Raw genomic sequence first — 72,089 nt, 5'->3', positions numbered from 1 at the left:
CATCATTATAATAATGCTGAAGAATTCTATTTCTGTGCATGTGCGTGTTTTTTCCTAAAAAGCTATGTGTTTTAATATAATTATGTGTTGTTTTCTTGCATCATCTTATTTTCAATGGAAAGAACTCATTTCAGCATCTTTGATATGTAGGCCATAATAGTGCCAATATGCTTTTTCAGGATTTGGTTATTTTGGAAAGCCTTTTTCTTTTTATTTGGTAGGAAATTTTTACTGATTGTATTATTCTCACTTGACAGCTACTTCTTTCAGGACTTTGACTAATTACGCAATTCCCTTCTGATATGAAAAATTTTTGTTGACAAATCTACTGGTTATCTCATAAGACTATGCTTGTAAATGACACGTTACTTTTATCTTGCAGCTCCCAAGATTCTCTTGTGATCTGTGACTTTCAAAATTGTGCTTATATATGTGTTTGTTATAAATATCTTTGTGTGTATCCTAGTTTGTTTCTTGAGCTTTTTTATTTTTACATCATGTTTTCTTACTTTTAGGATTTTTCAGTTATTTCTTTTTATTTTGTATCTCCACAATTTTGTTTTTTTGATATTTTAAATATTTTTGTTGTTATCCTCATTTTTCTGATTTTCTATTGTTTTCTGTATTTCTCTTTTACTCAGAGTATTATTCAATTTATTTTAAATTTTTAAAATTAATTTATATATCTTTGTTTCTGTGGTTGCTTTCTGAACATTTTATAATTTTTTCAATGGGGACATTTCCCTAATATTTTGTATATATTATAATCATTGAGAACTGGACATTTAAAAACAGCTACCTGTCACAATCTTTATAATGTACCTTTGTCCTGGCATAGTCTAAACCCAATAGTCTTAGCTAGAGATTCTGTGAATGTCTCAAACATGTTCTTAGGATGAGTCTTGTCTGAAATTTTGCGTTTTTTTTTTGTTTTGTTAAACAAGTTTATTCATGTTTCTTCTCAATGGTCAGTCATTACTTGCTGTACCTGTTTCCTCTCTGTGGTACTGCAGTCTCTCTGCTGCTGTAACATTTACCCTTGGTCTCAGCAGACTCAAACAGTCATTCCAAAGTATACCACCATTTTATTTTTAGTAATTTATGTCATGAGAGACAGAAACTTTGTCTGGAAAGACCCGTAGAAGCCTTAAATAAGGATGTATTTGCCACAATTTTTCTTGTCTTTACAAAAAAGACTGGAGTTGGCAACCTACTTCTAAGGGCACTATATTATACTGAGGTGAAAGAAGAGTTGTGCTGGGTAAATGTAACAGACTTTTCTTTTTTTCTATGTGACTCTGCATTATACTCACCTGGGACACTGCACACACAAAACTCATATATAAAATTTCCACAAATGTATTTTGGTCAGTTTATTTTTTCTTTTTACATTTATATGTCTATGAAGGAATTAGGGCCTGTGGTACTTTGCTTTGCCATCTTGCTTACATAGTGTGTATAATTTTATAAGTTAGATTTGTAACATATATTCATCTGAGTCTAGCAGGTGGAGTAAGTTGTTATTTTTATTTGTTTCAGTTATGTGTTCTCATTTTGCCCAAGTTCTTTGGCCAGAGCAGGACGAAAAAGATTTTTTCCAGAAAATAATACTGAGAAGATATGGAAAATGTGGACATGACAATTTACAGCTAAGAAAAGGCCGTAAACATGTGGATGATTGCAAAGTACACAAAGGAGGTTATAAGAAACTTATCCAATTTTTGACAACTACCCAGAGCAAAATATTTCAATGTGATAAATATGTGAAAGTCTTTCATAAATTTTCAAATTCAAATAGACATAAGATAAGGCATACTAGAAAGAAACTTTCCAAATGTAAAAAATTTGGTAAGTCATTTTGCATGCTTTTACACCTAATTCAACATAAAATAATTCATACTAGATTGAATTTATACAAATGTGAAGAATGCAGCAAAGCATTTAACTGGTCCTCAATCTTTGTTAGACATAGGAGAATTCATACTGGAGAGAAATGCTTCAAATGGGAAGAATGTGGCAAAGCTTTTAGGCAGTCCTCAACCCTTACTACTCATAATCCTACAAATGTGAAGAATGTGGCAAAACTTTTAACTTGTCTTCAAACTTCATTAAACAAAAGATAATTCATACTGGAGAGAAACCTGACAAATGTGAGAAATGTGGCAAAGCTTTTAAGTGGTCTTCAAACCTTACTAGACATAAAAAAATTCATACTGAAGAGAAACCCTATGAATGTGAAGAATGTGGCAGAGCTTTTAACCAGTCTTCAAATCTTACTATGCATAAAAGAATTCAAGCTGAAGAGAAACTCTACTAATGTGAAGAATGTGGCAAATCTTCTAACCAGTTTTCAAATCTTACTAAATGTGAGATAATTCATACTGGAGAGAAATTCTACACATGAGAAGAATGTGGCAAACCCTTCGATCAGTCCTCAATTCTTACTGAACATAAGATAACTTTTACTGGAGGGAAACTTTAAAATGTGATGAATAGGGTGAAATCTTTAGTGTATTCTCAACCCTTACTAGACATAAGTAACTCATACTGGAGAGAAACTCAACAAATATGAAGAACGTAACAAAGCCTTTAACAAGTTCTCAACCCTTATTACACATAGTTCATACCAGAGAGAAACTCTACTAGTGTGAAAAATGTGGCAAAGCCTTTAACAGGTTCTCAATTCTTAACAGACGTAAGATAAATTATACTGGAGAGAAACTCTACAAACCTCAAAGATGAGACAATGCTTTTGACAACACTTCAAACTGTTTTAAATATAAAAGAAATCATACTGGTGCAAAACCCTTGAAATGTGAAGAATGTGTCAAAGCCTTTAAGTGGTTGTCACATGTGATTGTAGATAAGATAATTCATACTGGGGAAAACTTCTACAAGTGTGAAAAATGTGACAAAACTTTTAACCAATGCTCACACCTTATTGCACAGGAACAATTTATTCTTGGGAAAAAATTGTATAAATATAAGGAATGTGGAAAAGCTATTGGTATCTGCTCACATCTTACTCAACTTCTGAGAGTTTATACTTAATAAAAGCATTATAAGTACAATTACTGTCAAAAAGTCTTTCAGAAAATATAAGCCTTTAAGGTGAAGAAGAGTATTCTGAAGACAAAGATTACAAATATGAAGAAGATTGTAGTACATTTACTTGTATCACAGATCTTATTGTATACGTTTTGTACTAGAGAAAAACCCTGAAGCAGTTGCTCAAACCCTATTCAACATCACAGAATTTATATTGGAGAAAAAAACCATAGAAATGTAATGAATTTGAAAAAATATATATTTTTTCAAAACCTAGGGCTTAGAAAACACCAGAGAGTTTATACTAAAATATATCTTATACTAAAATACTAAAATATATATTTGATGAAAGTATTTCTAGTCGGGTGGGATGAGCGATGGAGAAAAGAAATAAGACACAGAAACAAAGTATAGAGAAACAACAGTGGGTCCAGGGAACCGGCACTTAGCACACCAAGGACCTACACAGGCACTGGCCTCTGAGTTCCCTCAGTTTTTATTATTATTTTCATTATTTCAGCAAAAAGGAATGTAGTAGGAGAGCAGGGTGATAATAAGGAGAAGGTCAACAAAAAACATGTGAGCAAAAGAATCTATATCATAATTAAGTTCAAGGGAAGGTACTATGCCTGGATGTGCAAGTAGGCCAGATTTATGTTTCTCTCCACCCAAACATCTCAGAGGAGTAAAGAATAACAAGGCAGCATTACTGCCAACATGTCTCGCCTCCCACCACAGGGCAGCTTTTCTCCTATCTCAGAGTTGAACAAATGTACAATCGGGTTTTACACTGAGACATTCAATTCCCAGGGGCAAGCAGGAGACAATGGCCTTCCTCCATCTCAACTGCAAGAGGCTTTCCTCTTTTACTAATCCACCTCAGCACAGACCATTTACAGGTGTAGGGCTGGGGAACAGTCAGGTCTTTCTCATCCCACGAGGCCATATTTCAGACTATCACATGGGGAGAAACCTTGGACAATAGCCTGCTTTCAAGGGCAGAGGTCCCTGTGGCTTTCCACAGTGCATTGTGCCCCTGGTTTATTGAGACTAGAGAATGGCAATGACTTTTACCAAGTATACTGCTTGTAAACATTTTGTTAACAAGGCACGTCCTGCACAGCCCTAGATCCCTTAAACCTTGATTTTATACAACACATGTTTTTGTGAGTGCCAAGTTGGGTCAAAGTAGCTGGGGCAAACTACAAATTAAAAACATCTCAGCAAAGCAATTGTTTAAAGTACGGGTCTTTATCAAAATGGAGTCTCTTATGTCTTCCCTTTCTACATAGACACAGTGACAGTCTGATCTCTCTTTCTTTTCCCTACATTTCATACAGAAAATATGAAAAAATATTTAATCCAAAATTAAGTCAATGTAAACATCAGAGAATTCATGGTAGAAATAACTAAGGCACTTCAGACATTACACTGTATCACAGTGTTCAGTATAGAAAACAATCCAAAACTAAAGTTGTTAGATAAGTCATTTGTATATAACTTTAAAAGGAATACAAGATTGTTTGGAGAGTTATAATTATATTCAAAGTATACTTTTTTCCTTGAAAAAATAACAGAATTTTTGAAAAGTGAATAATGATGTAATTGAACTTGTTTCTATTGTATTCATGGGAAAGCATGTAACCAATTGTTGCTACATCAGAGATATAATTTTTTAATTAGATTGCTTATTTATAACCTTGAGAAGAGTAAGGACATTAAAATGTAAGAAAATGGAAAATCTAACGGAGAAATGCATATGTGTTTAACTTATAATACTGAGTGATGCATGAGTTAGGTGTTCAAAGTAATTTCTGCATTATCATAATAGAAAACCATTTTTAATTATAGTTAAAATTAATTTAATTAAATTTAGTGGTATATTATTTTACTAATTGTACAAAAGTACAATAAAATGCAGTACATTTAAAAAATTTTAGTGTTCATATAAATTTTGTTTTTTACAACATTTTTAACATGTGAAGACAATTGTGCATTCAATAAATTGTTATTTTGTCACTAACTTTAATCTGTCCCATCTTACTCATGGGTGTAGGTAAAAGATGGTAACAATACACTATTTGGTAACATACTGGACTAACATCTCGGGTGATCTCTTTTGCCGGTGGCTTTAAATTGCAAATACATTAAAGAATCTTGTTCCTGTAGGTTAAATTTTTATTCTTTTTTAAAATTTAAATTTATTTTTCTTAATTTTTGCGGGTACATAGTATGTGTATATGTTTATGCCAGGTATGGTGTATTTTGATACAGCCCTACAATGTATGATAATCACATCAAAGTAGATGAGGTATCCATCACCTCTAGCATTTATCCTTTGTATTACAGACAGTCCAATTCTACACTTTTATTTAAAAATGTATAATCAATGTTATTGGCTATATGGTAATTTTTATGGTCACAAATATTCAATAAATGTTATATATGAGTATATATAAAATCTATACATATCTGAGTCCTAAATATTTTAAAAAATTTGTTATGTATTTTTTTTAAACATATGACCTCTCTGCCCTGCAAACAAATATGGACTTTTAGTTTTGATTTACCTGGAGTTAAAAATACACATACATTAGTCTAAAGATAAATATTAGGTGTAAGGAAATTATGAAGTAAGTGTGTTTGGGTGAGTATGAGTTTGTGAAAATAGGTACTATTTTCATAAGAAGAGAACAATATTGAAAAAATCATTTAATAAGGTGACTAATTTAGTAGGAAACTAAAAACCAAAAATGAAAACAAATCTATACTCTCTGCTTTGTATTTAATTCAGTACTGTAAAATCTTATGGCTTATGCTTCAGAATCTCCCTATGCATATTCTCTGTTTTTACTTGCCTGGTACTCATGCTAGACTCATAATTTTCTTGTTTCTTGTATTGTTTTTTGTGTTATAGTTTATGAAGGATTCATTATGTGAGCTCATCAGTGATTATAAAATATGATTTTTTATGAAATTTAGGACACGCGAAATTTTTAGATATAATTCCAGAATTAGTGTATTCAGTTTATTTATTGAGCCAATTTGTTTGGGTAAGTACTAGGGAGGATTCATAAGTCATGAGGACGTTTTTATATATAAATATATCGAACAAACATGATAGTGCTTGCTGTGTAACAGATTCTCCAAGATAAATCCGTAAATATTCCTGCTGGAGTGTCTGTAACCTCAAGTCAGAGATGGAAAATATCAATGGTGAAGCAATGACATTGATTCTTCATGTGAAGAGGACCTTTTTTTCCAGGCTGTAAAGCTGACTCTCGCTGAATTTAAAAAGAAATTATTTTCTTTCATTTCCTAGTTATCTTCAGTTTTGCTTGTCTTTTTATGAGTATTCCAACTATTTATGCCTCAAAGCCCCTTTTCTTCTTCTTCTGTGTTATGGCTACAGTTTTCTCACTTGTCTTTATGCCACATCATTTCACATGGTACTTCCTAGGTTTTAATGGGAAAGTTGGTATTTTTAATGTACTGAAAAGTTTATTTTAACGTGAGAGTTTGCTTATCAATATAACTTTCAGAACATTTGAGATAAGGTATACATTGTCCAAAGGTAAGAAGATTAAATCAGCATTGTTTTTCTGTTTGTAAAAAGAATATATTATTAGATTCTTACACAAAGTGTTTGCAAATATAAAATTTTCTAGGAAATATATTTTAGAAATTAAATTTTTAAGAGAGTTAATAGTAAGTAAAGAATTCTATGTTTTATTTGGTTTTTCAGACGGAGTCTTGCTCTGTCACCCAGGCTGGAGTGCGGTGGCTGGATCTTGGCTCACTGCAACCTCTGTCTCCCAAGTTCAAATGATTCTCCTCCCTTAGTCTCCTATGTAGCTGGAATTACGGGCATATGCCACCATGCTTGGCTAATTTGCACATATATATATATATAATATATATAAAATTATATTTTAAGTTCTTTAATTCTTAAATAATTTGCATATTTTTAGTAGAGACAAGGTTTCACCATGTTGGCTAGGGCTGGTCTCAAACTCCTGACCTCAGGTGATCTGCCCACCTCAGCCTCTCAAATTGCTGGGATTACAGGCATGAGCCACTGAGCCTGGCCAAGAATTTTAAATGTAATTTTTTATGATATACTTATAGCACAACTTACATTTCCATGCAGAATCTCCTATTTTTAAGTTTTAATATTAAAGGTTGCAAAATAATAAAACGACCTCTGTGGATTTGAAATTTAAAATAATATTTTTTTCCATATTGATATTACAATTTTTAAGATTTCTTTCTCTTTTGCATATTTTTTTCTTGGTAATTTTCTAGGGGAAACTTCTGGAGATCATGTCAGCTTTTGGATCAAAAGATTTTCTTTGATTTTTGCATGTAAGCTTGTTTACTGTGTTCACAGAGCGGCCAGTCATGGGACCATAGGCAACACCTACCGTTTTAGCGTCTTTCATACTATTACCATCAGCACCAGAAACTCCAGGTGCCTCAACCTTAAAGTAAAAGCCCTAAAGTACATTGGCTCTTCCTATGCACGTGTTGGGTCCAGAACATGTAGTGAAATATCAGAGTTTCTATGGTTATGACTGACAAATGTCCAAAACAGCACAAAAACTACATATTTTTGATACTATTCAGTCAAGTTTATGACAAATATATAGACAACATTTGAAACATTATTAACCTTCTATAATGTTTAAAAAATCTATTTTTTAACTTGACAGATAAAACGTATATTCTGTAAAACATTTTGAAGTATATATACATGGTCAAATGCTTAGTTCTATGTAATTAATGCTTTAACTCACATAGTTAACATTTCTGTGGTGAGACCACATGAGATTGTCTTAGCATTTAAAAAAAATACAAATATACCAAAGTAGTCATCATGATGTACAAAAAAATCTCAAATGTAATCCTCCTGTGCAACTATAATTATTCTTTAACAGACTTTTTTTAACCCCCCCTTCTAAATACTTTGTCATCTGGTGGTCACCATTTTACTCTCTACTTCAATGAGATTAAGTGTTTTAGAGTCCACGTGTAAGTGAAATCATGAGATAGTAGTCTTTCTGTGACTGGCTTATTTCAACTAATTTCAACTAATAAATCCTCTAAGTTAATACATGTGATCGAAAATAATAGAATTTTCTTTTTTAAAGATGAGTAGTATTTCATTGTGTATATAAATCATGTCGTCTTCATTTCCTCATTAGATGTTGAAGTGTTGATTCTATATTTTGGCTATTGTGAAGAATGCTGCAAACAACATAGAAGTGCAAATGTTTCTTCATTCTGATTTAATTTGTTTTGGATACATATCCAATAGTGTAATTGCTGTATTATTTGGTAGTTTGATGTTAAATTTTTAAGAATGTTTTCTTTTTAAAATAATGGGTGTCCTCATTTACATTCAGAGCAACAATGTGCAAGAATTCCCTTTTCTTCACATCTTTATTCTTTTATTCTTCTTTATAATAAGAGTCATCCTAACAGGAGTAAGTAAATATTGCATAGTATTTTGGCTTGCCTTTCCCTGACAATAATTGACGTTGTTTTTTTTCTGAGATGGAGTCTTGCTCTGTTGCCCAGGCTGCAGTGCAATGGTGTGATGTCAGCTCACTGCAACCTCCGCCTCCAGGGTTCAAGTGATTCTCCCACCTCAGCCTCCCAAGAAGCTGAGATTAAAGGTGCATGCCACAACACCCAGCTAATTTTTGTATTTTTGATGGAGACGGTGTTTCACCATGTTGGTCAGTTTGGCCTCAAACTCCTGACCTCAAATGATCTGCCCGCCTCACCCTCCCAAAGTGCTAGGATCATAGGTATGAGCCACTGCGAATGGCTGAGAATTTTTTAATATATCTTTTGGTCATAACTTTTCTCAAAAAATATATTTTAAGCCTTTGCTCATTTTAATAGTTATTTTTCTTTTGTTGTATAGTCATTTGAGTTTTTAATGTATTTTTGACATTAACCCCTTGTCACATGTATGATTTGCAAATATTTTGTCCAATATTTTAGTTGTTTCCTCCTGTTGACTGTATCAGATTACATGCAGCAGGTTTTTAATTTGAAACAATCTGACTCATCTATTTTTTCCTGTTATCTGGAATTTTTAAAAATTTAAAAGTCACTGCCCAGACCATTGTTATGGTGCTTTCACTCTCTCTATATTTTTTTTAGTAGATTCAGAGTTTCAGGCCTACATTTAAGTATAATTTATTTTGAGTTGTGAGATGAGGGTCTCATTTTATTTCTCTGCATGTGGATATGAAGTTTTCTCAACACCATTTATTGAAGATATTGTCCTTTTCTTAAGAAATTTTCACCTTTACTTAAAATCAGTTAGCTGTAAATGCATGGATGTATTTCTGGTCTCGTTTTTTCTGCTCCATTGTTCAGTGTGTCTGTTTTTATTCAAGTACCATACTGTTCTAGTTACCATAGCTTTTTAGTATATTTCAAAGTCAGGGTGATACCTTCAACATATTTTTTGTTTTGTTTTATTATTTTTTTTTGTTCTTGTTTTTTCTTGATTGGTTTGGCTATTTATGGTCTTTTGTGGTACCATACAAATTTTAGCTATATTTTATAAAACTTTTATTAAGTATACCACTGGTACTTTATTAGAGGTTGCATTATATCTGCAGATCATTTTCTGTTAAATTTTTGACTTCAGTATTTGCCATACCAAAGTTTATACTTAAAGAAAGATGTCATGAATTTCAAGTTAATATACTGATGCTTGTATTCTTCCTAGAAGGGCACTTATGTGTTGCAATCAAGGTGTAACATTTGTGGCCTTTTTTTTATGCTGCTGAGTTTGAGTGAAATAGGAAGGCCAGTAGTAAAGCAGGGTCAACCATGACATTTCTAGTTTCTACAGACACAGAATCTGAAATCTAGTATTATGTTAACTGGAAATAATGACAGTATTTCAAAATGAGGGGAAGAAATTGTTACTTTAGGGCATAATAGGGGTGGAGCCAAGATGGCCAAAGAGGAACAGCTCCGGTCTACAGCTCCCAGCCTGAGCAACACAGAAGACAGGTGATTTCTGCATTTCCATTTGAGGTACCAGGTTCATCTCACTAGGGAGTGCCAAACAGTGGGGGCAGGACAGTTGGTGCAGCACACTGTGCATGAGCCGAAGCAGGGTGAGGCAATTCCTTACTCGGGAAGCTCAAGTTGTTGGGGAGATCCCTTTCCTAGTCAAAGAAAGGGGTAACAGATGGCACCTGGAAAATTGGGTCAGTGCCACCCTAATACTGCGCTATTCCAACAGGCCTGGAAAATGGCACACCAGGAGATTGTGTCCCACACCTGGCTCAGAGGGTCCTATGGCCACAGACTCTTGCTGATTGCTTGCACAGCAGTCTGAGATCAAACTGCAAGGCAGCAGCGAGGCTGGGGGAAGGGTGCCCACCATTGCCCAGGCTTGCTTAGGTAAACAAAGCAGCCAGGAAGCTCAAACTGGGTGGAGCCCACCACAGCTCAAGGAGGCCTGCCTGCCTCTGTAGGCTCCACCTCTGGGGGGAGGGCACAGACAAACAAAAATTCAGCAGGAACCTCTGCAGACTTAAATGTCCCTGTCTGACTGACAGCTTTGAAGAGAGTAGTGGTTCTCCCAGCATGCAGCTGGAGATCTGAGAAAGGACAGACTGCCTCCTAAAGTGGGTCACTGACCCCCGAGCAGACTAACTGGGAGGCATCCCCCAGTAGGGACACACTGACACCTCACTCGGCCAGGTACTGCTCTGAGACAAAACTTCCAGAGGAATTATCAGACAGCTGAATTTGTGGTCTCACGAAAATACACTGTTCTGCAGCCACCGCTGCTGACACCCAGCCAAACAGGGTCTGGAGTGGACCTCTAGCAAACCCCAACAGACCTGCAGCTGAGGGTCCTGTCTGGTAGAAGGAAAACTAACAAACAGAAAGGACATCCACACCAAAAACCCATCTGTACATCACCATCATCAAAGACCAAAAGTAGATAAAACCACAAAGATGGGGAAAAAACAGAGCAGAAAAACTGGAAACCCCAAAAAGCAGAGCATCTCTCCTCCTCCAAAGGAACGCAGTTCCTCACCAGCAATGGAACAAAGCTGGACGGAGAATGACTTTGACGAGTTGACAGAAGAAGTCTTCAGATGATCAAACTGCTCCGAGCTATGAGAGGAAATTCAAAACAATAGCAGAGAGGTTAAAAATTTTGAAAAAAAAATTAGATGAATGGATAACTAGAATAACCAATGGAGAGAAGGGCTTAAAGGAGCTGATGGAGCTGAAAGCCAAGTATCGAGAACTATGCAAAGATTGCAGAAGTCTCAGCAGCCGATGAGATCAACTGGAAGAAAGGGTATCAGTGATGGAAGATGAAATGAATGAAATGAAGTGAGAAGGGAGTTTTAGAGAAAAAAGAATAAAAAGAAATGAACAAAGCCTCCAAGAAATTTGGGACTATGTGAAAAGACCAAACCTACATCTGATTGGTGTACCTGAAAATGACGGGGATAATGGAACCAAGTTGGAAAACACTCTGCAAGATATTATCCAGGAGAACTTCCCCAATCTAGCAAGGCAGGCCAACATTCAGATTCAGGAAATACAGAGAACATCACAAAGATATTCCTCAAGAAGAGCAGTCCAAGACACATAATTCTGAGTTCCACCAAAGTTGAAATGAAGGAAAAAATGTTAAGGGCAGCCAGAGAGAAAGGTCGGGTTACCCACAAAGGGAAGCCCATCAGACTAACAGCTGATCTCTCGGCAGAAACTCTACAAGCCAGAAGAGAGTGGGGGCCGATATTCAACATTCTTAAAGAAAAGAATTTCCAACCCAGAATTTCATATCCAGCCAAACTAAGCTTCATAAATGAAGGAGAAATAAAATACTTTACAGACAAGCAAATGCTGAGTGATTTTGTCACCACCAGGCCTGCCCTAAAAGAGCTCCTGAAGGAAGCACTAAACATGGAAAGGAACAACCGGTACCAGCCACTGCAAAAACATGCCAAATTGTAAAGATCGTCGAGGCTAGGAAGAAACTGCAACTAACGAGCAAAATAACCAACTAACATCATAATGACAGGATCAAATTCACACATAACAATATTAACTTTAAAGGTAAATGGGCTAAATTCTTCAATTAAAAGACACAGACTGGCAAACTGGATAAGGAGCCAAGACCCATCAGTGTGCTGCATTCAGGAAACCCATCTCACGTGCAGAGACACACATAGACTCAGAATAAAGGGATGGAGGAAGATCTATCAAGCAAATGGAAAACAAAAAAAGGCAGGGGTTGCAATCCTAGTCTCTGATAAAATAGACTTTAAAACAACAAAGATCAAAAGACACAAAGAAGGCCATTACATAATGGTAAAGGGATCAATTCAACAAGAAGAGCTAACTATCCTAAATATATATGCACCCAACACAGGAGCACCCAGATTCATAAAGCAAGTCCTGTGTGGCCTACAAAGGGACTTAAACTCCCACACAATAATAATGGGAGATTTTAACACCCCACTGTCAACATTAGACAGATCAACAAGACAGAAAGTTAACAAAGATATCCAGGAATTGAACTCAGCTCTGCACAAAGTGGACCTAATAGACATCTACAGAACTCTCCACCCCAAATCAACAGAATATACATTTTTTTCAGCACCACACCACACCGATTCCAAAATTGACCACATAGTTGGAAGTAAAGCTCTCCTCAGCAAATGTAAAAGGACAGAAATTATAACAAACTGTCTCTCAGACCACAGTGCAATCAAACTAGAACTCAGGATTAAGAAACTCACTCAAAACTGCTCAACTACCTGGAAACTGAACAAGCTGCTCCTGAATGACTATTGGGTACATAATGAAATGAAAGCAGAAATAAAGATGTTCTTTGAAACCAACGAGAACAAAGACACAACATACCAGAATCTCTGGAACACGTTCAAAGCAGTGTGTAGAGGGAAATTTATAGCACTAAATGCCCACAAGAGAAAGCAGGAAAGATCCAAAATTGACGCCCTACCATCACAATTAAAAGAACTAGCAAAGCAAGAGCAAACACATTCAAAAGCTAGCAGAAGGCTAGAAATAACTAAAATCAGAGCAGAACTGAAGGAAATAGAGACACAAAAAACCCTTCAAAAAATTAATGAATCTAGGAGCTGGTTTTTTGAAAAGATCAACAAAATTGATAGACCACTAGCAAGACTAATAAAGAAGAAAAGAGAGAAGAATCAAATAGATGCAATAAAAAATGAAAATGGAGATATCAGCACCAATCCCACAGAAATACAATCTACCATCAGAGAATACTACAAACACCTCTATGCAAAAAAACTAGAAATTCTAGAAGAAGTGGATAAATTCCTCGACAAATACACCCTCCCAAGACTAAACCAGGAAGAAGTTGAATCTCTGAATAGACCAATAACAGGCTCTGAAATTGTGGCAATAATCAATAGCCTACCAACGAAAAAGAGTCCAGGACCTGATGGCTTCACAGCCGAATTCTACCAGAGGTACAAGGAGGAACTGGTACCATTCCTTCTGAAACTATTCCAATTGATAGAAAAAGAGGGACTCCTCCCCAACACATTTTATGAGGCCAGCATTGTCCTGATACCAAAGCCTGGCAGACACGTAACCAAAGAAGAGAATTTCAGACCAGTATCCTTGGTGAATTTTGATGCAAAAATCCTCAATAAAATACTGGCAAACGAAATCCAAAAGCACATCAAAAAGCTTTTCCACCATGATCAAGTGGGCTTCATCCCTGGGATGCAAGGCTGGTTCAACATTTGCAAATCAATAAATGTAATCCAGCATATAAACAGAACCAAAGACAAAAACCACAAGATTATCTCAATAGATGCAGAAAAGGCCTTTGACAAAATTCAACAACCTTCATGCTAAAAACTCTCAATAAATTAGGTATTGATGGGACATATCTCAAAATAATAAGAGCTATCTATGACAAACCCACAGCCAATATCATACGGAATGGGCAAAAACTGGAAGCATTCCCTTTGAAAACTGGCACAAGACAGGGATGCCCTCTCTCACCACTCCTATTCAATGTAGTGCTGGATGTTCTGGCCAGGGCAATCAGGCAGGAGAAGGAAATAAAGGGTATTCAATTAGGAAAAGAGGAAGTCAAATTGTCCCTGTTTGCAGATGACATGATTGTATATCTAGAAAACCCCATCGTCTCAGCCCGAAATCTCCTTAAGCTGATTAGCAACTTCAGCAAAGTCTCAGGATACAAAATCAATGTACAAAAATCACAAGCATTCTTGTACACCAATCACAGACAAAGAGAGAGCCAAATCATGAGTGAACTCCCATTCACAATTGCTTCAAAGAGAATCAAATACCTAGGAATCCAACTTACAAGGGATGTGAAGGACCTCTTCAAGGAGAACTACAAACAACTGCTCAATGAAATAAAAGAGGATACAAACAAATGGAAGAACATTCCATGCTCATGGGTTGGAAGAATCAATATCGTGAAAATGGTCGTAGTGCCCAAGGTAATTTATAGATTCAATGCCATCCCTATCAAGCTACCAATGACTTTCTTCACAGAATTGGAAAAAACTACTTTAAAGTTCATATGGAACCAAAAAAGAGCCTGCATCGCCAAGTCAATCCTTAGCCAAAAGAACAAAGCTGGAGGCATCACGCTACCTGACTTCAAACTATACTACAAGGCTACAGTAACCAAAACAGCATCGTACTGGTACCACAACAGAGACATAGATCAATAGAACAGAAGAGAGCCCTCAGAAATAATGCCACATATCTACAACTATCTGATCTTTGACAAACCTGACAAAAACAAGAGATGGGGAAATGATTCTCTATTTAATAAATGGTGCTGGGAAAACTGGCTAGCCATATGTAGAAGCTGAAACTGGATCCCTTCCTTACACCTTATACCAAAATTAATTCAAGATGGATTAAAGACTTAAATGTTAGGCCTAAAACCATTAAAACCCTACAAGAAAACCTAGGCAATACCATTCAGGACATAGGCATGGGCAAGGACTTCATGTCTAAAACACCAAAAGCAATGGCAACAAAAGCCAAAATTGACAAATGGGATTTCATTAAACTAAAGAGCTTCTGCACAGCAAAGGAAACTACCGTCAGAGTGAACAGGCAACCTACAAAATGGGAGAAAATTTTTGCAACCTACTCATCTGACAAAGGGCTAATATCCAGAATCTACAATGAACTCAAACAAATTTACAAGAAAAAAACAAACAACCCCATCAAAAATTGGGCAAAGGACAAGAACAGACACTTGTCAAAAGAAGACATCTTTGCAGCCAAAAAGCACATGAAAAAATGCTCATCATCACTGGCCATCAGAGAAATGCAAATCAAAACCACAATGAGATACCATCTCACACCAGTTAGAATGGCCATCATTAAAAAGTCAGGAAACAACAGGTGCTGGAGAGGATGTGGAGAAATAGGAACACTTTTACACTGTTGGTGGGACTGTAAACTAGTTCAGCCATTGTGAAAGTCAGTGTGGCGATTCCTCAGGGATCTAGAACTAGAAATACTATTTGACCCAGCCATCCCATTACTGGGTATTTACCCAAATGGACTATAAATCATGCTGCTATAAAGACACATGCACACGTATGTTTATTGCAGCACTATTCACAATAGCAAAGAGTTGGAACCAACCCAAATGTCCAACAAAGATAGACTGGATTAAGAAAATGTGGCACATATACACCATGGAATACTATGTAGCCATAAAAAATGATGAGTTCATGTCCTTTGTAGGGACATGGATGAAACTGGAAAACATCATTCTCAGTAAACTATCGCAAGGACAAAAAACCAAACACCGCATGTTCTCATTCATAGGTGGGAATTGAAGAATGAGAACTCATGGACACAGGAAGGGGAACATCACACTCCGGGGACTGTTGTGGGGTGGGATGAGGGGGGAGGGACAGCATTAGGAGATATACCTAATGCTAAATGACGAGGTAATGGGTGCAGCAAGCCAACATGGCACATGGATACATATGTAACAAACCTGCACATTGTGCACATGTACCCTAAAACCTAAAGTATAATAATAAAAAAATAAAAAAAGAAATTGATACTTTATATTTTTAATCATTTTTATAGTTTTTAAAAATTTATAGTTTCTGAAATATTAAGTTAAACAACTTGAACATGCAAATATGTAAAAGTTTTGTATATATGATGGTATTTAGTAGCTTATGTGAGTCAAAATTGCACCAATGGATTCACTGGAAAGCAGTTATCTTCTAAGTGCAATTAGAAAATAGGTTTCCATAATCCTAATCATACAGATCATTTAAGATTATTACTACGTTTAGATTTGAATAAAATTTATAGGCTTCTAGTAACAGAAATGTTAATATTTTCCAATAAAAGTGAAAAACAATAGAAATAAGTTGCTAAAATGTGTTTAAAAGAAATTTCACTATGCCATCCTCATCAAGCTACCAATGACTTTCTTCACAGAATTGGAAAAAACTACTTTAAAGTTCATATGGAATGAAAAAAGAGCCCACATAGCCAAGACAATCCTAAGAAAAAAGAACAAAGCTGGAGGCATCACGCTACCTGACTTCAAACTATACTACAAGGCTACAGTAACAAAAACAGCATGGTGCTAGTACCAAAACAGATATATAGACCAATGGAACAGAACAGAGGCCTCAGAAATAATTCCAGACATCTACAACCATCTGATCTTTGACAAACCTGACAAAAAGAAGCAATGGGGGAAGGATTCCCTATTTAATAATTGGTGCTGGGAAAACTGGCTAGCCATATGTAGAAAGCTGAAACTGGATCCCTTCCTTACACCTTATACAAAAATTAATTCAAGATAGATTAAAGACTTAAATGTAAGACCTAAAACCGTAAAAACCCTAGAAGAAAACTTAGGCAATACCATTCAGGTCATAGGCATGGGCAAAGATTTCATGACTAAAACACCAAAAGCAATGGCAACAAAAGCCAAAATAGACAAACAGGATCTAATTGAACTAAAGAGCTTCTGCACAGCAAAATAAACTATCATCAGAGTGAACAGGCAACACAGAGAATTGGAGAAGATTTTCACAGTCTACCCATCTGACAAAGGGCTAATATCCAGAATCTACAAAGAACTTAAAGAAATTTACAAGAAAAAAAAAATAACCCCATCAAAAAGTGGGCAAAGGATATGAACAGACACTTCTCAAAAGAAGACATTTTTGCAGCCAACAGACACATGAAAAAATGCTCATCATCGCTGGTCATCAGAGAAATGCAAGTCAAAACCACAATGAGATACCATCTCATGCCAGTTAGAATGGCAATCATTAAAAATTCAGGAAACAACAGATGCTGGAGAGAACATGAATAAATAGGAACACTTTTACATTGTTGGTGGGAGTGTAAATTAGTTCAACTGTTGTGGAAGACAGTGTTGTGGTTCCTCAAGGATCTAGAACTAGAAATACTGTTTGACCCAGTGATCCCATTACTGGGTGGTATATACCCAAAGGATTATAAATCATTCTACTATAAAGACACATGCACCCAAATGTTTCCTGTGGCACTATTCACAATAGCAAAACTTGGAACCAACCCAAATGTCCATCAATGATAGACTGGATTAAGAAAATGTGTCACATATACACCATGGAATACTATGCAGCCATAAAAAAGGATGAGTTCATGTCCTTTGCAGGGACATGCATGAAGCTGGAAACCATCATTCTCAGCAAACTATCACAAGAAGAGAAAACCAAACACCACATGTTCTCATTCGCAGGTGGGAATTGAAGAGTGAGAACACTTGGACACAGGGTGGGGAATATCACACACCAGGGCCTGTCAAGGTATGTGGGGCTGGGGTTGGGATAGCATTAGGAGAAATACCTAACGTAAATGACGGGTTGATGGGTGCAGCAAACCAACATGGCCCATGTATACCTATGTAACAAACCTTCACTTGTGCACATGTACCCTAGAACTTAAAAAAAAATAGAATAGAGCCCTAGTTTCCTGGCATGGTGGCTCACACCTGTAATCCTAGCACTTTGAGAGCCCGAGGAGGGTGGATCAAGAGGTCAGGAGTTCGAGACCAGCCTGGCTAAGATGGTGAAACCCTGTCTGTACTAAAAATACAAAAATTAGCTGGGTGCAGTGGCAGGTGCCTGTAATCCCAGCTACTTGGGAGGCGGAGGCAGGAGAATCACTTGAATCCAGGAGGCAGAGGTTGCAGTGAGCCGAGATCATGCCACTGCACTCTAGCCTGGGCAACAGAGCAAGACTCTGTCTCAAAAAAAAAAAGCAAACAAAAAACATAACAAAACAAAACAACAGTAACAGAATAGACCCCTAGGGAATGCCAGGATTTAAGAGGCAGAGCAAAGGAGATACCCTTAGGGCCTGTGAAGGAGGTTCAAAGAACTCTGAAAGAAAGATACTGGAATTCACCAACTGTCAAATGTCACACAGGCCAATCGAGGTGAACAGTGCAAAGAGGACACAGGGTTTTCCATTTCTCAGTAGGAGCTTTGCCAAGACCCTTTATGAAATGATTTGCAGGGAGTCTCACTGCAGCAGGTGGAAGGATGGATGGAAAGTGACAGCAAATGCAGTCTGTACTTTTAGAGAGCTTGACTATGATGTGAGAGGGTTTTGTGCTTGATTTATTTGTTTTGCTTTTAAAGACTGTAGAAAATAGCATATTTCTATGATGGAAAGGAGCCAATAGAGGCTAAACATGTAGACTAGAGAGAAGGAATAACCAAGGATGCAAAGTTCTACAGCAGTTTTTCTCAACCAGGGACATCCAATATCTGGAAACATTTTTGGTTGCCACAACTGGGGTAGAGGAGCCGTTACCAGGATCTGCTAGGTAGAGGCCATCGATGCTGCTAAATATCATTTAATGTACAGCACAGCCCCTCATGACAAAGAATTATCTGGCCAATGCCAACAATGTGGAGGTCAAGAAACCCTATCATAAAGGAAGAAAAAAACAGACCAAGAATGCAAGTGATAGGATTAGCTTCCACCTGATATAACTCAATAAATATTTATTAAATAAATTAATGAATTAAAAATTCAAAAAAAAAGAAATTTCACATATGTTCATCAAATATCATTTAAAACCACATTGTAAGTGACTGATCAGTAATTCCAATCTATTTCATTTTAGTCACAGGAAACAATATTTTTAAATTATTCAATTGGAAAAAGTATTCTTACATCAGTATTTTCAAAACTTTCAGAAACTGTAGACTACTCAATGGATAATGATGCACATGAAGACTACAAATTTTCTATATAATAATAGGCTCATTCTAGCTTTTATATTATGAAAATGCAATATATATAATTTATTTTTTATTATTATACTTTAAGTTCTGAGATACGTGTGCAAAACATGCAGGTTTGTTACATAGGTATACATGTGCCATGGAGGTTTGCTCCACCCATCAACCTCTCATGTACATTAGGTATTTCTCCTAACGCTATCCCTCCCCTGGCCTCCCACCCCACAAAACAGGCCCCAGTATGTGATGCTCCCCTCCCTGTGTGCATGTATTCTCACTGCTTAACTCCCACTTATAAGTGAGAACATGTGGTGTTTGGTTTTCAGTTCTTGTGTTAGTTTGCTGAGAATGATGTTTTCCAGCTTCATCCATGTCCCTGCAAAGGACGCGTACTCATCCTTTTTCATGGCTGTATAGTATTCCACGGAGTATACGTGCCCCATATTCTTTATCCAGTCTATCATTGATGGGAAAGATGCAATATATTTTAAAAGTAAAATTAATGGCTTTTTTAAGTCATGAGAAGGATACAATTGTTAGAATCCATTTACTGAAGTATTTATTTTAGGCTTAGTAATGAGTACTTTAAACCAAAAATCAAGTTCTACATACTTACTAAGTGTTTAAAAAAGTGGTTTTTAAATTTGTTTTTATTTCTACTAAGTTAGAAAATTCAAAGCCAAAATGTGAGGTCAGTAATTAAAAAAAGCATTGAGTGAGAGGGTGTTGGGCCTAGTGGTTAAGATTGAAACTCTGGGAGAAGGTAGTTCCTGATTGCATCCCAATTCTGCCACTTATGGGCTGTATGACCTGAATACAGTTTCTTGATGTCTCTATGTTTGACTCTTTAGCTGTAAAGTGAGGATAATACTGTCTAAATCCTAAGGTTTTGGTAAAATTAAAGCAACTAGTGGAAACAAAATTTCCAGAAGTGCTCCCAGCTCATAGTAAGTATACAGAAAATTTATAAGCTTTTATTTGTTGATTCTGTTAGATCATGATTAATGTTAAGCCTGAAAACAAGGTGACCACATCAGTGGTTTACAACCCATGCATGTTCATTCTAATCAGTTAGTCTGGGGCTATAATAGTGGTTGAATGTTTTTAATACTATCCCTGGCAAATTCCCATATATTCACATACAGCATGGATATAAACATGGAAAGATTTCTCATTGAGTACTTCTCTTTAGCACTCCAGTAACTCTAGATAAATAAGCACTTAAATGCTGACTGTGTGTCAGTTTTAAAATTAGAGAAGGAGACAAATTGATTTTTGTCTATTTGTTTAATAAATTTATGTTTATATGATAAATTTAAATGTAGTTTAAAAATATATATTCAAATCACTTTTTTCTCTAACATGTAAAACTCATTTATTTAGACACTTAGAGAATTTTAAACAGTTGCTTTAGAATCTTCTAAAGTATTATATTGTTTTGAAAATTAAAAATTAAACTATTTTATTCCTGAGTTTTGGGTTCAGATTATTCATGATATTAAAAGTTTGCTTACTACATCACTAAATGACCAAGCCATTTGAAATAAAAAAGTACGTTTCCTAAAATTTTAAGTTGAAAAAAAATACATTTTACTCTGGCTCAATTTCTTAAAATTTATTTTTCTCTCTTTTTTTAAAAAAAGTATTAATAGTATTTATGATTGGAAAACCAGAGTCACACATATTTATGGGACACAATGTGATATATATGTATATATATAATGTATTATATATATGTGTGTATATATACATATATAATATGGAATGTTTAAGTCGAATTAAATGATGTATCTATCAACTTGCTTACTTATTTTTTGTGATGAGATATTTGAAATTTACTCTTGGTTATTTTGAAATGTACAATACATTATAGTTTACTATAGTCACACTGCTGTGCAATAGATCTCAAAACCTATTTACCCTATCTAATTGAAGCTTTGTACCCTTTGATCAACAACTTTCTATTTCCTTCCACCAACCGCAGCCTTTGGTAACCATTATTTTACTTTCTACTTTTTGGGGGTTAAACTTTATTAGATTCTACATATAAATGAGATCAAGCACCATTTATCTTTTTGTGTCAGACTTATTCCATTGAGCATAATGTATTTCATATTTATCTACATTGTTTTGAATGATGGAATACCCCTCTTTTTAAGGCTGAATAGTATTCTATTGTTTATCTATACTACCATATTCATCTATATTTCTGCATTAAAGCATGTATTTAATGTAATTAAGCATATAAATGTCTTATTAAGAATATTTAATTTGTACTGAGAACTAGCAGTGCTCAGTGACACTATATATGTGTAAATAAATTTAATTCTCACAGTAACTTAATAACATAGGTATTATAATTATCCTCATTTTACAGAGGAAGAAACAGAGCCACTGAAAAAAATGCTTTGCTCACAATAGCAGAGCCAGTATTAAAACACAGGCAACTACATCTCCAGAGATAACACTCTCGAGTACAACAGAGTTTAATACAAATTAACAAAAATTGAATAATTGGATACATTTTCATTGTTATTTATGTGTGTAAATGTATAAAACAGTACAATAAGGAGAAATAAGCCAGAAAAAAAGCAATATTTGCAATGAATGAAATTGAAAAGTGGTAATTTTATTTGATATTTTTGTTAGATAACAAAAGAAACTAAAATACTAATAGTCTGTTTAATAGTCTGTTTTAATTGTCTGTTCAGGTGGGTAGACAAAATTCTAAAATGATCCCCAGAATTCCGTCTTTTGTACACCTGCTGTGTAATTCTCTTCTCTTGAGTGTAAGAAAATGTGTGACTGTGATGGAAAACCACACATGAAATTAGGTTACTAATGTGTTTACTTTGTGTTTATCTAAAGGGAGATTACCCTGATTGGGCTAAACTTAATCAGAGGCGCTTTTAAGAGAAAAAGTCACATAATGAGAAAACATGTCTGCTGGCCTGGAACTAAGTGAATTCTAGGTAGGCCATGTTGTAAGCTGCTTATGGTGGCTACATGGCAGGAAATATATTTGTATAATGTCATTATTCCTGCCTCCTACATGTTGCTTCCAGTGGGGAGGTGTATTATTCTGTTAGACATACCCAAGACTGGGAAGAAATACAGGTTTAATGGACTCACTGTTTCATGTGGCTGAGGGGACCTCACAATCACAGTGAAAAGCACTTCTTACATGGTGGCAGAAAGAGAGAATGAGAAAAAAAAGTGGAAACCCCTTATAAAACCATAAGATCTTGTGAGATTTATTCACTACCACAATAACAGTATGGAAGAAACCACTCCCATGATTTAATTATCTCCCACTGGATCCTTCCCAAACAAAACACATGGGAATTATGGGAGTACAATTCAAGATGAAATTTGGGTGGGGACACAGAACCAAACCATATCATTCCACCCCTGGCTCCTGCCAAACCTCATGTCCTCACATTTCAAAATCATGCCTTCCCAACAGTCCTCCAAAGTCTTGACTCATTTCAGCATTAACTCAAAAGTCCATAGTCCAAAGTCTAATCTGAGACAAGGCAAGTCCCTTCTGCCTTTGAGCCTGTAAAATCAAAAGCAAGTTAGTTAATTCCTAGATACAATGGGGATACAAGTATTGAGTAAATACTGCCATTCCAAGTGGGAGAAATTGGCCAAAACAAAGGGGCTACAGTCCCCATGTAATTCCAAAATGCAGCATTGCAGTCAAAACTTAAAGCTCCAAAATGATTTTTTTTTACTCCATGTGTCACATCAAGGGCATGCTGATGTAAGAGGTGGGTTCCCATGGTCTTGGGCAGCTCCACTTCTGTGGCTTTGCAGGTTACTGCCTTCCTCCTGGCTGCTTTCATGAGCTGATGTTGAGTGTCTGGCTTTTCCAGGAGCACAGTGCCATTCTGGTGTCTGGAGGATGGCGGCCCACTTCTCACAGCTCCACCAGGCAGTGCTCCAGTGGGACTCAGTGTGGGGGCTTCTACCACACATTTCCCTTCTGTACAGTCATAGAAGAGGTTCCCCATGAGGGCCCCACTCCTGCAGAAACTTCTTCCTGGACATCCAGATGTTTCCATACATCCTCTGAAATCTAGGCAGAGGTTCCCAACCCTCAATTTTTGATTTCTTTGCACTTGAAAGCTCAACACCACATGGAAACTGCCAATGCTTGGAGCTTATACCCTCTGAAGCCACTGCCTGAGCTGAACCTTGGCCACTTTTAGCCATGGCTAGAGTGGCTGGGACACAGTCCTTATGCTGCACACAGCAGGGGGGCCCCAGGCCTGGCCCATGAAACCATTTTTTCCTCTTAGGCCTCAAGGCCTGTGATGAGAAGGGCTGCCTCAAAGTCACTGACATGACTTGGAAACATTTTCCCCATTGTTTTGGTGATTAACATTTGGCCTTCTCATTACTTATGCAAATTTCTGCAGCCAACTTGAATTTCTCCTGAGAAAATGGGTTTTTCTTTTCTAGCACATCATCAGGCTACAAATTTTCTGAACTTTTATCCTCTTTTTACCTTTTAAAATTGAATGCTTTTAACAGCACCCAAGTCACATCTTGAGTGCTTTGCTGTGTAGAAATTTTTTGTATCAGATATCCAAAATTATCTCCCTCAAGTTCAAAGTTCTGAAACAGGAATTAAAAGAAATTAAAGAGTGTGTAAGCAGAAACTCAGTTGTATGTAAGAAAACCTAACTCCCCCTGAGAAAGAGAAAAAGCTGGAGTCCTTTAAAAAATTAACTGCCTGTTTTTCTGTGGCTAGTGAGCCTTATCTCTCCTCCCTTCCCAGGCATTGTGAAGACCTGGTTTCCCTAGCTGTGCAGCTGCAAGGTCACTAGACAGATAAACTGAAGTTGCAAAACATGTTATTCCCTGAAAAGTAAGAAATGATGTAATGCATGTCTCAATTGAATAACTGCCTTTGTTTCTCGCTTCTGTAGTATGCACCCTCCCACACAGATACCCCCACCACAAAATGCTTAAAAGGTAACTTAACTCTTTGTTTGGAGCTCAGTCCTTTGGATGTTAATCCGACTGGGCTGGTGCACCTAATTAATTAATAAATATCATATCCTCCTGAACCCCATCAGTCTCTCTAATGCCTTAAAGATCCCACAACATTTTCTTGTGGCCCATATGGGGATTGGAGATGACAGACTTACTGTCTCCTTCATCTGTGGGACTAGAGCCCCAGGCATCTGAGGAGACCTGGAATCCAAGGCATGCTGCAGGGGAGTTTCACCTGAATGGAGACTGGCTCTCCCCATGTCCTGGCATCCTGCCTGGCAGCACAATGGAATGGGGATGCAGGATTATATGGCACTTCAGGAACTGCAGCAAAGAGCAAGGGCCAAAGGCAGGGAAGCCCATCCCATAAGGATGAAGGGGATTTTGATTACCTCTTGGGGAATGACCACTAATCCAACCCAGAGTGGCTGGGGGCAGCAAGAGTGACTTGCCAATTTGGATGAACCTCATGTTCCTACTAACAAAGTGAAAGTGGTTCACTGGATCTGAAGACAGGAACTGGGAAAGGGGAGATGTGTGAGAGTATGTGAAAGAGATGGTCTTGGGAGAGGCCAATGTGGGGAGTGATGTGGGGAGGCATAGATCCCTTAGCATGGGCTGTGTGCTCCAAGGTGAGTGTGGGGAGAAATCAGACCTAGGATGCTGCATACAGCTGATAGGCCAGCTCTGAAGCTGCAGCAGACTGTGACAAGGGAAGGCAAGTTCCTGGCTAAGCAGTGTCCAAAACTCCCATAATAGGACCCGGTCTGGTGGATCCAAGAGTGAAAGTGAGAGCGAAAGTGTGCTGAAAGGGAGGAAATGGGTGGAAAAGTGTCAAAACTGACTCCTTTGGAGTGCATGATAAATAATTTTAAAAAAGGATTTAGAGATCATTATGCAATGAAACAGGATGCTCAAAAGTTATGGACATACTATAAGATAGATGGGCCTGCTTTCAATGTGGGGTGGCCCTCTGAAGGTACAATAGACAGAGAATTAATTGGTCATGTGTTTAAGGTGGTTACTGGAGTTGGAGGACAACCAGGATACCCAGACCAGTTTCCCTATATAGACTCTTGCTCAATGTGGCACAAATTCGCCCCAAGTGGCTACAGCCCTGCCTAGAGGATATTACAAGGCCTTAGTGGCTCAAGCAGCCCAGCCAAAGGAAGCAGAGGAATCTAAAGCCCCCAGCATCTCCCAGGAAAAGGGATCCCTGAAGTCTCAGCCGAAACCAGTTCTTCAGGCCCCAACTGAGGAAAGGGAATGTCCGCCCCCGTATGTGCTGATCTACCTGTCTTTGGCCAGAACAAGGCAGGAGGCAGAGTCAGGAGCATCTGGAGAGTTGGGCTCGGAAAAAAGTGAGGCTCAGTGTCCTCCTACCAGAGGAAGAGAAGCCCCCATCAGAAAAAAACAAGGAAGATGGGCAGGGCAAGGCAGCTGGGCGCCTCTGCTCCAGCTGACCATGGGCTTTGCAGATGCCACTTCGAGAGACCAGGACACAAGTTTATGATGACCAGGGGCAGATATGAGGTGGCCCTATACTTTACATTTATCAGCCTTTCTCCACTACTGATCTCTTAAATTGGAAACAACACACCCCCTCCTATACAGAAAAGCCTCTGGCTCTCACTGATTTGGTGAATTCTATTATTATGACACATAACCTGACCTGGCTGGATTGTCAACAATTTTTGCTAACTTTATTTAATACAGAGGAGTGTAGGAGAGTTAAACAGGCAGCTCTCAGCTGGTTAGAAGGGGAAGCCCTAGAGGCCACCCCTGACCCATGCCAGTTCTCTGAGGAGTGATACCCAAATGAGGACCCTAACTGGGACACAAATGAAGCAAGGGACATGGAATGGCTGCAGCTATTTAGAAAGGCACTCCTGAATGGGATAAAAGCAGGAGGAAGGAAGGCAATGAATATGAGTAAAATATCAGAAGTGCACCAAAAGCCTGATGAAAGCCCAAGTGCATTCTATGAAAGGCTTGGTGAGGCATATAGGCTGTATACTCCAATTATTCGAGAGGCCCCTGAAAACGAAAATGTGATAAATATGACCTTTGTCAGGCAAGCTCAGGGAGACATAAGATGAAAGCTTCAGAAGCTGGAAGGCTTTGCAGGGAAAAATATTACTGGACTCCTGGAAATAGCAAATAAAGTATACATAAACTGGGGGGAAGAGACGGAGAGAAAGGAAGAAAGAAAAACCAGAAATAGTAACAAAAAGACAGCTCAATTTATAGCTTCTGCACTAGCAGAAAGTAACCCTGGGTTTGCTAGAGGGTGTGGCTGAGGCAGAGGCAAAGGCCAAGGAAGGGGGCAAACAAGACCGGGAGAGGAAAGCCAGTCCCGGTTGGACAGGAACCAATGTGCAAGGTGCAGGCAAATAGGACACTGGAAAGATGAGGGCCCCATAAAAGGAAAGGATGGAGATGATGGTCAATGGTCTAACCCCGAGTGTGGCATTAGGCTGCTAGTCATGGTACCTTAAGGGCAGTACCTGATCTGATCAGCTTAGCAGGGGCCAAGAATTTTGAGGACTGAGACAGACCAGGCTCCATCTTTTTAGGCCCTGGGTAGCCTATGGTCTCTATGGAAGTAGGGGACCAGTTAATGGATTTTTGGTCAATACTGGTGCTGATTTCTCTGTGGTAACTCACCCAGTTTGCCCCCCAACAAACTGTGTCACTATCCTAGGGGCTACTGGGGCCAAAGAAAAGAGACCTTTTTGCAAATCCAGGATATGTGTTATTGGGGGACAAGAAGTGCAGCATGAGTTTCTGTATATGCCAAATTGTCCAGTGCCCTTTTTGGGGAGAGACGCACTCCAGAAGCTACAGGCACAAATTTCTTTTACACCTGAAGGGAATATGACTCTGGAGTTTGGAAAGTCTAAGGTGATGGTATTGACTCTGACTGTCCCAACAGCTGAGGAATGGCAGCTCTATGAACTGTGTGCCAGAAGACCACCAGAGCTGGACCTACACAATATGTGGGGGATACTTTTCAAGGTACCAGATGTATGGGCCAGGGATAACCCCCCCAAGACTTGCTTCAAACAACCCCAGTGGTAGTAGAGCTTAGCCCTCATGCTGCCCTGATATGAGTCTGTCAATACCCACTACACAGAGAGGCAATTGATGGAATAACAAAGCATTGAAATCTGCTTTATATGCATGGGATTGTGGTAAAATGCAAGTCCTCATGGAATACTCCTCTGTTACCCTTGCGCAAACCAAATGGGGAATACAGGCAGGATCGCTGGGCAGTAAACAAAGCCACTGTCAGTATTCATGCCATAGTGCCCAACCCATATACAATGCTGGGACAGATTCCTGCTGATGCCACTTGGTTCACATGTCTGGACTTAAAAGATACCTTCTTTTGTTTGAGGCTTGCTCCCCAAAGTCAGCCTATATTTGCTTTCCAGTGGAGAAAATCGCAATATACCTGGACAAGCCTGCCGCAAGGGTTTAAGAATTCTACCATTTTTGAGGAGGCCTTGGCTGCAGATCTTGAGGCCTATACGCCACCTAGTGTCAATTGTGTGCTATTACAATACATTGATGACTTGTTATTCGCTGCCCCCACGAGGGAGTAATGCCTCCAAGGAACAGAGAGCCTTCTTCACCTGCTATGTGAAGCTGTCTATAAAGTGTCCAAGGACAAGGCACAACTCTGTTTTTGAGAGGTTGGATATCTAGGATTCATGGTATCTCAAGGCCAGCATAGGCTTGGAAGTGCACGCAAGGAAGCTGTATATGCATTGCCCACCCCAGTTACAAAGCGGCAGGTCGGGGAATTTCTAGGTGCTGCGAGATTCTGCTGAATCTGGATTCCATGCTTCTCTCTTACAGCGAGGCTACCACAAAAGGGGAGAACCCCTCCTATGGGAAAAGGAATAGGAAAAGGCCTTCAAGGATATAAAGGAAGCTCTCATCCAGGCCCTGGCACTAGGGTTCCCAGATGTAAAAAAGCCCTTCTTTTTGTATATGGATGAACGAAAAGGAATGGCAGTCACAGTCTTAACTCAGTTGTTGGGCTGTTGGCATCAGCCAGTAGCATATTTATCCAAAAGGCTGGACTTGATGACCTTAGGTTGGCCCCACTGCCTCAGGGTATTGGCAGCTGCCACAACCCTTATAGAAGATGCCAACAAGCTAGCCCTAGATCAGAAGTTAATAATTTGGGTGCCACATGCTGTGGTCAACTTAATGGAGCAAAGAGGACATCATTGGTTGTCCATCTCTAGAATGTTAAAGTAACAAGGACTTCTGTGTGAAAATCCCCAGATAACACTAGAGACTGTAAATAACTTGAACCCAGCTACCCTGCTGCCTGTGGAGGAACCCAATTGGAAAGATAGTGGGTTGCCTCACTGCTGGCAGGACCTTCCCCACTGTTGCATAAATATGGTGGACGAAGTGTTCTCAAGCCGGGAAGACCTCAGAGATACCCTGTTGGAGAGCCCAGTTGTTAAATACTTCACTGATGGTAGGAGTTTCATAACAGATGGGGTGCAATATGCAGGGTATGCTGTAGTGACCCAACACTCAGTGGTCAAGACTCAAGCTTTACCTTCTAGGACTTCCACTCAGAAGGCTGAATTAATAGCATTAACCAGAGCACTGTTACTGGCCAAGGGGAAGAAAGTAAACATATATACTCACTGTAAATATGCTTTTGCAACTCTGCACACCCATGGAGCTATATACAAAGAGAGAGAACTTTTGACTTCTGAAGGAAAAGAAATAAAAAATAAAGAGGAAATTTTACAACTATTAGAAGCTATATGGGCTCCAGAGAAGGTGGCTGTCATTCATTGCAAAGGACACCAAATCGGGAAAAGCTATGAAGCACAGGACAACAGAAAGGCAGACCTAGAAGCTAGGCAGGCAGCAATGAGCAAGGTTTTACCTGAAGAAAGAACTCTAGCAATACCTCTCCTTATAGAGCCCCCTTTGTCGGAGGTACCCAATTACTCTTCAAGTGAAAAGCTTGGTTTGGTCAGAAAGCAGGGAAATGTATTAAAGGTCGATGGTGACTGTTCTCTGATGGGAGGCTAGCCATCCCAGAGACAATAGCCCCAAGGTTTGTGAAGCAGATCCATCAAGGAACACACATTGGAACGATGGCCCTAGAGACTTTAATGGGTTGACACTTCTATGTGCCATGGCTGTCTGCCATCATCCGTGCTATTTGGAAAAAATGTCAATCCTGTGCCTGGAATAATCCAAAAGAAGGACCTACTCAACCCCTAGGAATTCAGAAAATGGGAGCTGTGCCTTGTGAGAACCTGCTTGTAGACTTTACCGAGTTGCCTCAAGCCGGAGGTTACCAGTATGTGCTAGTGTTTGTTTGCACCTTCTCAGAGTGGGTTGGGAGGCCTTTCCCACCAGGACTGAAAAGGCATGATAAGTAACATAGATGCTTCTAAAAGACCTTATACCAAGGTTTGGATTGCCTTTAACCCTAGGATCAGACAATGGTCCTGCATTTGTGGCAGAAGTACAACAACAGCTAGCTCAACTTTTAAAGATCAAATGGAAGCTGCACACAGCCTACTGAACACAGAGTTCAGGGAAGGTGGAATGGATGAACCAGACACGCAAACAGCTACTAAAAAAGTTTTTCCAGGAAACTCACTTACGGTGGGATCAGGTCTTGCCCATAGTCCTCCTCCAGGTCAGGTGTACGTTTACAAAACAAACTGGGTATTCGCCCTATGAAAGTTTGTTCGGAAGGCCACCCCCAATCATTAATCAAATTAGAGGGGATTTAAAGGAGTTAGAAGGGCTAACCCTTAGAAGACAGATGCGGGATTTGGGAGTGGCAATGCAGGAGGTGCAAGACTGGGTAAGTGAAAGGATACCTGTAAGTCTAACAGACCCAGTGCATCCACATAGGCTGGGGGACTCTGGGTTAAAAGGTGGAATCCAACAACCCTGGGGCCCTTATGGGATGGGCCCTATATTGTGATCATGTCTATTCCCACTGCTGTTAAAGTTGCATGTGTCATATCTCGGATTCACCATAGCTGGTTGAAACCAGCGACAGCAGTGAGTCCCGAGGATGACCAGTGAACTAGACAACAAGACCCAGATCACCCCACCCGAAACCCAACTACCAGTAAGAAGGACAACTGCCCTGCTCTGACTACACAAGAGGTTGATCAGTCTACGCTTGGCTGAAGCTTGAGGATCCTGCAAGCTCTGCTCTAGTCACATCCCAGAAGCTGACTAGTCTACACATAGTCGAAGATAAGAGGACCTTCTCTGGATAAGTAAATTTGGATACAATTTATAAGTCTAGTTATAATTCTGTCAATATTGATTGTTCTGTTGTTATGTTATTACTGCAAATGCTGCCAACGTCTATGTCCAGAGGAAGATTTGCCATGCCGATGTGTATTGTAAGCATGTTTCTATTACATACACTAATGTTGTTATCATTTCTGCCTATACTAAAAGGGGAGAAATCTCTAGAAGGATGCCCACACTGTGTACACACTACCTGGGTAAGGAATACCATAGTTAAAACTCTACTGTACCATACCTACTGTGAATGTACAGGAATCAAGTTAGCAACCTGCACATACAACCAGACAACCTATTCAGTCTGTGACCCAGGAAATAATCAGCTATATGTATGTTATGACCCTAAGATCTTACCCTATGAATTCTGGTTTGAGATACCTATTAAATCAGAGGGAGAAAAAGAAGGAGAGCTTATAGCTCGAACCAAAGAAGCCCCTCCCTCCTATAAAGGGCCTATTTCCTTGTACTTTGATGCCTGCCATGCCACGTATGTTCATAATCCTAAAAAACCAGAGGCAGTCTGCAATGGTTTGACACAAGAGACGCTTAGCAGCAGCAGTCCTAAACATCTGTATGGAGAACCACAAATTGGATGCCCAGACTGTAACATTCAGTGGTCTATGCTAACACAGCTTCAACACTTATATTCAGGAAGGACTGCTCTGCTAAGTAGCATGTCAACCAAACCAGATTGTAAGACAAGGACATGCAATCCTCTAAATTTTACTATCTGAAAGCCAGGTCTACAGGACAGACAGCACTTTTTGGTCTACAGGACAGACAGCACTATTACAAGTTGATAGACAAGGAGCAGGCCTTGGAGTTCCACTACTAATTGTCAAGAAGACTAGCAGGATTCAAATGCATCCAACCCAGCAATTCCTGGTCCATAAGTCATTCTACAAGCATTTTGATCAGCCAGTGCACAAGCTTCCTCCATCAACCAAAAACTTATTTGCTCAACTAGCTGAAAACATAGCTGGCAGCTTAGGGATTTCCTCATGCTATGTATGTGGAGGAACTAATATGGGGGACCAGCGGCCATGGAAGGCATAGGAATTAATGCCACAAGATAACTTCACTTTGCCTAACTCTGACAGTGAACCAACAGCCTCAGCCAGTGTTTGGCTGTTAAGAACCTCCATAATTGGAAAGTACTGTATCGCTTAATGGGAAAGTGCTTTCACTGAGGCAGTAGGAGAAACAACCTGCATAGGGCAACAGTATTGATGAGACTAAAAATAAAACTCTATGGAGAAATACCCAGAATGACTCCTACTTACCAGATCCAAGGACTTTCTCTCTATTCTCTACTCTAAGCCACTCTTGGCATCAGCTAGAGGCGCCAAATGCTTGGAAAGCACCCTCTGGCCTATATGGGATCGGTGGAGCATGGGCATATGAGCACCTGCTGGCTAAATGGACAGGGGCACGTGTGTTAGGAACAATCAAGCCATCTTTCTTTCTAATTCCTCTAAAGCAAGAGGCACTCTTAGGATATCCAGTTTATGATAAAAATTAAAGAAGAAGGCCAGGCGCGGTGGCTCAAGCCTGTAATCCCAGCACTTTGGGAGGCCGAGGCGGGAGGATCACGAGGTCAGGAGATCGAGACCATCCTGGCTAACACGGTGAAACCCCGTCTCTACTAAAAATACAAAAAATTAGCCGGGCGTGTTGGCGGGCGCCTGTAGTCCCAGCTACTCGGGAGGCTGAGGCAGGAGAATGGCGTGAACCCGGGAGCCGGAGCTTGCAGTGAGCCGAGATCACACCACTGCACTCCAGCCTGGGCAACAGAGTGAGACTCTGTCTCAAAAAAAAAAAAAAAAAAATTAAAGAAGAACTAGAAGAAGCATAATCACAAAAATAGACACAAATATCAAAAAAGATGTGGACATAGCGACTGGAAAGATAATGAATGGACTCCTGAAAGAATCATTAAATAATATGGGCCAGCTACCTGGGTGCAAGATGGGTCATGGGGGCACCACACCCCAATCTATATGCTCAACTGCATCATAAGGTTGCAGGCAGTCCTAGAAATTATAACCAATGAAATGTCAAGGGTGCTAGATTTATTGGCAATAAAAGTAACACAGATGAGAAATGCTATATATCAAAATAGGTTGGCTTTAGATAACCTCTTAGCCTTAGAAGGGTGAGTGTGTGGAAAATTTAACCAACTGTTGCCTAGAAATAGATGATAATGGCTGAGCTGTCCTGGAAATCACAGCTAGAATGCGCAAGTTGGCCCATGTTCCAGTTCAGACTTGGTCCAGGTTGTCCCCCGATTCCTTGTTTGAAGGATGGTTCTCAGCCTTTGGAGGATTCAAAACCCTCATTAGTGGGTTCTTGCTTATTCTTGGCATCTGCCTCATCCTTCCTTGCCTTTTATCCCTGTTTATTAGGAGTATTCAGTCAACTATGGAGGCAATAGTGGCCCGACACACTACCGCGCAGTTGATGGCATTAACCAGGTATCAGCCGCTGCCAGTAGAAGAAACTCAGCTCTGCGAGGAGGTGGCAAATAATAGTGCCTTCTATTAACATCTCTGTTATAAAAAGTTCCAAAGGGGGGAATGAAACAGGAATTGAAAGAAATTAAATTGTGGGTAAGCAGAAACTCTGTTGTATGTAAGAAAACCCAACTCCCCCTGAGAAAGAGAAAGAGCTGGAGTTCTTTAAAAAATTAACCACCTGTTTTCCTGTGGCTAGTGAGTCTTATCTCTCCTCCCTTCCCAGGCACTGTGGAGACCTGTTTCCCTAGCTGTGCAGCTGCAAGCTCACTAGACAGGTAAACTCAAGTCGCAAAACATGTTTTTCCCTGAAAAGTAAGAAATGATGTAATGCATGTCTCAACTGAATAACTGCCTTTTTTTCTCACTTCCGTAGTATGCTTCCCCCTTCACAGATCTCCCCCCACCACCCCACGAAATGCTTAAAAGGTAACTTAACTCTTTGTTCAGGGCTCAGTCCTTTGGATTTTAATCCAACTGGGCCAGTGCACCTAAGTAATTCATAAATATCATATCCTCCTGAACTCCATCGGTCTCTAATTCCTTAAAGATCCCACAATAATTCCACAAATCTGTAGGGCAGGGGCAAAATGCCACCAGTCTCCTTGCTTAAACACAGCAAGAATCACCTTTACACCAGTTCTCAACAAGTTTCTTATCTCCATCTGAGACCACTCAGCCCGACTTTCATTGTTCATATCATTATCAGCATTTTGGTCAAAGGCATTCAACAAGTCTCTAGGAATTTCAAACTTTCCTACATTTTCCTGTCTTCTTCTGAGCCCTCCAAATTGTTCCAACCTCTACTTGTTATCCAGTTCCAAAGTCACTTCCACATTTTCAGGTATCTTTTCAGCAGTGCCCCACTCTACTGGTACAAATTTACTGTATTAGTCCGTTTTCATGTTGCTGATAAAGACATACTTGAGACTGAGAGGAAAAATAGGTATAACAAATTGACAGTTCTACATGGCTACAGTGGCCTCACAATCATGGTGGAAGGCAAAAAACACTTCTTACATAGTGGTGGCAAGAGAGAATGAGGAAGAAGAAAAAGGGGAAACCCCTTATAAAACCATCAGATCTTGTGAGACTTATTCAGTACCACGAGAACAGTATGAAGGAAACCACCCCCGTGATTAAGTTATCTCCCACCAGGTCCCTCTCACAACACGTGCAAATTATAGGAGTACAATTCAAGATGAGATTTGGGTGGGAACACAGAGCGAAACCATATCAGGAGGAAAGGAGTATCCTATAGCAGAGGAAAAAAAAGAGGGAGGGTCTCATTTTTGCAAGAAATAATCACCTCTTATCTGTGTTAGCTTAAGATAAACAAAGGAGACCACAACATACCACATCGCCGGGAGGAAAAAGGCAATCTGGTTGAAAAGGCTCACTGACATTCTGGAGCAACATTTACTAAGTTGTAATGAATGATCAGCCTCTGGGACACCAATAGTCTACCAAGAAGGCTAAACTAATTCTTATTTGGATTAAATCAGCATATCTGCACCATTCTGATTACCCAGTCACACACTATCCATTACGGAAATACCATGGAGACCAGGGGGTATCCTCCTAGAATTAAATTTATAATAAAGAAAGCATACCTAATTCTTTGTTTTCACAATGGAAAAACTTAACATAATGAATAGTACACTTCTTTTAATTTTAGAGGAGTCTACTATAGTGTCATACAGTATTAAATTTAAACCCCTTAATACAAATATTTATTGACTGCATGAACTGTTATGTAGTTTCTCTTAGAATAATGTGATAAAATAACAATCAGAGAAAACAACATTTAAAATAAAAATTAAAACCACATATTTTCAATGGCTTGGCATAATTGCTGTGCTTTTTGAAATGGCGAGATTACTAACAAGAAATCAAGATAAGATTTCGTATTTGCTCAATCATTAAGTTCTTGACCTTTTGAAATCTAATATCCTGGCTAAAAAATTTGAAGAAAATATTTTTAGGTAGCTTTTTAGGGCTTCCAAGGCAATACAAGAAGAATTTTGTGCTCTTCTGGCAACATGGCGGGTGGAGAAGCTGGAGTGACTCTGGGGCAGCCACATCTTTCACGTCAGGATCTCACCACCTTGGATGTTACCAAGTTGACGCCACCTTCACACGAAGTTATCAGCAGACAAGCCACAATTAATATAGGTAAAATTGGTCATGTAGCTCATGGGAATCCACAGTCATCAAAGCTATTTCTGGAGTTCAAAGTGTCAGGTTCAAAAATGAACTAGAAGGAAATATTACAATCAAGCTTGGATATGCTAATGCTAAGATTTATAAACTTGATGACCCCAGTTGCCACTGGCCAGAATGTTATAGATGTTGTGGGAGCAGTACACCTGATGAGTTTCCTACAGACATTACAAGGACCACAGGGAACTTCAAATTAGTCAGACATGTTTACTTTGTTAACTGTCCTGGCCACAATATTTTGATGGCTACTATGCTGAATGGTGTAGCAGTGATGGATGCAGCTCTTCTGTTGATAGCTGGTAATGAATCTTTCCCTCAGCCTCAGACATCTGAACACATGGCTGCTATAGATATCATGAAACTGAAGCATATTTTGATTCTACAAAATAAAATTGATTTGGTAAAAGAAAGGCTAAAGAACAATACTAGCAGATCCTTGCATTTGTCCAAGGTACAGTAGCAGAGGGAGCTCCCATTATTCTAATTTCAGCTCAGCTGAAATACAATATTGAAATTGTTTTTGAGTACATAGTAAAGAAAATTCCACTACCCCCAAGAAACTTTACTTCAATGCCCCGGCTTATTGTTATTAGATATTTTGATGTCAACAAACCTGGCTGTGAAGTTGATGACCTTAAGGGAGGTGCAGCTGGTGGTAGTATCCTAAAAGGAGTATTAAAGGTGGGCCAGGAGATAGAAGTAAGACCTGGTATTGTTTCCAATGGTAGTGAAGGAAAACTTATGTGTAAACCAATCTTTTCCAAAATTGTATCATTTTTTGCGGAGCATAATGATCTGCAATATGCTGCTCCAGGCGGTCTTATTGGAGTTGGAACAAAAATTGACTCCACTTTGTGCTGGGCTGACAGAATGGTGGGTCAAGTACTTGGTGCAGTCAGAGCTTTACCTGAGATATTCACAGAATTGGATATTTCCTATTTCCTGCTTAGACGGCTTCTAGGTGTACACACTGAAGGAGACAAGAAAGCAGCAAAGGTTCAAAAGCTGTCTAAGAATGAAGTGCTCATGGTGAACATAGGATACCTGTTGACAGGAGGGAGAGCTAGTGCTGTCAAGGCCAATTTGGGTAAAATTGTTTTGACCAATCCAGTGTGCACAGAGGAGAAAAATTGCCCTTAGTTTTTCAAAGAGTCGAAAAACACTGGCATTTAATTGGTTGGGGTCAGATAAGAAAAGGAGTGACAATCAAGCCAACAGTAGATGGTGACTGAAGAATACCGGTTAAATAATACATTCGGATGGAGTTGGAAGTTGAATTTGTCTTAACAACCAAGGGGTTTATTTTCAAAGCAATATTGGGGAATTGGTTTCACAGTTCATTACCTTAGTAGGTAACTGTAAGATTATTCTCTTTTTTTTTGGTTATGAAAACTTAGGGACTACAATTAATATAAAAATTGGCATAATGTTGGATTGAATCTACATTTTGGCAGAAGTTAAGCATTCCCATATAATGTCAAAATTATACATCATGAAGTTTTGTTTTCTTGTTTGTTTTATTTTGTTTTGTTTTTGAGTCTGGCTCTGTCACCCGGGCTGGAGTGCAGTGGCATGATCTGCAACCTCCGCCTCCTGGGTTCAAGCGATTCTCCTGCCTCAGCCTGCTGAGTAGCTGAGATTACAGGTGTGCACCACCACACCTGGCTAATTTTTGTATTATTAGTAGAGACGGGGTTTCAGCATGTTGGCCAGGCTGGTCTCTACTGACCTCAGGGTGATCAGCCCACCTCGGCCTCACAAAGTGCTGGGATTACAGGCGTGAGCCACCTTGCCCAGCCCATATCATATGGTTTGAAATGAAATTTTGCCACAACCAGCATTTGCTGTAGCGCACACATGTATCACTGAAACTTTTTGAAATAAAGTTTTTTCTAAAAAAAAAAAAGAATTTTGATAGTTATGCAGGAAAATGCATTCAACATACATGCATTGCTCTTCTGTGATTTGCTTTAAAATGGAAAGATCGATTATTGTCAATCTAGTTTCTCAATTTAGAGTAAATTAACAAAAAATTTATTTTTTAGACAAGCAAATAATTGTATAAAACCAATGGGTAACAGATGCCATTAGCTGCCAAAAAATAGTATGACTAGATTTAGTAAGTAGCCATGCAATTGACAGCCCAATTAAACTAAGACCCTAGTAGGTGCACGTGGAAAGCATTTATGTGCCATGTGGTGGACCTCTACTCAGCACCTTCCTCTGCTTGTTTAATAGATATCAATTTCCCCTGAGTTAACTCAGAGTGAATAATGGAAACTGAGAATGCTATTTTTAAAATGATTACTGCTAACATGGTTAACACATTTTTTATTTTTCCCATATTTTAAAGAAATTTTATGAATCTTACTTTGCCTCAGATGGGCTTTTAATAAAAGATTGTTTATAGTATGAAATTTGGAATCATGAAAAATTTTAATATTCCAGGTAAGTCAGAGATATTTAAATGTCAACCAAATTTGATAAAACATATTTAAATGAGATCATGTCTTCTTAGCTGAGAGTTTTTTAAATCAGTAAATTCAGAGAAAAATAGAAAACCAGTACTTTGTGCCAAATAACAGTGTTTGGCACAGGAGTATCACCCAAACATGTGCTATTCATCTTCATAATTAAAGTAGCAATAGCACCATGTGCACTCCTGGAACCAGCTGGCCTGTTTGCTACTGACACAAAGTGGAGAAGGCATTGAAATAGTGAAGGAGTGTAATATAAATTAAATACTTATATGAAATACAATTTAAAATAAAAAGTAGCATTTAATGTTGTAAAGCTATATATGAGATTATTTGTATGAAGTCATAATATTTTTCCTTCTATCGGCAGAATAACTTTATTCACAATATTTTTATTTCAAATAATATTCCCTTTTCTGCTTTATATTTGCTAGCTTTTGTCAAACATTACCTGAGCTCAATAGAAATCCACAAAATGTATCTTTATTTTACCACAAGCAGTTTATTATTGATGCATATGCTTACTTTGCTTAAAATACCTTAGCTTTTGATGAAAGATTTATACTTTTTTTCAGTGTGTTGTTTATTGGTGAGAAGCAGCTTTTCTACCAGGAAACTGCTATTCTCAACTCTACCCACATTGACTAATAGTGAGTGGAAGTAATGTGTGGATAAATAGCAAATGTGCCTTCTGGGCATCTTTTTTTCTCAACCATTGGCTGAAGAAAGAGGAAGATGTAGGTAGAAGATGAAAGAAGATATGATCACTAAAAAATTATGAATTTTTTTCTTTTAACCAGAAAAAAAAAACCACTGGAGATGGTGGTGTGAGCAGAAACTATATTATTCTGCTAAATCTCTGAAATTTTGGTATATAACCTGCATTACTTTAACAAATATATTATTTCTTCAGTTTTGATTCTTCAGGATATGATTCTGATACAGGAGTTAAGAAGAAATAATTTCAGCAGATATCAAGGGTATGGAAGCCTTGGTAAGACTTTTTTTTTTCTTAAATGAAAAGCAGCCCCAAATCATTTTCTAACAAAGAGCAGCCTGCAAGCTGGGAGCCTGCATGGGTGAATGCCAGCAGGAACCAAGGGCTAGACATGTTCGAGATGGTGGCTCCATTTTCACTTCTCTGCCAGCCACATGTACTGTAAAGGAGCAGACAAGATGACACTGACCAACCAGAAACTCCTTTTGCATAAGAAGATTAGGGCAGGGCAACCAGCCTTCCCTTCACTCTATGTAAACGTCATACCTGATCAAACCAATCTGTGAGCTCTACCTAAATCAGACACCACCTCTTCAAACTGGACTATAAAACTCGTCATATTCACCACCAGCCATCCCTTTGTGCTCAGAGACCCCTTCCTCTATAGAGGAATATGTTTCTCTTTCTCTTCTCATCTGCTTATTAAACCTCCACTTCTAAACTCCTTGTGTGTGTTTGTGTCCTAAATTTTCCTGGCGTGTGACAATGAACTCCAGGGTATATCACCCAGAAAATAGCCACTTTACAGTGTGGGCTTGTCTGGGATACAAAGATATAACATTCATTGAAATGGTGAGTAGGGGAGTAGACTCCAACTCTGCCCTTTCATTCTGGGGCTCTCAGCCTCAATTTTAGACCTTTCACGGAGGATGTAGCCATTGCGTGGGGCTGGAAGAAGTCCTGGGGCAACTGAAGATTTCTGGCTAAGACTACCCTCAGGTGTTATCCAAAGGCTTCTGGATTGACCTCAGCCTCTGACCACCCTGATGTGGTGTCAGCAAGGGGATGTCCAAATTTTCTGTCGTAATTTCCTCCTTTCCTATTCACAATCATCATATCTCTTATCCTCATTGTATATGAAATGTGCAGCAAGTTTTACAGTTCAGGGAAGTAATCTTGTTTGGCAAGATCACTGACTGTCATAGTAACCAGGAATATAGCTCAAGGGAAGGTATCTTTGTAATTTCTTCGGAAGAGGGTGTTCCCCCCCTCCACAGTTGGTGTCTCTCTCTCAGCCCTTGGTCTGGAGAGCACATGACATTTCCAGGTCTGGCACTGCTCTTGGTCTGGAGAGCACATGGCATCTCCAGGTCTCTCTCTGCCCTTGGTCTGGAGAGCACATGACATTTCCAGGTCTCTCTCTGCCCTTTGTCTGGAGAGCACATGGCATGTCAAGGTCACTCTGTCCTTGGTCTAGAGAGCACATGGTGTTTCAAGACAACAGTGCCACCTAGCTGATTAGGGATCCTCTCCATGAGGTACACTGTTGGTCCTTTACTGAAACACCCTGGCCTCCCAATTCTCTTCCTTTTTGCACCTGTCTACTGGAAACCAGGCTTTATGCTGCTTCTGTAAACAGGAAAATTCTGCCTTCAGCAATTAGGGGTAAAATAGTCTCCAAAGCCAAATTTTAGTCTTAATACTGTCCCATCAGCATGAAAATGGCCATTCTGTCCCTATGTTTTTTAAGGCATCTATTCTGCCTCCAATTAGAGTGGTATTTCATTAACAAGGGGATTTTAAGTTCAGAGGTTAACTGGAACCATTTTCTACGTGTAAATGCTTCAGCATGGGCCATAATAGCAGGATATAGAGTTCAATCTAGCATACTCCCTCCATTAAAGGGGTCTTGCCCAACTTTGAATAGTTTTTCTTGAGATCCATTTTTCAGGGGTCCAGGCAGATCACACAAGTCCAGGAAGTCAGAGAGAAATCACAAGCAGAAGACTAGAGCCATTTGGGTGAGTGTGACTAGTCCCAATTTCTTAGTTCCTCTGGTTCCATGGCTGGTGGTTATGCCTGCAACCATGTGCAGCTCATTTAATAACATGCTAGGACACAGGAACCATGGAGGGAAAACAGCAGTGGTGTGCCCCCACTGTCTTCCTCTCCTTCCTGGGTCACACTGAAAGGAAGGTGACTAAAGGGACAACTTTTTCTCATTTATCTTTCTAGATGGGTAACAGATCATCTTCAGCCTGCACTTCACTGGAGTGCATTTTGAAGCACTGGATCTCCTTTCACCCCAATACTTTAAAGAAAAAGTGGCTAATTTTCTTTTGCATAAAGGCATGGCATTTTTACTAGACCTTTTGCAGGTATTACAAAATCAACCCAGTTTTTTAGCAATCATATCAGGCAGGCCCGAAGAGAAAAATTCCCCAAACTTAGGGAGGCAACTTCCAGGGGAACTATCTGAAGATAACCCTTATTTGGGGCCTCTTTAAGTTCCTTTCTCATTACAGGACCTTAGGCAAGCAAAGGGAGATTTAGGCTTATTTTCTGATGGCCCTGATAGGTATATAGAAGCCTTCCAAAATTTAACTCAGGTATTTCAGTTCTCATGGAGGGATGTTATGCTGCTCCTAAGCCAAACCCTCACCACAGCTGAGAAGCAGCCATCTCCAGAAGCAGCAGAGAATTCCAGAGATGAACAATATGTCTCCTATAGTAGACCAAAAAGGAAAAGAGAAAATAGGAAAGACAAAGAAATAGGGGAAACACCATTCCCAATAGGAAGAGAAGCAGTACGTCTTGACCACCCTAATTAGAACCTGCATACTTTTCTATGGAGTTTTTCCTTCTTTCACAGTTTAAAATGGTTCTTTTATAATGTTATTCCAACCTGGAAAAAGTTAGTTTCCCCAAACCTTAAAATGCTTGGCTTATAGTTGAGCTGGGGGAAGGGAACCCTGAAGCCTGACATATTGGCAAAAAGGTAAAAGTTTTCTTTTTACCAGTCAAGCTTTCAGCTTCTCTCTCCCTATGCAAACTGGCAAAAGGGATAATAAGGATCATTGGTTATACTGTCTGTAAAGTTTTAATTAATGAAAAAGGACTCATGATGTTGGTCTTAAGCTGTAGCCAATCTGGTGTGCTTAGTGAACCATCTTGTTTCCTGTACTTGACAACATGATCCGTAACCATGAGGCAATACTTTGTTTTAGTCTCCACCATTTTACAATGGTTGCTGTCTCCTTATGCTAAGTCAGTCCTTGGGTGGGGGCCACAAAATCAGATAAAGCAGTTTGTCAACCTGAGTGGTGCTAGCTGATCCTTCACGGGCAGGGTTTACAAAATATCTTAAACACTGATCCTGAGAGCAGTTAAGGGAGGGTCAAATTTTTGTAGCCTCCAGCTGCATGACTCCTAAGCCATGGTTTCCAATACTGTGGCTAGTTTCTTGGTCTGGTCCCTAGGCAAGAGGGAAATGTACCTTCAGGATGGACTGTTATCATTTTTGTTTTGGGCTATAAACTGTAATCCAGGCTCCTCCAAAAGTTGGTTCAGCCTATGCCCAGGGATGGGCAAGTAGAGCTTGGGGGCTGGAAACAAAATGGAGTTGTTTGGGTCAGATCTCTTTCATCGTCTCAGTCATAATTTTGCAATGACAGTTTCAAAAGCTGCTTATCACCCCTTTAAAAATAACTTGTACACTCATGGTTAAGTCATAACCTAATTAAAGTTTGCTGGTTTCACCTGTGAGTTTATTTCTTGTAAAGTTTAAAAGCTGAAAATCTTAACTGCTTGGCATGGCTAAAGTTGAATAACAAGGAATTTAAAAGGATTTTCTTAAAGAGTGCTCAGCTTAATTAAAAGTGGATATTCAAGTTACAGTTATATTTAAAAGGCCTTTATGTTTTTCTTCTCTTGGATCTTGTTTTTCTGGAAAAAACTTCTCTTTTCAGTCAACTGAATTATTTTACTCCACTTTTTTTGTCTTGTCACTCTTAATACATGCATGAGATGCTCCAAGATAACTTCTGGTAGCATGGGACTCCTTTGGAAAAAAACAGAGGAGGTGCCACAGACCCCATTTTGGGAAAAAACTGTTTTCCTCATGAAACCCCAGGAATTAAAAGCAGATTGTTCCCTCTCAAAATCAAAGGCTCTGTCCTGTTGTGCATTTTGTTATCTGAATGTTTTGAGTTTTGGGGGTGTCAAATTACTTCACTTAGGAGAGAGTTTTGGTGTGTAATAGCTAGGTAGGAAGTGTAATTTAAGAGATGACTAATAGTGGTTATAAGCAGAGAAGCATGCTCTTGGCCACCTGAAAGATATGAAAACATCCCCACCCTCACTGAGAGATGAGATTCCCATTGGGGATGGACTGATTACTTAGTCAGCTGATTGGCTTTGGGTTGCCTTGCATGGTAGAAGCATTATACCGTCTTCTCTATAGTATCTCCCTTCTTTTGGAGATCCAAAATCTAGTATAAAATGGCACCCTTAATTTTGGGATTTGTCTATGCCTTCAGCTTACTAGGCCCTAAAAATGCATGCTACCTGTCCCTGTTCCTTCAAATTCTCCACCCAGAAGCCAGTAATCCAATTAAGAAACTGTCAAATGAAAAATCTGACAGGTGCTAAAATCTTCTGTCTGTGTGGCTTTATATATGTTGTGTGTAATGTGTATAAAAAGAGCTCTAATTGATTGGCTGAAAGAAAGACTAAATGCTTAAATAAAATATTTTTTAATTCATAAGACTTTAGTCTTTAAGAAATAACAACAGTATTAAGGATTACTGGTAAAATGCAAGTGTCATCAAAATGCAACTAGGAAGTCTAAATTATACAACTTAGATACTATATTTGCTAAATGTTCTAAAGTTGTATACTGCCTGCTTTACAGATCGGTAAGGCCTGGGACACATGGAGTTAGACGCTGGAAAGAGTCAAACCTTATCTTCACTTCTGTCTGGGTCCTAGACTCCAAACCCAGTACATAATTAAAATCACTTACAAACTAGGTTTTTCACCAAAAGTAGAAGTTGCTAAGAGTTAACAGTGCAACATGTATTTGAGTTCACTAAACAGTTTTATATGTAAGGTGTAAAATAGTAATATGTGTCTTTAGTAAAAGGTTATAAGAAAGCATAGAAATGTAAATTTTGCCCAGGGCATGGGGGATTATGTTAAATTTCAGAAGATAAAGCTAGAGATTTAGGCAAGAAATTGACATTACAGAAAAGGACATTGCTACTGTAATAAAATTTGGAACAAATACTTATGTGCTTGTAAATATTCCCCTTAATAATCCTTAGATACATGTCAATCTGGCACAACCCTTTTGGCACAACAGTTTATGATTTCAGAGACTCCTTCCCATGGATAGTTACAGTTGAAAACATGACTGATGAAGATGGCGGAATAGGAACAGCTGCGGTCTCCAGCTCCCAGCCCCAGCGACACAGAAGACTGGTGATTTCTGCATTTCTGCTTGAGGTACCGGTTTCATCTCACTAGGGAGTGCCTAACAGTGGGTGCAGGACAGTCGGTGAAGCGCACTGTGCGCGAGCCGAAGCAGGGCGAGGCATTGCCTCACTCGGGAAGCGCAAGGGGTCAGGGAGTTCCCTTTCCTAGTCAAAGAAAGGGGAGACAGACGGCACCTGGAATATCGGGTCAGTCCCATCCTAATACTGCACTTTTCCAACGGGCCTGGAAAACGGCACACTAGGAGATTGTGTCCCGCACCTGGCTCGGTGGGTCCTAAGCCCACGGAGTCTCGCTGATTGCTAGCACAACAGTCTGAGATCAAGCTGCAAGGAGGCAGCGAGGCTGGGGGAGGGGCGCCCGCCATTGCCCAGGCTTGCTTAGGTAAACAAAGCAGCCAGGAAGCTCGAACTGGGTGGAGCCCACCACAGCTCAAGGAGGCCTGCCTGCCTCTGTAGGCTCCACCTCTGGGGGCAGGACACAGACAAACAAAAACCCAGCAAGAACGTCCACAGGCTTAAATGTCCCTGTCTGACTGACAGCTTTGAAGAGAGTAGTGGTTCTCCCAGCACGCAGCTGGGGATCTGAGAACAGACAGACTGCCTCCTAAAGTGGGTCCCTCACCCCTGAGCAGCCTAACTGGGAGGCACCCCCCCAGTAGGGACAGACTGACACCTCATTCAACCGGGTACTCCTCTGAGACAAAACTTTCAGAGGAACTATCAGACAGCTGAATTTGTGGTCTCACGAAAATCCGCTGTTCTGCAGCCACCGCTGCTCACACCCAGCCAAACAGGGTCTGGAGTGGACCTCTAGTAAACTCCAACAGACCTGCAGCTGAGGGTCCTGTCTGGTAGAAGGAAAACTAACAAACAGAAAGGACATCCACACCAAAAATCCATCTGTACGTCACCATCACCAAAGACAAAAAGTAGATAAAACCACAAAGATGGGGAAAAAACAGACCAAAAAAACTGGAAACTCTAAAAAACAGAGCACCTCTCCTCCTCCAAAGGAACGCAGTTCCTCACCAGCAACGGAACAAAGCTGGATGGAGGATGACTTTGATGAGTTGAGAGAAGAAGGCTTCAGACGATCAAACTACTCTGAGCTACGAGAAGAAATTCAAAACAATAGCAAAGAAGTTAAAAACTTTGAAAAAAAATTAGAAGAATGGATAACTAGAATAACCAATGGAGAGAAGGGCTTCAAGGAGCTGATGGAGCTGAAAGCCAAGTTTCGAGAATTACGCGAAGATTGCAGAAGCCTCAGTAGCAGATGCGATCAACTGGAAGAAAGGGTATCGCTGATGGAAGATGAAATGAATGAAATGAAGAGAGAAGGAAAGTTTAGAGAAAAAAGAATAAAAAGAAATGAACAAAGCCTCCAAGAAATTTGGGACTATGTGAAAAGACCAAACCTACGTCTGATTGGTGTACCTGAAAATGATGGGGAGAATGGAACTAAGTTGGAAAACACTCTGCAAGATATTATCCAGGAGAACTTCCCCAATCTAGCAAGGCAGGCCAGCATTCAGATTCAGGAAATACAGAGAACGCCACAAAGATACTCCTCAAGAAGGGCAACTCCAAGACACATAATTGTCAGATTCACCAAAGTTGAAATGAAGGAAAAAATGTTAAGGGCAGCCAGAGAGAAAGGTCGGGTTACCCACAAAGGGAAGCCCATCAGACTAACAGCTGATCTCTCAGCAGAAACTCTACAAGCCAGAAGAGAGTGGGGGCCGATATTCAACATTCTTAAAGAAAAGAATTTTCAACCCAGAATTTCCTATCCCGCCAAACTAAGCTTCATAAGTGAAGGAGAAATAAAATACTTTACAGACAAGCAAACGCTGCGTGATTTTGTCACCACCAGGCCTGCCCTAAAAGAGCTCCTGAAGGAAGCACTAAACATGGAAAGGAACAACCGGTACCAGCCCCTGCAAAAACATGCCAAACTGTAAAGACCATCAAGGCTAGGAAGAAACTATAGCATCTAATGAGCAAAATAACCAACTAACATCGTAATGACAGGATCAGATTCACACATAACAATATTCACGTTAAATGTAAATGGGCTAAATGCTCCAATCAAAAGACACAGACTGGCAAACTGGATAAGGAGTCAGGACCCATCAGTGTGCTGTATTCAGGAAACCCATCTCACGTGCAGAGACACACATAGACTCAAAATAAAGGGATGGAGGAAGATCTATCAAGCAACTGGAAAACAAAAAAAGGCAGGGGTTGCAATCCTAGTCTCTGATAAAATAGACATTAAACCAACAAAGATCAAAAGAGACAAAGAAGGCCATTACATAATGGTAAAGGGATCAATTCAACAAGAAGAGCTAACTATCCTAAATATATATGCACCCAACACAGGAGCACCAAGATTCATAAAGCAAGTCCTCAGTGACCTACAAAGGGACTTAAACTCCCATACAATAATAATGGGAGATTTTAACACCCCACTGTCAGCATTAGACAGATCAACGAGACAGAAAGTTAACAAGGATATCCAGGAATTGAACTCAGCTCTACATAAAGTGGAACTAATAGACATCTACAGAACTCTCCACCCCAAGTCAACAGAATATACATTTTTTTCAGCACCACACCACACCTATTCCAAAATTGACCACATAGTTGGAAGTAAAGCTCTCCTCAGCAAATGTAAAAGAACAGAAATTATAACAAACTATCTCTCAGACCGCAGTGCAATCAAACTAGAACTCAGGATTAAGAAACTCACTCAAAACCGCTCAACTACATGGAAACTGAACAACCTGCTCCTGAATGACTATTGGGTACATAATGAAATGAAGGCAGAAATAAAGATGTTCTTTGAAACCAATGAGAACAAAGACACAACATACCAGAATCTCTGGGACACGTTCAAAGCAGTGTGTAGAGGGAAATTTATAGCACTAAATGCCCACAAGAGAAAGCAGGAAAGATCCAAAATTGACACCCTAACATCACAATTAAAAGAACTAGAAAAGCGAGAGCAAACACATTCAGAAGCTAGCAGAAGGCTAGAAATAACTAAAATCAGAGCAGAACTGAAGGAAATAGAGACACAAAAAACCCTTCAAAAAATTAATGAATCCAGGAGCTGGTTTTTTGAAAAGATCAACAAAATTGATGGACCGCTAGCAAGACTAATAAAGAAGAAAAGAGAGAAGAATCAAATAGATGCAATAAAAAACGAAAAAGGGGATATCACCACCAATCCCACAGAAATACAATCTACCATCAGAGAATACTACAAACACCTCTATGCAAATAAACAAGAAAATCTAGAAGAAATGGATAAATTCCTCGACAAATACACCCGCCCTAGACTAAACCAGGAAGAAGTTGAATCTCTGAATAGACCAATAACAGGTTCTGAAATTGTGGCAATAATCAATAGCTTACCAACCAAAAAGAGTCCAGGACCTGATGGATTCACAGCTGAATTCTACCAGAGGTACAAGGAGGAACTGGTACCATTCCTTCTGAAACTATTCCAATCGATAGAAAAAGAGGGAATCCTCCCTAACACATTTTACGAAGCCAGCATCGTCCTGATACCAAAACCTGGCAGAGACATAACCAAAAAAGAGAATTTCAGACCAATATCCTTGATGAACATTGATGCAAAAATCCTCAATAAAATACTGGCAAACCGAATCCAGCAGCACATCAAAAAGCTTATCCACCATGATCAAGTGGGCTTCATCCCTGGGATGCAAGGCTGGTTCAACATACGCAAATCAATAAATGTAATCCAGCATATAAACGGAACCAAAGACAAAAACCACATGATTATCTCAATAGATGCAGAAAAGGCCTTTGACAAAATTCAACAACCCTTCATGCTAAAAACTCTCAATAAATTAGGTATTGATGGGACGTATCTCAAAATAATAAGAGCTATCTACGACAAACCCACAGCCAATATCATACTGAATGGGCAAAAACTGGAAGCATTCCCTCTGAAAACTGGCGCAAGGCAGGGATGCCCTCTCTCACTGCTCCTATTCAACATAGTGCTGGAAGTTCTGGCCAGAGCAATCAGGCAGGAGAAGGAAATAAAGGGTATTCAATTAGGAAAAGAGGAAGTCAAATTGTCCCTGTTTGCAGATGATATGATTGTATATCTAGAAAACCCCATTGTCTCAGCCCAAAATCTCCTTAAGCTGATTAGCAACTTCAGCAAAGTCTCAGGATACAAAATTAATGTACAAAAATCACAAGCATTCTTGTACACCAATAACAGACAAACAGAGAGCCAAATCATGAGTGAACTCCCATTCACAATTGCTTCAAAGAGAATAAAATACCTAGGAATCCAACTTACAAGGGATGTGAAGGACCTCTTCAAGGAGAACTACAAACCACTGCTCAATGAAATAAAAGAGGATACAAACAAATGGAAGAACATTCCATGCTCATGGGTTGGAAGAATCAATATCGTGAAAATGGCCATACTGCTCAAGGTAATTGATAGATTCAATGCCATCCCCATCAAGCTACCAGTGACTTTCTTCACAGAATTGGAAAAAACTACTTTAAAGTTCATATGGAACCAAAAAAGAGCCCGCATCGCCAAGTCAATCCTAAGCCAAAAGAACAAAGCTGGAGGCATCACGCTACCTGACTTTAAACTATACTACAAAGCTACAGTAGCCAAAACAGCATGGTACTGGTACCACAACAGAGACATAGATCAATGGAACAGAACCGAGCCCTCAGAAATGATGCCGCATAGCTACAACTATCTGATCTTTGACAAACCTGACAAAAACAAGAAATGGGGAAAGGATTCCCTATTTAATAAATGGTGCTGGGAAAACTGGCTAGCCATATGTAGAAAGCTGAAACTGGATCCCTTCCTTACACCTTATACAAAAATTAATTCAAGATGGATTAAAGACTTATATGTTAGACCTAAAACCATTAAAATCCTACAAGAAAACCTAGGCAATACCATTCAGGACATAGGCATGGGCAAGGACTTCATGTCTAAAACACCAAAAGCAATGGCAACAAAAGCCAAAATCGACAAATGGGATCTCATTAAACTAAAGAGCTTCTGCACAGCAAAAGAAACTATCATCAGAGTGAACAGACATCCTACAGAATGGGAGAAAATTTTTGCAACCTACTCATCTGACAAAGGGCTAATATCCAGAATCTACAATGAACTCAAACAAATTTACAAGAAAAAAACAAACAACCCCATCAAAAAGTGGGCAGAGGACATGAACAGACACTTCTCAAAAGAAGACATGTATGCAGCCAAAAAACACATGAAGAAATGCTCATCATCACTGGCCATCAGAGAAATGCAAATCAAAACCACAGTGAGATACCATCTCACACCAGTTAGAATGGCCATCATTAAAAAATCTGGAAACAACAGGTGCTGGAGAGGATGTGGAGAAATAGGAACACTTTTACACTGTTGGTGGGACTGTAAACTAGTTCAACCATTGTGGAAGTCAGTGTGGCGAATCCTCAGGGATCTAGAACTAGAAATACCATTTGGCCCAGCCATCCCATTACTGGGTATATACCCAAAGGACTATAAATCATGCTGCTATAAAGACACATGCACACGTATGTTTATTGCGGCACTATTCACAATAGCAAAGAGTTGGAACCAACCCAAATGTCCAACAACGATAGACTGGATTAAGAAAATGTGGCACATATACACCATGGAATACTATGCAGCCATAAAAAATGATGAGTTCGTGTCCTTTGTAGAGACATGGATGAAACTGGAAAACATCGTTCTCAGTAAACTATCGCAAGGACAAAAAACAAAACACCGCATGTTCTCACTCATATGTGGGAATTGAACAATGAGAACTCATGGACACAGGAAGGGGAACAACACGCTCCGGGGACAGTTGTGGGGTGGGGGGAGGGGGGAGGGACAGCATTAGGAGATACACCTAATGCTAAATGACGAGTTAATGGGTGCAGGAAATCAACATGGCACATGGATACATATGTAACAAACCTGCACATTGTGCACATGTACCCTAAAATCCTAAAGTATAATAATAAAAAAAAAATAAAAAAAAAAATAAAAAAAAAAAAAAAGAAAACATGACTGATGAAAAAGTTTAGTTATCTCCGTGGCTTATAACTTTATCCTTAATTATGATTGATAGTATATATTCAGACATTATAATTTTAGAAATCCCACACAATTTTGGAAGATATATTAGTATTATTTACCAAAATATAACTTAAAGAATATTGGACATCGTTTTGGCAATCTGATGACTAAACATGTCAAATAATACTGTTCACCTTTATTCCCACCAAATTCAAGCCATGGTACTTTTAGTTTTTAATATTTATTTTTACCCACTAAGCTTCATAGTTGACATTAATACATTGAGTTTCCTGAGGCAATGGCAGACAATTGTTGTCTTGCTTTGCTCCTTCTCAAAAGATAGGTTATAATCAAGCTATAAAACTTTAACAGGTGTTCTCAAATGCAGGATTTTAATAGCTTTGAAATTGTAATATTGGAATAAACAACATATTTGAGTCTGATTTGGATCATTAGCTGTGGGCCCAAGAAAAATTATTTTACATCTTTGAAGCTTCAATCTTCATTATTAATAAAAATATTTAAATTACAAAACTAAAAGTTGGATGTTACTTATATGATTCTTGATGTATAAATGAATTTTTAAAATGGAATACATGAAATGGAATATAATTCTATCTTACAAAAGGAAATCGTGTCATATGCTACAATAAAGATGAAACTTTAGGGCCACTTCTGTAAAGCAAGCACTTTGGGAGGCCAAGGTGATAGAATATTTTGAGCCCAGGAGTTTAAGATCACCTGGGGCAAAACAGGAGGACTCTATCTCTCAAATAAAACAAAACCAAAAAAAAGTGATAAATCTTTAGGTCATTATGTTAAGTGAAATACACCAGGAACAAAATAACGGAGAGCATATTTATATGAGATATCTTCAGTAGTGAAATTCATAAAAGTAGAAAGTAGAATGATGTTTGTCAACAACTGGGGGTGGGTTAAAGGGACAGTTATCGTATAATGGGTTTAAGTTTTTGCCTTTTACTTCCACAAAATGTAAACTTTCTAGTGGTCTGTTGCATGAAAATTTGAATATACTTAATAAACCAAACCACACACTTTGTGGTCAAATATATACAATAACATAAAAAACAAGCCTAATTATCACAAATATGAAATTTTTAATTAAAAAAGCCTTGACCTTCCATCTTTGCTTATGATTATGTAAAGTTTCATTTCCATTATCATGCCAATTTCCTACCTTCTCTTTCTACTCCTACTGAGATTTTCTTAATTTTCTTTCATGCTTTATGAATAAATTCAATGAATTTGTTTGGGATTTATTATCACTAACAATGGAACTTTAGCTTTTGGTTTTTCTTTTCTTTTCTTTTTGAGATGGATTCTTGCTCTGCTCCAGGCTAGAGTGCAGTGGTGTAATCTCAGCTCACTGCAACTTCCGCCTCCCAGGTTCAAGCAATTCTCTTGCCTCAGCCGAGTAGCTGTGATTATAGGTGCCTCCCACAACACCCGGCTAATTTTTGCATTTCTAGTAGAGACGCTGGTTTCACCATGTTGACCAGGCTGGTCTCGAACTCCTGACCTGATGTTCCGCCCACCTTGGCCTCCCAAAGAGCTGGGATTACAGGTGTGAGCCACCGTGCCCTGTCGGTTTTCCTTTTTTCTTAAGTGAAGGCAAGTTTATCAGGAAAGTAAAGGAATAGAAGAATGGCTACTCCATAGACAGGGCAACCTAGCTTTTGATTTTTATACTCATCAGATTTTTTGGAAAGGAATCATTTGAGAAACACTAGTAGTAATTGCCTGCTATGTAAAGTTGTGTTGGATCAATACCCAAAATTGCACTTCTCTTTTAAAGCAAAGCTCTAGAAGCCCACATAATGCTTTCAGTCGAGTGCCAAATCTGAAATTCATTTTCTGGCCGGGCACAGTGGCTCACGCCTGTAATCCCAGCACTTTGGGAGGCCGAAGTGGGTGGATCACCTGAGATCAGGAGTTAGAGACCAGCCCAGCCAAAATGTTGAAACCCCATCTCTGCTAAAAATACAAAAAATTAGCCAGCTATGGTGGCAGGCACCTGTAATGCCAGCTACTTGGGAGGCTGAAGCAGGAAAATCGCTTGAATTTGGGAGGCGGAGGTTTCAGTGAGTAGAGATCGCAAGACTCCCTTGCAATAAATATAAATAAAATAAAATAAAATTCATTTTCTGTAAAGGACTGTTCCTTCCACTGGAAATGATGGATACCAAACTCAGTAGCCTTGTCTGTACTTGCTTGGGGAATGGCTTAGCCGTTTTATCCTAAGTATCATAAGTAAAATAATTTCTTAGGAAATGGGAAAAAATGATATTAACTTATGCAACTGAAATGTTTTAAAATGCAGTTTATGGTGTAATAAAAATAATTTGGATATCTCAGTTACTGCAAAGAGGGTTTGTTTCTTGTTCGTGGAATTGCTCCACAGATTGACTGCATTTTTACTAGGTTTTGTCTTCATTCCAAAATCCAGGCTGACGAAGCAGCCTCTGTCTACATTGTTCTGATTATCATGGCTTAGAGAAAACAAGTGGTTAACCACATATTGGCTCTTAAAATGTATGCTCAGAAGTGACATACATTACTCCAGTCCATCTACACTGACCAAATAAAGTTCCATAGGCATGTCTAATGTCTGTGGGTCAGGAAAATATACTCTCGGAAGGATCATCCAAAATCATGGAACAATAACAAAACTTACAGAAAAATTTCCTACACGACTAAATACTAAGTTATGATATATTCATTCATAAAGAAATGAACTTTTTATTTAATACCTTTTAGTTAATAGTAATAATATTTAGTATCTATTGTGCACCTAGTATGTGATAAAATCAATGATGGGCATTTTACTTTATTATTATATTTTTATTTTTTTGAGACAGGGTCTCACTGCAGTGGTGTGATCATGGCTGATGGCAGCGTCCATCTTGTGAATCAAGTAATCCTCCCATCTCAGCCTCCTGGCTAGCTGAGACTACAGGCATGCACCTTTGTGCCTGGCTAATTTATGTTTAGTACAGATGCAGCATGGCTATGTTGCCCAGGCTGCTCTCCAAGTCCTGGGATCCAGCAATCTTCCTGTCTTGGCCTCTCAAAGTGTTGTGATTACAGGCATAGGCCACCATGCCCAGCCAATAATCAGGATTTTACATGTGCAATGTCATTTAAATTTAAGAGGCTGACGTACAATTATCCTCATTTTAAAGATGAAGCTAGTGAGATTTAGTGAAGTTGTTTTGAGTTGCATAGATAGTATAATAACAAGTAATGACGTAGAACTGAGTCCAATTCTGCGTGAATTGCCTTATGCACACTAACAATAACAATGTGTCAGTTTATAAATATACTTAACTTGTATCCAAACCTACTTATTCTTTTTTTCTTTACTAATTTAAATTATCTTTGGTGCTGCCTTGAATAAAATACCCATTTGGAACCCATAAGAGAGCAGCACTCTTGAGAATAAATATGAAGACAATGAAGCAATCACTTCCAGTGAGCTCGGCAGAACCGTGTGGCCACACTGTATTGACCACCCTCACAAACCATGCAGAGCTCCAGGACACTTAAAACTTTAGCTGGTAACAATAGTGAGCCACCTATGAAATTAAAGTTTCAACTGTGCTTTAAAACTGAAAAGAATAAATATGATTATTGCTAACATTTTTAATTTGTTCATTTGACTTTGGGGATGAATGAGTAGATGCAAGAGAGGGGAGATGACATGTCTTAATGGTCTTTTGAATTAATAAATTAATTTGATTTGGTCTATCAGAAGCCTATTGGCAACTTCTGAACCAACCATAGCTATCTAAATTGTCTTTGTCAGTTCAAAGAGCCCCAAGGTGTATATGACTGATGCTGCCATCTGTGTCCTCACAGTGATGCGGTGACAGCATCCTGTGTACACGTACAGAGCTAATACCATGGCTTCGCTCACAGAGCCCATGACTCAATTGGAAAACTAGATAACTCATTCTGAAATTCTCCCCCTCAGTAAATCCACAGGGAATCACTTGGCTTTTACATCTTGTTGGGTTTTGGTTTGCATGAAATAGCTTAAGAAGACTTTTTATTCTTTTTACTTTTTTAGGACTTGTTCTGAATGTGGAAAACAAGTCCAGAAGACTTTTTTTTTTTTGTTTTACTATTTGCTACATTTGTCCCAGATTATCTTAAACTTTTATGCTTATGTTTTATTAAGCAAAACAGGTGCTCCCTAGAATCTCTGGGATATTTATGAGGCATTGGCAACAGAATTTGAAGAGTAGCTTCCTCTTTTACCTCAATCTTCTTTGAGGTTTGAATGGTTCAGTTTTATGATAGATTTTTTATTATGAGGTGCTGTGCTGTTATAAAATGTGAACTTGTGCACAAATGTGCAGATCCAATGTTTTTCCTAAAAATTAAAATTATATATAAACAAGATAATTAATAAATAAATAAGTATTCTTACAGTCCCAAAGCCTGTTTATTGCTGAGTAAATTGTCAGTGTGCCTTAGTTGCTAAAATTTGCTAAGCCTGTTCAAGCCATATTTCATCATCTAATCTCTCATAAGCTGACCTCTTATGTTTGCCATCTCACCTGTTGATTCTTGTTGACCATTGACCTCCACCTGTTCGAACCCACTGTGGCCAATGGACAGAAATACATACAGTACTCTGGACCTAGAGGTGTTTCACTAATCTTACCCTCCATAATTCAATCTATAGCAGATTTGAAAGAAGGCTTTCTTTCCTATTCTAAAGGATGCTTTTATATACATTTGTGGTTTTCTATCAGTAAATGCAGGTAGGTACACACAGACTTCAGTCATATGGAAAACTAAAGAACTAAGACACCCAAGATGATCATACAAAAATAGGAATTGTCTAAGACCATAGAAAATACAGTTACTGCAATTGCTGAGCTTTTAAAAATTCAAACATATATTGCCAACAAATCAAATCTTATTTTTGAAATCCAATCTTCTCTGTAGAGTTAGGCAATTTGTTAAAAAAAAGCTTAAACTATTTTAAATGTTTATTTTTAAAAAATATGTGATTATCATCTTTTCTTATAACTTCTGATAAATATGGAATAAAAATATTCTCTTTTGGATGTTTTGAATGCTTTATATGAACATTGTGATAGAATGTGAATTTACTCTTTGACATTTTATTGTGGTTATTACTATGAACACGTTTTATTTATACAAAAAACTAGAACAAAGTGGAAGAACTTTTATAACAATGAGGATGTATAGAACCAATTTTTTAAAAAGTTCTTGTACATTATACCCACTCAGAAACATAAAACTGATGGATTTTTTGTTTAAAATTAAATTTTATTTCACATTGTTAGAAATCATAAAAATCATTTACATTTTTCCATGTTACAGCACAACATTTCAATGGAATATTTCTTTGCATAAATAATATCTTGCTGATTTGTAGAACTGAAATAACAGTTTATGTTCTTCAAGGTAAAGAAAAATAACATAGTAAATGATTGTTTAAAATTTTTTATTCAAGACATAAACATACAGCTTCATTATTAACATCCTATATAGTTCATTACTGAAGTATTTCCATTATTGATTAGCACCCATTTATAAAGACACACTCTTAATATTATTTTGGTCAGCTATAATACAGCAGAAAAATTAACACAGTTCAGAAATATCAAGCATACATTTTTGCTACATATCAATCTGTATGGTAACTACACTTTATGTATATGGGGTTCTGACTAGCCTTTATTACCCATAAGTTTGTTTTCAAATAATTTTTACCAGTAATTTGGAAATTTTGACAATTTAAAATGATTGCCATTTTTAAGGTTGCATGAAAAACTAATACAAAAAATAATTTGACTCAAGTGAAAATTTCAAATAAGTCCACTGACAGATGAAAATAAAGCAAAAAATTACAATAGATTCCTCATCTTCTACAGTAGTTGGTTTCAAATGTGTACAAAGTAAACTCTATGCTATGAGGAGATGAAATCATCTTAGAAGTTAGTTTTTAAGATCAGTCTTAAAGATATTTCAGAACATACTAGAATATGATCTAATTATTCTTTCAGTTGTTTACAGAAAAATAAAACCACAGAATTACTCCTGTTACCTGGGATGAAGATCCTAATAACTAGGTATAAATTTGGATAAGGTAGAGTAATTTGAAACAAGTAACGTATGAAGTTTTAATGTCTGGTTTGTCTATAAAACATAAATAGATTTTAAATACCTTATATCTGTGACCCAGAATGTCAAATTATAGCATGTATTGACAGTAGCGGTCTGTGGCAGAGAGGCAATATTTGGTCTGCTATGAAGGACAATAAAGAAAGAACAATTTTTTTTTTCTTGAGAGAAAAGAATATTAAATAGAAATAATATCAGGGAAAAGAAAAGCCTGGTCCCAAAATAAAAGGGCCATTAATTGAAGAGAACAATTTTACTTTTTCTTGACAATGAACAGCATTATCCCTATTATTAGGAATAATGTAATACCACCTCATTCTTATTATGTATTACAATCATTATGTATATATGAACACATATATAAAAATACAGACACTGCATGGTGAATAAGCAATTTTGGAATAAATCCATAGACTAAGTCACAGCATGCATAAATTGTTTGTATCTTAACTGCTCATTTACACCTGAACAAATTTTCATTAAGCATACTGCTAATTTTCAAATGATGTAATACAAAATCTGGTGGCAGTACTGTATTATTTTGCTGAATTACATTTGAGAAAAAAGAAGCTATCTGCTTCATCTATTTTAATATAGTAGATCCTGGATCCTCTCATAAGAATACATGTATAGAAACTTAAAAGATCATAAATTTCTCATAAGGAGACATTATTTGATCTGTGCCATTGGCTTGTATTTGCAAAACATTTTAACACTGCAAACATTAGAAATTTGAAGACTGGGCATGGCAAAAGGTTTATACTCTACTACAATGATGCTGGTGTACTTCTACAAAAGGCCTCTTAACGACGTTAATCAATTGGAGGTAGGAGTTTATCAATGAATTGCTTGACATCCATCATTTCCTTCTGATGCAAACTGTGCGTCATACTGAGAGGTGACAACCTGCTAGCAGCCCTCCCTCAGTCTTGGCACCCCCTCAGGCCACAGCGTCCACTCTGGCTGTGTTTGAGGAGCCCTTCAGCCAGCGACTGCACTGCGGGGGCCCCTCTGTGGGCTGGCTGAGGATGGAGCCAGCTCCCTCTGCTTGCGGGGAGGTGTGGAGGGAGAGGCACAAGTGGGAACCAGGGCTGCTGTGTGTGGCGATCGTGGGCCAGCACGAGTTCTGGGTTTGTGTGGGCTTGGTGGGCCCTGCACTTGGAGCGGCCAGCCAGCACCACCAGCCCCAGGCACCGAGGGTGCACTGGGTCCCCCAGCAGTGCCGGCCCGCCAGCACTGTGCTTGAATTCTCGCCAGGCCTCAGCTGCCTCCCCGCAGGGCAGGGCTCGGGAGCTGCAGCCAGCCATGCCTGAGCCTCCCCACCACCATGGGCTCCTGTGTGGCTGAGCCTCCCCAACAAGTGCCGCCCCCTGCTCTGCGGTGCCTGTTCCCATCCACTGCCCAAGGGCTGAGGAGTGTGGGCACACAGTGTGGGGCTGGCGGGCAGCTCTGCCTGTGGCCCTGGTGTGGGATCCACTAGGTAAAGCCAGCTGGGCTCCTGAGTCTGGTGGGGACTTGGAGAATCTTTATGTCTAGCTAAGGGATTGTAAATACACCAATCAGCACTCTGTCTCTAACTCAAGGTTTGTAAAGACAACAATCAGCACCCTGTGTCTAGCTCAAGGTGTGTAAATGCACCAATCAGTGCTCTGTGGGGACTTGGAGAACTTTTGTGTCTAGCTCAGGCACTGTAAACACACCAATGAGCACCCCTTCAAAACAGACCATTCAGCTCTCTGTAAAACAGACCAATCGTCTCTCTGTAAAATGGACCAGTCAGCAGGATGTGGGTGGGGCCAGATAAGGTGATAAAAGCAGGCTGCCCAAGCCAGCAGTGGCAACCTGCTTGTGTCCCCTTCCACACTGTGGAAGCTTTGTTCTTTTGCTCTTTGCAGTAAATCTTGCTGCTGCTCACTCTTCGGGTCCACACTGCCTCTATGAGCTGTAACACTCACCGCCAAAGTCCACAGCTTCATTCTTGAAGTCAGTGAGACCAAGAACCCACCAATTCTGGACACATTTTGGCAACCATGAAGGGACAATCACCTATTGCCAAGCAGTGAGACTGTCGCCTACCACCGAATGGTGAGACTGTTGCCCATTGCCAAGCAGTGAGTACCATTGGACCCCTTTCACTTGCTATTCTGTCCTATTTTTCCTTAGAATTTGGGGGCTAAATACTGGGCACCTGTTGGCCAGTTAAAAGTGACTAGCATGGCTGCTGGACTAAAGACATGGGTGACAGGCTTTCTGGGAAAGTGCTAACAACCCCTGACTCTTTGGAGTTGGGAGTGCTGGTTTGCCTGGAACTAGCTTCTGCTTTTCCTGTACTCCTGGGCTGAGCCAAAGGTTGGCAGAGAGGAAAGCCATGGAGCTCCAAGGTCCCAACAACAAGTTGGTTGACACTGCAGCCATGAGCAGAACTCTCAAAGGCATGTCACCCAAGTGAGACTCGCCCATCTATCCTATCTATCCTGACCCTTGCCCCCTGGGTCCTAATGCCTGCCAAACTTCTTCTCACCTCTCTTTTCCAAGGTTAGTCCCACTTCTAAAAATTGCTACCTGTCTCTGGTGCTTTTCTAGTTTTTCCTATAAGAATGACTTCTAGTATAAACTCTGTTACCCCTTCCTTCCTTCCTTCCTTCCTTCCTTCCTTCCTTCCTTCCTTCCTTCCTTCCTTCCTTCCTTCCATCCTTCCTTCCTTTCTTTCTTTTTTTCTTACTTTCTTTCTTTTTTTTCCCTCTGGGGCCCAGGCTGCAATCTACTCTGCTCACTGCTGCCCTGCCCCGCAGACTGCCTGGGACTGCCGGCGCCCATTGCCTGCTTTTTCTCCTTTCCCTGCAGGCGTGGTTTCACCATGTTGGCCACACTGGTCTCCAGCTCCTGACCCCGAGTACTCTGCCTGCCTCGGCCTCCCGAGGTGCTGGGACTGCAGACGGAGTCTCGCTCGCTCGGTGCTCGGTGTTGCCTGGGCTGGAGTGCGGTGGTGTGGTCTTGGCTCACAGCAACCTCCGCCTCCCAGCCGCCTGTCTTGGCCTACCAGGGTGCTGGGATTGCAGCCCCTGCCCAGCTGCCACCCCGTCTGGGAGGTGGGGAGCGTCTCTGCTCGGCCGCCCCTCTGCCCAGCCGCCCCATCTGGGAAGTGAGGAGCGCCTCTGCCCGGCCACCCATCATCTGGGAGGTGAGGAGTGCCTCTGCCCAGCCACCCATTGTCTAGGAGGTGAGGAGCGCCTCTGTCTGGCCACCCATCGTCTGGGAGGTGAGGAGCGCCTCTGCCCGGCCACCCATTGTCTGGAAAGTGAGGAGCACCTCTGCCCAGCCACCCATCGTCTGGGAAGTGAGGAGTGCCTCTGCTTGGCCGCCCCGTCTGGGAATAAGTGAGGAGCGCCTCTGCCCGGCTGCCCCGTCTGGGAAGAAGTGAGGAGTGCCTCTGCCCAGCCGCCCCGTCTGGGAAGAAGTGAGGAGTGCCTCTGCCCAGCCGCCCTGTCTGGGAAGTGGGGAGCGCCTCTGCCCGGCCGCCCTGTCTGGGAAATGAGGAGCGCCTCTGCCCGGCTACCCATCGTCTGGGGAGTGAGGAGTGCCTCTGCCCGGCCGCCCCGTCTGGGAACTGAGGAGCGCCTCTGCCCGGCCGCCCATCGTCTGGGAGGTGAGGAGCGCCTCTGCCTGGCCGCCCCGTCTGGGAAGAAGTGAGGGCGCCTCTGCCCGGCCACCCCATACAGGAAGAAGTGAGGAGCGCCTCTGCCCGGCTGCCCCGTCTGGGAAATGAGGAGCGCCTCTGCCCAGCTACCCATCGTCTGGGGAGTGAGGAGTGCCTCTGCCCGGCCGCCCCATCTGGGAACTGAGGAGCGCCTCTGCCCGGCCGCCCATCGTCTGGGAGGTGAGGAGCGCCTCTGCCCGGCCGCCCATCGTCTGGGAAGTGAGGAGTGCCTCTGCCCGGCCACCCATCGTCTGGGAGGTGAGGAGCGCCTCTGCCCGGCCGCCCCATCTGGGAAATGAGGAGCGCCTCTGCCCGGCCACCCATCGTCTGGGAAGTGAGGAGCGCCTCTGCCCGGCCACCCATCGTCTGGGAAGTGAGGAGCACCTCTGCCCGGCCACCCATCGTCTGGGAGGTGAGGAGCGCCTCTGCCTGGCCACCCATCACCTGGGAAGTGAGGAGCGCCTCTGCCTGGCCGCCCCGTCTGGAAAGAAGTGAGGGCGCCTCTGACCGGCCACCCCATACGGGAAGAAGTGAGGAGCGCCTCTGCCTGGCCGCCCCATCTGGGAACTGAGGAATGCCTCTGCCTGGCCGCCCCGTCTGGGAAGTGAGGAGCACCTCAGCCCGGCCTCCGTGTCTGGGAAGTGAGGAGCGCCTCTGCCCGGCCGTCCTGTCTGGGAAGTGAGGAGCGCCTCTGCCCGGCCACCCATCATCTGGGAGGTGAGGAGCGCCTCTGCCCGGCCACCCATCATCTGGGAAGTGAGGAGCGCCTCTGCCCGGCCACCCCATCTGAGAAGTGAGGAGCGCCTCTGCCCAGCCGCCCCGTCCGGGAAGTGAGGAGCGCCTCTGCCTGGCTGCCCCATCTGGGAAGTGAGGAACACCTCTGCCCGCCCGCCCCATCTGGGAAGTGAGGAGTGCCTCTGCCCGGCCACCCCGTCTGGGAAGTGAGGAGCACCTCTGCCCGGCTGCCCATTGTCTGGGATGTGAGGAGCGCCTCTGCCCGGCTGCCCCGTCTGGGAAGTGAGGAACACCTCTGCCCGCCTGCCCCATCTGGGAAGTGAGGAGCGCCTCTGCCCAGCCGCCCCATCTGGGAAGTGAGGAGCGCCTCTGCCCGGCCACCCCATCTGGGAAGTGAGGAGCGCCTCTGCCCGGCCGCCTCTTCTGGGAATTGAGGGGCGACTCTGCCCGGCCGCCCCATCTGGGAAGTGAGGAGCCCCTCTGCCCGGCCGCCCCGTCCAGGAAGAAGTGAGGAGCGCCTCTGCCCGGGCACCCTGTCCAGGAAGAAGGGAGGAGCCCCTCTGCCCGGCCACCCCGTGTGGGAAGAAGTGAGGAGCGCCTCTGCCCGGCCGCCCATCATCTGGGAGGTGAGGAGCACCTCTGCCTGGCCGCCCATCGTCTAGGAAGTGAGGAGTGCCTCTGCCCGGCCACCCATCGTCTGGGAGGTGAGGAGCGCCTCTGCCCGGCCACCCATCGTCTGGGAGGTGACGAGCGCCTCTGCCTGGCCGCCCCGTCTGGGAATTGAGGAGTGCCTCTGCCCTGCCGCCCCGTCTGTGAAGAAGTTAGGAGCGCCTCTGCCCGGCCACCCCGTACGGGAAGAAGTGAGGAATGCCTCTGCCTGGCCTCCCCATCTGGGAAGTGAGGAGCGCCTCTGCCCGGCCGCCCCGTCTGGGAAGTGAAGAGCACCTCTGCCCAGCTGCCCATTGTCTGGGATGTGAGAGCGCCTCTGCCCGGCTGCCCCATCTGGGAAGTGAGGAGCGCCTCTGCCCAGCCGCCCCATCTGGGAAGTGAGAAGCGCCTCTGCCCGGCCACTCCATACGGGAAGAAGTGAGGAGCGGCTCTGCCCGGCCGCCCCGTCTGGGACCTGAGGAGTGCCTCTGCCTGGCCGCCCTGTCTGGGAAGTGAGGAGCACCTCAGCTGGGCCTCCCCATCTGGGAAGTGAGGAGCGCCTCTGCCCAGCTGCCCTGTCTGGGAAGTGAGGAGCACCTCTGCCCGGCCACCGATCGTCTAGGAGGTGAGGAGCACCTCTGCCCGGCCGCCCATCTTCTGGGAGGTGAGGAGCGCCTCTGCCCGGCCTCCCCTTCTGGGAAGTGAGGAGCGCCTCTGCCCGGCCGCCCCGTCTGGGAAATGAGGAGAGCCTCTGCCCGGCTACCCATCATCTGGGGAGTGAGGAGCGCCTCTGCCCGGCCACCCATCATCTGGGAAGTGAGGAGCGCCTCTGCCCAGCCACCCATCGTCTGGGAAGTGAGGAGCGCCTCTGCCTGGCTGCCCCATCTGGGAAGTGAGGAGCGCCTCTGCCTGGCCGCCGCATCTGGGAAGAAGTGAGGAGCGCCTCTGCCCGGCCGCGCCGTCTGGGAAGAAGTGAGGAGCGCCTCTGCCCGGCCACCCCGTATGGGAAGAAGTGAGGAGCGCCTCTGCCCATCCACCCCGTCTGGGAACTGAGGAGCGCCTCTGCCCGGCCGCCCCGTCTGGGAAGTGAGGAGTGCCTCAGCCCAGCCTCCCCATCTGGGAAGTGAGGAGCGCCTCTGTCCGGCCGCCCCATCTGGGAAGTGAGGAGCACCTCTGCCCGGCTGTCCATTGTCTGGGATGTGAGGAGCGCCTCTGCCTGGCTGCCCCGTCTGGGAAGTGAGGAACACCTCTGCCCGCCCGCCCCATCTGGGAAGTGAGGAGCGCCTCTGCCCGGCCACCCCATCTGGGAAGTGAGGAGCGCCTCTGCCCGGCCGCCCCGTCTGGGAAGTGAGGAGCACCTCTGCCCGGCTGTCCATTGTCTGGGATGTGAGGAGCGCCTCTGCCCAGCTGCCCCGTCTGGGAAGTGAGGAACACCTCTGCCCGCCCGCCCCATCTGGGAAGTGAGGAGCGCCTCTGCCCGGCCACCCCATCTGGGAAGTGAGGAGCGCCTCTGCCCGGCCACCCCGTCTGGGAAGTGAGGAGCCCCTCTGCCCGCCCACCCCATCTGGGAAGTGAGGAGCCCCTCTGCCCAGCCGCCCCGTCTGGGAAGTGAGGAGCCCCTCTGCCCGGCCACCCATCGTCTGGGAAGTGAGGAGCGCCTCTGCCCGGCCACTCATCATCTGGGAAGTGAGGAGCACCTGTGCCTGGCCACCCATCGCCTGGGAAGTGAGGAGCGCCTCTGCCCGGCCACCCATCATCTGGGAAGTGAGGAGCGCCTCTGCCCGGCCACCCATCGTCTGGGAAGTGAGGAGCACCTCTGCCCGGCCATCCCGTCTGGGAGGAAGTGTGGAGCGTCTCTGCCCGACTGCCCCGTCTGGGAAGAAATGAGCAACACGTCTACCCGGTCGCCCCATCTGGGAAGTGAGGAACGCCTCTGCCCAGCCGTCCTGTCTGGGATGTGGGGAGTGCCTCTGCCCGACCGCCCTGTCTGGGAGGTCTACCACGGAGGGCAGAAGCAATGTGGGGGCTGGACGTGGTGGCTCACGCCTGTGGTCCTGGCACTCTGGGGGGCCGAGGCGGGTTGATCACTTCGGGCTGGGAGTTCGAGACCAGCCTGGCCAACATGGTGAAACATGAAAAATACAACAGACAAACCAACCAACCAAGCCAGTGACAACAAAACAGGTCTACCCTGGAGTCATACTCAAATTTTTTCTATTTTCCTCCCTTTGTGATCCTTTATCCCAGTTTCTTTTTCTTCCTCTTCCTTCTCCTTCTTCTTTGTCAAATAGAGGATTGAGTTATTATCACTGATCCATATAAAGTCCCTGTCTCATTTATTTTAGTTCCCACCCCCCATTTCTATTCCCCGACTTCCCATGTGCAACCTTCCTAATATGTTTGATATGCATCTTTTTGTTTGTATGTGTTTTTAGAAAACGTTTTTTGTTTTGTGTCCAAAAAGAAATTAATAAAAAAAAAAAACTCTGTTACCTTCTTTAGGCACCTGGGCTCACCAACCAGAAAGACATGTTTTGCCCAAAGCCCCATCATAGTGGGGACTACCTGGAATTTTAGGATCCCTCCTCAGACTAACAGGCCTAACAAAAGCTATTCCTGAAGGTAGGATATGGGGAGCCTCAGAAATTGTATCCTTCCTATTCATATAAGTTAGGACAAAAGGTGTCACTCTTCCAACCCTGGAGATCCCTTCCCTCCTTCAGGGTATGGCCCTTCACTTCATTTTTTGGGCATAACATCTTTATAGGACAGGGGTAAAGTCCCAATACTAACAGGAGAATGCTTAGGACTCTAACAGGTTTTCGAGAATGCGTCATTAAGGGCCACTAAATCCAATTTTTCTCGGTCCTCCTTATGGTCTAGGAGGACAGGCAAGGGTGCAGGTTTTTGAGAATGCATCAGCAAATGCCACTAAATCTGACCTTCCTCAGTCCTCCATGTGGTCTGGAAGGAAAACTAGTGTTTCTGCTGCTGTGTCGGTGAGAGCAACTATTCTGATCAGCAGGGTCCAGGGACTGTTGTGGGTTCTTGGGCAGCGGTTGTTTCTGCTGCTGCATCAGTGAGCACAACTATTCTGATCAGCAGGGTCCAGGGACCATTGCAGGTTCTTGGGCTGGGGGAGAAACAAAACAAACCAAAACTGTGGGCAGTTTTGTCTTTCAGGTGGGAAACATTCAGGCATCAACAGGCTCACCCTTGAAATGCATCCTAAGCCATTGGGACCAATTTGACTCACAAACCCAGAAAAAGAGGCGGCTCATTTTTTTCTGCACTATGGCTTGGCCCCAATATTCTCTCTCTGATGGGAAAAATGGCCACCTGAGGGAAGTACAAATTACAATACTATCCTGAAGCTTGACCTTTTCTGTAAGAGGGAAGGCAAATGGAGTGAAATACCTTATGTCCAAGCTTTCTTTTCATTGAGGGAGAATACACAACTATGCAAAGCTTACAATTTACATCGCACAGGAGGACCTCTCAGCTTACCCCCATATCATAGCCTCCCTATAGCTCCCCTTCCTATTAATGGTAATCCTCCTTTAATCTCTCCTGCCCAGAAGGAAATAAGCAAAGAAATCTCCAAAGGACCACAAACCCCCCCAGGCTATTGTTTATGTCCCCTTCTCCCTCTCTGACTTAAAGCAGATCAAGGCAGACCTGGAGAAGTTTTCAGATGATCCTGATAGGTACCTAGATGTCCTACAGGGTCTAGGGCAAACCTTCAACCTCACTTGGAGAGATGTCATGCTACTGTTAGATCAAACCCTGGCTTTTAATGAAAAGAATGTGGCTTTAGCTGCAGCCTGAGAGTTTGGAGATACCTGGTATCTTAGTCAAGTAAATGATAGAATGACAGCTGAAGAAAGGGACAAATTCCCTACGGGTCAGCAAGCCATCCCCAGTATGGATCCCCACTGGGACCTTGACTCAGATCATGGGGACTGGAGTCATAAACATCTGTTGACCTGTGTTCTAGAAGGACTAAAGAGAATTAGAAAGAAGCCCATGAATTATTCAAAGATGTCCACCATAACTCAAGGAAAGAAAGAAAATCCTTCTACCTTCCTTGAGTGGCTATGGGAGGTCTTAAGAAAATATACTCCCCTGTCACCCAAACCACTCGAAGGTCAATTTATTCTAAAAGATAAGTTTATTACCAAATCAGCTGCAGATATCAGGAGAAAGCTCGAAAAGCAAGACCTAGGCCCTGAACAAAAATTGGAGGCATTATTAATCCTGGCAACCTTGGTGTTCTATAATAGGGACCAAGAGGAACAGGCCCAAAAGGAAAAGCGAGAGCAGAGAAATGCCACAGCCTTAGTCATGGCCCTCAGACAGACAAACCTTGGTGGTTCAGATAGGACAGAAAATGGAGCAGGCCAATCACCCGGTAGGGCTTGTTATCAGTGTAGTTTACTAGGACACTTTAAAAAAGATTGTCCAATGAGTAACAAGCTGCCCCCTCATCCATGTCCACTATGCCGAGGCAATCAGTGGAAGGTGCACTGCCCCAGAGGATGAAGATTCTCTGGGTCAGAAGCCCCCAACCAGATGATCCAACAACAGGACTGAGGGTGCCTGGGGCAAGTGCCAGCTCACGTCATCACCCTCACTGAGCCCCAGGTATGTTTAACCATTGAGGGCCAGGAAATTGATTTCCTCCTGGACACTGGTGCATCCTTCTCAGTATTAATCTCCTGTCCTGGATGACTGTCCTCAAGGTCCGTTACCATCCAAGGAATCCTGGGACAGCCTGTAACCAGGTATTTCTCCCACCTCCTCAGTTGTAATTGGGAGACTTTTTTCTTTTCACATGCCTTTCTTATTATGCCTGAAAGTCCCACACCCTAATTAGGGAGGGATATATTAGCCAAAGCTGAAACTGTTATCTACATGAATATGGGGAACAAGTTACCCATTTGTTGTCCCCTACTTGAGGAGGGAATCAACCCTGAAGTCTGGGCATTGGAAGGACAATTTGGAAGGACAAAAAATGCCCACCCAGTCCAAATCAGGTTAAAAGATCCCACCACTTTTCCTTATCAAAGGCAATATCCCTTAAGGCTTGAAGCTCATAAAGGATTACAGAATATTGTTAAACATTTAAAGGCTCAAGGTTTAGTAAGGAGATGCAGTAGTCCCTGCAACACCCCAATTCTAGGAGTACAAAAACGGAATGGTTAGTGGAGACTAGTGCAAGATCTTAGACTCATCAATGAGGCAATAATTCCTCTATATCCAGTTGTACCCAATCCCTATACCCTGCTCTCTCAAATACCAGAGGAAGCAGAATGGTTCATGGTTCTGGACCTCAAGGATGCCTTCTTTGTATTCCCCTGCACTCTGACTCCCAGTTTCTCTTCACCTTTGAGGATCCCACAGACCACATGTCCCAACTTACTTGGACAGTCTTGCCCCAAGGGTTTAGGGATAACCCTCATCTGTTTGGTCAAACACTGGCCCAAGATCTAGGCCGCTTCTCAAGTCCAGGCACTCTGGTCCTTCAATATGTGGATGATTTACTTTTGGCTACCAGTTCAGAAGCCTTGTGCCAGCAGGCTACTTTAGATCTCTTGAACTTTCCAGCTAATCAAGGGTACAAGGTGTCTAGGTCGAAGGCCCAGCTTTGCCTACAGTAGGTCAAATATCTAGGCCTAATCTTAGCCAGAGGGACCAGGGCCCTCAGCAAGGAACAAATACAGCCTATACTGGCTTATTCTCACCCTAAAACATTTAAACAGTTGCGGGGGTTCCTTGGAATTACTGGCTTTTGCTGACTATGAATCCCCAGATACAGCGAGATAGCCAGCCCTCTATACTGTAATCAAGAAAACCCAGATGGCAATTACTTATCTAGTAGAATGGGAACCAGAGGCAGAAACAGACTTCAAAACCTTAAAGCAGGTCCTTGTACAAGCTCCAGCTTTAAGCCTTCCCACAGGACAAAACTTCTCTTTATATGTCACAGAGATAGCTGGGATAGCTCTTGGAGTCCTTATTCAGACTCGTGGGACAACCCCACAACCAGTGGCATACCTAAGTAAGGAAATTGATGTAGTAGCAAAAGGTTAGCCTCACTGTTTAAGGGTAGTTGCGGCAGTGGCCGTCTTAGTGTCAGAGGCTATCAAAATGACACAAGGAAAGGATCTCACTGTCTGGACTACTCATGAGGTAAATGGCAAAGTAGGTACCAAAGGAAGTTTATGACTATCAGATAACCACCTACTTAGATACCAGGCACTACTCCTTGAGGGACCGGTGCTTCAAATATGCACATACGTGGCTCTCAACCCTGACACTTTTCTCCCAGAGGATGGGGAACTAATCGAGCATGAGTGCCAACAAATTACAGTCCAAACTTATGCTGCCTGAGATGACTCTTAGAAGTCCCCTTAGCTAATCCTGACCTTAACCTATATACCAATGGAAGTTCATTTGTGGAGAATGGGATACAAAGGGCAGGTTATGCCATATTTAGTGAGGTAAACATACTTGAAAGTAAGCCCCTTCCCCCAGGGACCAGTGCCCAGTTAGCAGAACTAGTGGCATTTACATGAGCCTTAGAACTGGGAAAGGGAAAAAGACTAAATGTGTACACAGATAGAAAGTATGCTTTTCTAATCCTATATGCCCATGCTGCAATATGGAAAGAAAGGGAGTTCCTAACCTCTGGGAACCTCCATTAAATACCACAAGGAAATCATGGAGTTACTGCACGCAGTACAAAAACTGAAGAAGCTGGCAGTCTTACACTGCCAGAGCCATCAAAAAGGGGAAGGAGAAGGGAGAACAGCAGCATAAGTGGCTGGCAAAGGTAGGGAAAGACCAGTAAGAAGGAAAGAGACAGAAAGTCAAAGACAGAGAGAGGAAGAAACAGAGAGACAAAGAAAAGGAGACACAGAGAGGAAGAAACAGAGAGACAAAGAAAAGGAGACAGAGAGAGAAAGAGAGACAGAAAGTCAAAGAAGGAATAAGAAAGAGAGAGACAAAGATGGAGTCAGAGAGAAAGAGAGACAGACAGAGAAAGTCAAAGAGAGAGTCAAAAAGAGAGGAAGAGACAAAGAAGAAGCCAAAAAGAAAGAAAGAGAGATGGAAGTAGTAAAGAAAAAACAGTGTACCCTATTCCTTTAAAAGCCAGGGTAAATTTCTGTCTACCCAGCCAAGGCATATTCTACTTATGTGGATATTCAACCCATATCTGCCTCTCAGACAGTTTGCAAGAAATAACGAAATCTATCCTTACTCTACAATCCCAAATAGACTCTTTGGCAACAGTGACTCTCCAAAACCACTGAGGCCTAGACCTCCTCACTGCTGAGAAAGGAGGACTCTGCACCTTCTTAGGGGAAGAGTGTTGTTTTTACACTCACCAGTCAGGGATTGTATGAGATGCTGCCTGGTGTTTACAGGAAAAGACTTCTGAAAGCAGACAACACCTTTCAAACTCATACCAACCTCTGGAGTTGGGCAACATGGCTTCTCCCCTTTCTAGGTCCTGTGGCAGCCATCTTGCTGTTACTCGCCTTTGAGACCTGTATTTTTAGCCTTCTTGTCAAATTTGTTTCCTCTAGAATCGAGGCCATCAAGCTACAGATGGTCTTATAAATGGAAGCCCAAATGAGTTCAACTAACAACTTCTACTGAGGACACCTGGACTGACCCGCTGGTGCTTTCACCGACCTAGAGAGCTCCCCTCTGGAGGACACTAGAACTGCAGGCCCCCTTCATCTCCCCTATCTGGCAGGAAGTAGCTAGAGTGGTCATCAGCCAAATTCCCAACAGCAGTTGGGGTGTCCTATTTAGAGGGAGGGTTGAGAGATGACAACATGCTAGCAGCCCTCACTCACTCTGGGCACTGCCTCAGGCCACGGCGTCCACTCTGGCTGCATTTGAGGAGCCCTTCAGCCCACTGCTGCACTGTGAGGGCCCCTCTCTGGGCTGGCCAAGGCCGGAGCCAGCTCCCTTTGCTTGCGGGGAGGTGTGGAGGGAGAGGTGCGGGTGGGTACTGGGACTGCTGTGTGCAGTGATCACGGGCCAGCGTGAGTTCCGGGTTGGTGTGGGCTCAGTGGGCTCCGTGCTTGGAGCAGCCAGCCAGCACCACCAGCACCAGGCAGTGAGGGGCTTAGCACCTGGGCCAGCAGCTGCGGAGGGTGCGCCAGGTCCCTCAGGAGTGCCAGCCTGCCAGCACTGCACTTGAATTCTTGCTGGGCCTCAGCTGCCTCCCCGCAGGGCAGGGCTTGGGACCTGCAGCCAGCCATGCCCGAGTCTCCCCACCACCATGGGCTCCTGTGTGGCTGAGCCTCCCTGACAAGTGCCGCTCCCTGCTCTGCAGCACCCGGTCCTATCCACCACCCAAGGGCTGAGGAGTGTGGGCACATGGCGCAGGGCTGGCAGGTAGGTCTGCCTGTGGCCCCAGTGCAGGATCCATTAGGCGAAGCCAGCTGGGCTCCTGAGTCTGGTGGGGACTTGGAGAATCTCTATGTCTAGCTAAGGGATTGTAAATACACCAATTAGCACTCTGTCTCTAACATAAGGTTTGTCAACACACCAATCAGCACCCTGTGTCTAGCTCAAGGTTTGTAAATGCACCAATCAGTGCTCTGTGGGGACTTGGAGAACTTTTGTGTCTAGCTCAGGCATTGTAAACACACCAATGAGCACCCTGTCAAAATGGACCAATCAGCTCTCTGTAAAACAGACCAATCGGCTCTCTGTAAAATGGACCAGTCAGCAGGATGTGAGTGGGGCCAGATAAGGGGATAAAAGCAGGCTGCCCAAGCCAGCAGTGGCAACCCACTTGTGTCCCCTTCCACACTGTGGAAGCTTTGTTCTTTTGCTCTTTGCAATAAATCTTGCTGCTGCACACTGTTTGGGCCCACACTGCCTTTATGAGCTGTAACACTCACCACCAAAGTCCACAGCTTCATTCTTGAAGTCAGTGAGACAAAGAAACTACTAATTCCGGGCACAATACCTTCATAGGTTTTAAAGGTCACATTGGCTGGATTCACCAATGTTTTTAGTTTTTCAGCCATCAGAGAACCAAACATCAGGGGGACTAAGGGGTCACAATCCCCGTGGCACTGGAGAATAGAAATATCTCTATTAGTGCCACCAATAGGACCCTGTGGAAATGAAGCCTGAAGTGGAAGCCAGCAACTGAGTGCAGTGACACCCACCAGTTTTTGCTGCGTGGTAAGGGCAGTATATAAACATAAAGCTCCTCCCTGAGAAAATTCTCCCAAAATAATTCTGTTAGAAAGAATGCCATTCTTCACTTCTTGGTCAATCAAAGCTTTTATATTTTCTGCTGCCTGTTTAATCCCAGATTCATCCTCTTGTGAATCTGGTGAAAGCCCAATAATATCAAACCATGAAGGCATGGCCATGTTCATATTTAATGTAACAGGCATAACAGGCGCATGCGGGCAGATATATTTGATATGTGAACTTCTGATACCTGCAAAGGTTTCTGCCCACCCGTGCCCAGTATCTCCCAATCCATGAAGGAAAATCATCGCGGCGGTGGCATTCCAGAGGGCGGGCTCGGTGGCTGGAAGAGGGGCTGACATGTTATTGCCGCACAAACACTTGCTCAGCTCACAGCGCAAGCATAAGGAAGAGCGGGCACCCAGCAGTGGCCCAAGGGCGTGTGAGTGGCTAGTCCCTGGCCCCACCGGGCGCGCGCTCCCGCGCGTCCAGGGTCCCAAAACTGCTTGTTTTAATCAATGTTAAATTTATATTTGTGTGGCTATGTATCACTGACTAAATTAAAGATATAAAATGTTTTTACTGAGTTCTTTTTGTTAAAATTTAAAAATGTCAAAATTTTCAAGAAAAATACAAGTTTGAAAATATTTTAGATATAAATATTCTTGTAAATTTTACATGTTAATGTAGTGTAAGACTGAAGTAATAAGTAGAGTACAAAATTTGAAACACTTCAGATGACAAATATTTTGTTCTATAATAGAGTACAGTTTGAAAAAAATTACTACGTTTATAAAGAAAACACAGATTTCTTAAAGAGAGAAAAGAGATTGATTCTAGATCTCAGTTGCATTTATAATTTATTGTGATTAAAACTAAATGCTATCAAAAGATTTACATTGTATGTAAAATTTTTTGATAAATTTTATGGACTTCAACAGATCACAAAAAATCTCATTGTGCTCCTCTTTCTTTTAAAACACAAAGTAAAATTTACTATGTTACAATTTTTTAGGGTAAAACTTGCAATTCACGATGATCTCAGGATTAATTGCGAATTTATTTAAGAAATTCTCTGATAGTCCTGACTAATCTTAGTAGGTAGGCCTAGTTCAGTTCTCATTGAATAGAATTACCTCATAGTCCCTAAATGAGCCAAATTTAAGAGAAATATAGTAAACTTTGTAGGTTAATATTTGAGTCATTCCCTGATGCAAATAAAGATATAGACACAAATATGTTACAAAAGAGAAATAATGTTCTTTATTTATCTAAAAATTTTTTTTAAATGAATCTCTTAGGACTCATCTTTTGTAGATGAGTCCAGGA

The 72,089-nt window shown here is 41.5% G+C and overlaps 1 protein-coding gene and 1 pseudogene across 1 annotated transcript; one reads left to right on the top strand and one right to left on the bottom strand.

The window, feature by feature from the left end:
• The first annotated feature begins 35,267 nt into the window (after positions 1 to 35,267).
• Positions 35,268 to 37,319, top strand: LOC129474383 (eukaryotic translation initiation factor 2 subunit 3-like; annotated as a pseudogene).
• A 19,891-nt stretch (positions 37,320 to 57,210) lies between these two features.
• LOC129474441 (acyl-protein thioesterase 1-like) lies at positions 57,211 to 71,024 on the bottom strand. Its single transcript, XM_055265720.2, has 3 exons — positions 71,011 to 71,024; positions 70,518 to 70,970; positions 57,211 to 57,340 (listed from the first exon to the last, which is right to left on the bottom strand). Exons 2-3 carry the CDS (start codon positions 70,961 to 70,963, stop codon positions 57,262 to 57,264), a joined length of 525 nt encoding a protein of 174 aa, XP_055121695.1. The 5' UTR covers positions 70,964 to 70,970; positions 71,011 to 71,024; the 3' UTR covers positions 57,211 to 57,261.
• Positions 71,025 to 72,089: the final 1,065 nt, after the last annotated feature.

This window comes from Symphalangus syndactylus, chromosome 24 (assembly GCF_028878055.3).
Source record: "Symphalangus syndactylus isolate Jambi chromosome 24, NHGRI_mSymSyn1-v2.1_pri, whole genome shotgun sequence".
Taxonomy (NCBI): domain Eukaryota; kingdom Metazoa; phylum Chordata; class Mammalia; order Primates; family Hylobatidae; genus Symphalangus; species Symphalangus syndactylus.
Note: the sequence above shows the minus strand (reverse complement) of the source record. Positions and strands in the feature narration are given on the sequence as shown.

Bases quoted from the DNA above. Each gene is read 5' to 3' on its own strand.
- LOC129474441 (XM_055265720.2), bottom strand. From the start codon at position 70,963: ATGCCTGTTACATTAAATATGAACATGGCCATGCCTTCATGGTTTGAT. The intron at 57,341-70,517 runs GCCCGGAATTAG...GTCACCTCTCAG, and splicing joins AAAACCTATGAAGGTATTGT to TATGACGCACAGTTTGCATC.